This window comes from Ixodes scapularis, unplaced genomic scaffold, assembly GCF_016920785.2.
Source record: "Ixodes scapularis isolate PalLabHiFi unplaced genomic scaffold, ASM1692078v2 PGA_scaffold3__209_contigs__length_174095766, whole genome shotgun sequence".
Taxonomy (NCBI): domain Eukaryota; kingdom Metazoa; phylum Arthropoda; class Arachnida; order Ixodida; family Ixodidae; genus Ixodes; species Ixodes scapularis.
This window is the reverse complement of record NW_024609868.1, coordinates 173,959,999-174,032,087: the sequence shown is the minus strand read 5'-3', so window position 1 is coordinate 174,032,087 and position 72,089 is coordinate 173,959,999. Positions and strand designations below refer to the sequence as shown.

Genomic DNA, 72,089 nt, shown 5'->3' with positions numbered 1-72,089 from the left:
ATTGTCGTGTTCCGAGGCGAGAGGAAGGTCAATGCCCGGAGCCGCAAACCAATACCCGTGAGTCCTTTATCTAACCTTAAGCGTATCTGCCAGTCACGCGCATCTCGGACCCTCACGCGTGGCCCAGCCAGCTCACCGTCTCACATGCCGCCAGACTTCGTCTTCTTTATACGACGCCTCCCCCTTTCAGCCTCATTGTCCATAGAGTTCCTGTGGTCGTGAAATTCTCCCACTTCGTGTTATGGTTGCTTGAGGATCGTTCTCCCGTTAACCGGCCTTCTGGCTGTCGCTGTCGGGAATCGTGGGCTGGAGATGGTGCCGTGTGCGTCGTATCGTTCCTTGGTCGGTTTCTACAAGGTAAGACCAAAATGGTCCGGCCGCTCCCGCGTGAATCCACACTGCTGCGTGTGGGTGTAGCTCCCTGCCATTTCTTGTACGGTGGCGCCTATTATAGTTAGACGCCTCTCTTGTCTTCTGTTTCTTGTATCATTGCCGATACCTCCTGGAGTGTTGCCAGAGACGTACTGGGCGCCGTTGGAAGAGTGGAGCGTAACTTCTGCCCCATCAAAAGTTTGGCAGGGGAAAACCCTTTGGGCCCAGGGATGGTTCGGTGGTCCAGAAGAGCTTGTGCTGAATTCGAGGTTTTCTTCGCAGTCTGCACCGCTCTCTCCGCTTCTCCGTTACTCTGGGGATAATACGGACTTGAAGTAACCAGTTCGACTCCCCACTCTGGCGAATCACCGGAACTTGGTTGAGCCAACCTGGGGACCGTTGTTGGAGCGGATGACTTCTGGGCAACTGTGTCTAGCGAAGTTCTGGCTGAAAACCTTGATAATGTCCTCTGTGGTTGTTCGAGGTATTTCTTCAAGTTTGAAGGACTTCGAGTAGTAGTCAATGATGACTGTATACTTCTTCCCCCTGAACTGGAAAAGGTCCATTCCAATTTCCTGCCAGGGATGATCGGGTAGTGGAGTCTGAAGAAGGGGTTCTGTATGTGGTCGTCTATATTGCTGACAGGTAGGACGGCGACTCACATAGTCATGTATTTTCGTGCTTAAGCCAGGTTACCAGACAGAGTCTCTGGCTTTTGCCCGGCATCGGACAACACCCTGATGGCCGCTGTGCCATCGCTCCAAGACTTCTCCTTGCAGACTAGGCAAGATCACCAGCCGGTCGTTACGCATTAGTAGTAATCCCTGCACAACCGAAAGGTCTGCGGCGAGACTCGCGAATTTGCTTAAGTTCGGAGGAAGTTTGTCCCTTGCCAGCCATTGTTTTTCACAGTATTCCATAACCCTTGATGTGGTTGGGTCTTTGGAAAGCTCTGCCTTCAGTCTGGACAAAAATGAGGTAGAGGCTGGAAGGAGCTCCACTGTTAGCATTTCATACTCGTGAACCAACGTTTCACTGATCTTCACGGTGTACCTTGAGTCTGTAGACTGGCGTGTGGTCAGTAGGGGTTTCCTGGAGAAGACATCCGCGGTGAACATCTCTTTGCCCGGTACGTGGGATATCGCAAAGTCATACTCAAAGATGCGCATCCTCAGACGCTGTAGCCTTGGTGTCATTTCGTCAAGTCGTTTCGTTGTGAACAGTGGCACCAGAGGCTTGTGGTCTGTTTCGACGTGGAATTCCTTTCCTACCAAGTAGGTCCGGAAATGTTCACAGGCCCATACGATGGCCAAAGCCTCCTTTTCAACTTGGGCGTACCTCTGCTCCATTTGTGTCGTGGCTCTCGATGCGTATACCACTGGGCGTCTTTTGCCGTTTTCCTCTTGGAGCAGAACCGCCCCCGGTGCAAACGAAGACGCATCCGCCGACAATGTAAGTTGTGCATCCGGTTTATAGAGTGTGAGCACAGGAGTCTTGCATAGGAGATCTTTGATGTGAAGGAATGCTTCTTCCTGAGGCTCGCTCCAGGGCCAGCTAGCATCCTCGTGTAGCAGATCTCGAAGTGGCTTAGTTTTCTCGGCTATGTCGGGAAGAAATTTCCCAAGGTGGTTGACCATCCCCAAGAATGATCGCAGGTCTGCCAAGCTTCCAGGTGCCGACATCTGGACGATCGCTTCCGTTTTCTTGGGGAATGCCGCAATGCCCCTGCTGTCCAGAAGGTTGCCCAGAAACGTGATGCTCTTCCTGGAGAACTTACTCTTTGAGGTGTTCAGGGTCACTCCAGAGTCGTGGAGGCGGCGGAGTACCAACTCAAGATTTTTGTTGTGTTCCCTTTTGTCACGACTGAAAACTAAGATGTCATCCATATGACATACTTGTCCTGGGATTCCCTCTAGGATCCTTAGCATCTCCCGCTGAAAGGCTTCGGGCGCTGTCGCAATGCCAAACGGGAGTCTTTTGAATTGAAACCGTCCCACTGGTGTGATAAAAGTCGTCAGTTCCTTTGACTCTGGGGCTAGTGGTGCTTGCCAGTAGTCGGCATTGGCATCTAGTTTGCTGAATACCGTCGCCCCGGCGAGTCTTGCCAAGCTCTCCTCTACGGTTGGCATGATGACACGCTCCGGCACCAGTTGCGGGTTTAGCTGTGTATAGTCCACGCAGATACGAAGAGAACTGTCTTGCTTTTTAGCCACCACCATGGGTGCGCACCATGCTGTGGCATGGTCGACTCTTTCAATAACGTCCATGTCTTGCATCCGTTGCAACTCCTGTTGAGTGCTGGGTAGCAGAGGTAGAGGTACCCATCTCGGGTATGTGATTGCGAATGGTCTCGCCTCAGGGTGAAGCGCGATCTCGTACTCCACATTCATTTTCCCCAGTCCTTGGAAAAGCAAGGGGTACTTTTTACGGAGGTGGTCATACTCCGGCTTGCTTTCGGCTTTGACTTCGTTCGAGCTAGGTAGCACTTGAAGGGCTTCAATTGCAGGCCGCCCCAGCAGTGGGTGTTTTAGCTGGTCGGACACATAGATGATTTCTCTAGTAGTGCGCCCATTCCAGGTTACCGTCGCCGTGAACTTGCCTAGCGTGTTCAGCGGAGTGTGGCCTGCTCCATAAAGATCCGTCCTTGTTGTCTGCAAAGTTGCAAACGTTGTCGAGTCGCACATATTGGGAGGGATAGCTGTGACGTCCGCCCCCGTGTCCACCTTGAATGTGATGTCTTGGTTGTTTACTTTGGCTGCAATGTACCAGGCTTCCCCTGGTACATTGCCCGTTGCTTGAGCGTACCAACTCGCCGAGGAAGACTTCATTCAGTCCTTGTCTGTGCTCTTGTATACTGAAATTTTCTCGAGTGTGTTTGGAAAAACAGACGCTCTCAAAGTGGCCTAGCTTTTTGCAGGCGTTGCACTTCTTGTCTTTTGCGGCACATTGAGACTTGGCGTGTTTCCGTGAACTGCCACGCAATCGGCACGTCTATGGCGAATCATTAGACAGGGCTTGGAGAGGCAACATGTTCGGACGTCAAAAGTCCTTGTTCTCGCTTTTTGTTTGTGGCTGTCTTCTGAGTTCTTCAAGAACGTCGCTGTCTGTCTTTGTGCTGCGTAGCTCAATCTGTGTGCGCTTTACCGCCTGATGATCAAGCTGCCGTAGTCGCGCGCTGCAGTGTAAGCTTAGCATCAAGCTGGAGATTCTCGCTTAGTTTCCTGTCCAGGAGTCTGACGACAATGCGGTCCTATATGAGCTCGTCCCGTAGAGGGCCGTAGTCGCAGGTATCCGCCAATCTGTGCATTGCCGTGATAAAGACCTCCACAGGCTCGTCCAGCTCTTGCTTTCTAGAATTTAACTTCGCTCTCTCAAAGATGACGTCCACCCGCGGAATGAAGTGCGTGTCAAACTTAGCTTTGACTATGTCGTAGTCGTTCAGCTCCTCTTGTGTCATCTCGAGCGAAGAAAGGACATCCTCTGCCCATCGCTTCGATGAAGGTTTTTACCCGAGTCGAAGCGTCACAGAGATGAAGCCCCGAGATAATCCGGTAGCGGTCCCACTGAATGATCCATCGCTTCCAGTTGCTCGGATTCCTGAAATCCAGCTTCTCCGGTAGCTCGACCGCAAAGGGGTTGAAGAAGGAAGGTGCTCCGCTGGCCTGGGAGATTGAAGCCCCCGAACCGTCTGCGTTGCTAGTCATGGCGTAGATCTAGCAGCGGCTCGAATCTTCTTTGCTGGCCGTTCGGTCGAACTGCAGAGTTTGGTGCGGCTTCTCAGGACCCGAGAAACGATGGAGGATTGTTCAGTATCCCACTGCTGCCACCATGTCGTGTTCCGAGGCGAGAGAAAGGTCAAAGCCCGGGGCCGCAGACCAATACCCGTGAGTCCTTTATCGAACCTTAAGCACATCTGCCAGTCATGCACATCTCGGACCCTCACGCGTGGCCCAGCCAGCTCACCGTCTCACATGCCGCCAGACTTTGTCTTCTTTATACGGCAGTAATTATACAAAAGATGAAGCTCCGAAAAGTTTGATGAAAAGAAGATAGCTATCCCCGTTTAATTTTTCTTGCCCCCCTAGCATGCCATGTCCGAAGTATTTCAGCTTATCATGGCATTGACTTTTGACCATTCACACTTTCAAGGAAAGACTATCAGCAAGAAGGATTCCCAGGTCTGTTCTGTTTGCATTTAATTACTGAGAAAAGGTTTATGCGGAGTGCAGGTTCTGCTTTTTTTTGCAGGGGTTGTAGTGACGTCGAAGTGCCAAGCTCTGATTGAAGGATGGTGGGTACACAATGCTAGCTGCCTTCAGGTCTACCCACTATCCTTCAATCAGAGCTCTGCATTCTGACATCACCACAACCCCTGCAAAAGAAACGGACGAACTTGCACTCCAGATAGACATTGCCAAGTGGATTTCAACACGTCTAAATGCCTAAACTTTAGACTATTTTGTTACCATGATTTTAATGAAGTTTTGCTAGGTGAAGTATGTTTTCCAGAGCGTTTGCAGGTGCCATACATAAATTTTAAAAAAAAACATTGACTACATTTGTCCTCGGAGTTTTTACAGAACACACATCGCTATCACCATCACTATTTTTATTTTTCCAAGATGGCCGTTTTGTTTCGTGAACGTTCTGTGACTTCGGCGATTTACTTGATTTACGAACAGCACTGCCCAATCGGTACGTTAATTTTGGTGGCTATTTATCTCGTAATATCGTGGGTATCTTGTATTTGTACAGAAAGTAGTATTTAAGGTTGAGATTGTTCGTACAGAGCATTAGCACTGGGTCGTCTCGTCTGTTCTAATTTGCTTGTGTTTGCCTTTTGTCCACGTTTCTTTCCCTTCCAAACCCATCACACACTCTTGTTCATTTTCCTGTTTTCATTACCTAAAAGTTTGCTAACGACAATCATATTTTGTATGAAACCGGACAAGTAGAAAGTGCCCCTGCAGCTCTACCTGCACCGTTCTGTTTATGTTGCGCAATTGGCAGATAGGCTTTTACTGTTTTGAAAATATTCGCGTTCTAAAATATCGCTAGGAAGCCGAGTTATGTTCGTAAAGAACATGTGGTTAAGCAGGGGTGGATGGCGCTTGTGTTGAGATGTTTCCGCATGTCCGGAAAGCATCCTTGCGGGGCAACTGTCAACAATCTATACTTCGTTTCAGCTTCGGTCCAGACGCAGCCGATGCTACAAGCGCGGGCATGTGGCCCAGAACAGTGATTGCACTGCACGAGCGCGCGTGCTTGGCAGGGATGCTGAAAGCCCGGAGCTCGCGCTTGTAGCTTTGGCTGCGTCTGGACCGAAGCTGAAACGAAGTATAGTGACGAGCCGAAGCGGGACGGTAATGTTGGAGATATGAAACAGAATAATACCCCGTGTTAAATATTTATTTGTTTGGTGGTCTGCTAGGCATCACTGAGGTGCTGTGTTAGGCTGTGTGCCTTTATTTTATGCTCGCAGAATGTGCTGCACCTACATCTAATGCTCAGTTTCACTCGTGCAGAGGTCTATGACAGTTGACCGAACACAATTCCATAGAAGCATGTTTTCGAGAGCGGGACCATTTTATCGAAGCTCAGTTTACAGCAACATCAGTTATTGAAAAAGGATGGCCATTTAGTGAATCTATTCAATTGGCATAAGCAAATCTGGAAGCCCCTAAATGCTAGCGCGATTCACTGAGGCGTGTTTGCCTATGCTTCGAGCACTCAGTCTTCTCTCTTAGGCTGTAAACCAGGCAGAATGTAATTGCAAAAACGGCAGAGTTGTGACATGCACAAAACATGTCTATCATACTCTGGATGTGCTGGCCGCCCAAGCGAGCGATTCGCTGACTGGCTCGGCTTTACCGTCGGCCAAGGCAGAGCAAGCAGTCGAGTTTGGTGAATTGCGTTTTCTTGAATTTGCGAAAAGCAAGTTTGTTGCCATTTTCTCTAATTTGTATGTCTTTTTGAAAGGATTCAATAAGAGGTTTCTAAACTGGTGCTTGAGAAAATAGGTGCCTCCGCTCAGGCCCTACATGGCAATATTCTTAGATCTATCAGTTGACAAGCTCCACAAAAAAAGCAGCGTTCGAAAACAGTTCTCTGTTGCTGGCACGCAAGCAGGTATAGGTAGATAACATTCCTAGCGCCACAGCGTCAATGCCTCCATGGTCAACAGAGAACATTTTTTGAACGACACTCTTTTTGCATTAAGTATTGTGAAGACCTTGTTTATTGTAAGGTATTGTGTTATTATAATAAAGTCACTTTCCGCCGCAGGTAATGTGCATCCAACGTTTCACCGGATCTGTCCGTATGACGGGCCGATTGTGTAGCAGGTGCCATTAAGCGGATACGCCGCAAAAAGGCATTGGGCGTTTTCCGAAGCTTGTCAACTGACCTAGATCTAAGAACATATGTACACACATTTCTACTATTGCCAAGCGGGTCCAGATATTGTTGGAGATCTGCTGTTTGCTAAAAATGTTTTTACAACGTTCACACGTTGGTCAATAAAAGCACATCTTTTTTTTCTCAGTAATATTGACTAACATTTCAGCAATCAAGGAAGTTGACACCGAAATGTTGAATAAAGAAATTGAAATAAAGAAAGAAAGAAATTGCAATAAAGAAATTAAAGCTAGGCTGTTTTTGGGTCGATTTATCTTCTTTTATTGTTAAGAACAGCACTGATTTTGTTTGTCCCGTCATTGAAGCATGCATATCCTCAGATTTAGAAATTAGTTTCTGCACACTTGAATACACGGTGCCATTTCTTCTTTCTTGGAAGCAAGTCGATATTTATTTAGATTTATAGCAAGCTTTTGATAAGATGAACCAGAAATTGCTTTTGTAAAAACCGTTATTGTATGGTGTAGCATTGCCAGATTTAAAATGGTTTAATAACTGTAGCAACTCGCAAGATGAGGACGGTAGGGAGAAGCTTCCTACTTTTGGCAATGCTTCAAGCCCGGGCATTTGTAAGACACGCCCAGACGTTCTCATTCCGTTAAGGACTATATCTAACATATCGCCCAAATCGTGTCCGGGTGTTGAATAGACTTGTATGTTTTTGTACTGACCTGGAGGACTAAATGTAGGACAGCAAGAATTGCAGGGAGGAGCCTCCTACATTCGGCAATGCTTTGGCATCTTGCGAGCCTCCAGAACGCACACGCCGACAGAGCATGAGAAAAGGCGACAAGTGCTTGCTGGAGGCTGGGCGCTAAGAGATGCCCTGCGTTTCTCATCTTGTCAGCGACTATTAGCACAGAGATGTTCTGGTGGCATCTTTTTTCATTCACAACATCAGCGGCAGTTTGATACTTCAGCACCATGTTCCAGGTAAGAAAAAAAATGTTTTTCATGCAAGGCTTGTCAAAATATTAGGTGCTGGAAAATATCAGCCATCCACATTGTCCTTATTGAGAACTCTACTCTAGGTTCATGTCCTGCGGCCTTATTGAAAAGCACTGCAAAAGAGTACAAGCATGTACCTGATCTCGCCACACCAGTCTCTTCCTGGGCAATAAATTCTGCTTGCTATGGTCACCAAATGTCAACAGATGCACATGCCAACACAGCGGTTGAAGCCAGCTACCGCCACTCCATCTTCCAAATGTAGTCTCCTACCAATGCAACAGTAGCTTGGGCTCCCAAGCTATTCAATCCCCCCTGCAAGTGGTTTTATGGCATCCCTTCAATTTATTTTTAAAATTCTATATTTTTTCACCCCGTCACATGGGTGCTGCCATCTTAAAATCACGTCACATAGCCGCCATAAGGTGGCTTCAAATCGTCGCTCCTCCCTCCCCTTCCCGAACACGTTTATTCGTTTTTTTGTCGAGTTTTACTGCAATTTTACAGCGAAGCTGTATCTGACACGTTGGTAAGTTTTCTTTTGTGTCTGTCAACAGAACAGTAGTGGACAGAAAAGCATTGTGCGCTCCTTGTCTTCTATCGTGTAGTTTTGACACTTGTAGTTTTCAAAAAGAAAACCACAAGTGTCGGAACCACACGATAGATTAGGCGTGCACAATGCGAAACACATAGTGCACCCCGCATGCGTCTCTCGGTAAAAATTGCGGTTTCATAAGTTGCCATGGTAACGGCACCATACAGTCTTTAACATAGGCTCTTTCGCTGTTTACGAACATGAATTGCTGCTTGCGAATCAAGAGACTTCTGATCGCACAGTCTTTGCAAGTCTGTCAAGCTTGCTTATGTCACCCATGCTAGAAAGGATAAATGCTACACGGACAACAAGGTTGGAGATTTAATGAGGGCATTCGGCTGTACAATTTAATGTGTTGGAGGAGGAATGTTTGGTTACAAAATATTCATAACTTATTAACATACTGTAAAGGACTTAAATTTTGCAAACCGCCTACATTTCGTAAAAAACAGGTCACGCGAACGATTCTGGTAAAACGTAAATACATTGGAATCTATATTGAGATTCCACCGCATCGCGAAAATTAGAACCCGCGAATTATTCCAAAACTTCAGCTTTAATGTGAATTGCGAAATATTGAGCCCGCAAAAAATAAGTCGTTTACAGCATCTCCCATTTCTTCGTTTTTTTTTTTTTGGTGTTCACCTGAAGAATTGGTGGTTAAACATTTCATCGACATTTCAGGCAGCTGTGTCAAGGTGGGTTTTGTTCATTCTTTCTGTGAATCGGAAGTTCGTTGGGACAACAAACTGGAGCACCGCCTGGTGTCATTTGCAAAGAAAAGGGTCTTTACAAAAAACGTTTTGGTATAGTGCAGTGGGCAATCGTTGTAGGTGATACCACAGCTTCGCTGGCCAACTAACTTTCTTTACAGTGTGAATAGGAGCCCCAAATTTTTTATTTTGTCTTGCTTTGTGAAGTGTTGTCTGATACTTATATTTACTACCTAACTGCATGCCATCATTATGCGTGCAACTTCTGCACATTATGTTATATATGCACCGTCGGGGAAAGGAATCAGCGTTAGCACTGGCGCACATAGAGTATGGAGAGGTCCCCAAGTCAGACAAGGGTTGAGAGGCCAATTATTTATGACACTGGAAATTTGTTTAAGTGTTAGTTGTGCAATTAAGAAGCACAAGGTATATTTACACATTTACGATCTTAAAGAAGACTGCAAATATAGACAATGCAAGTAGTCACTGTTTCTTGAAAGCATCGTGCTCTGCCTTCATAACGAATCCAAAAGTTACTTTTGATTATATGGGGGAATCATGATTGTAGTAGAAACATTTGTTTGATTTATTTATGAATTTAAATAAACTACAAATAATTTATTTAGACACACAGGGTTGCCTCCCGGGGTGAAAAACGTGTCGAAGAAAACTTGAGTGCCTGGCAAAAGTGCACGAGGCACATAATGCACGACGCTGAAAAGAGACCATCATCATGGAAATCGCTCGGACGCAGCGATGTCGGTGCCGGATTTACCCTTGACGCCGCTGAAAGAGTGTACCTGTTAGTGATGCAAAACTATCAATAGTAGCGAAAGTAGCCAGAAATCTGACACGATAGCAAAAAAACTATCGATAGTCGAATATCGAAAAACTAGACACTACTATCAATAGTCGACTGTCGAAAAGCTATGGATAGTACTATCGATAGTCGACTATCGTAAACCTATCGTTAGTACTGTCAACGGTTTACTATCGATAGTCTTGCGACACTAGTAGTTTGTGTCGCTGTCTTCTTTTTCTCACTTTATTTTTTCAAATGGGACACCAACTAGCCCAAGCACTTACCATCCCAACTTGGTTCAACTTTCAGTGATGATGAAGATGGGAGTTTGGGCGGAGAGGAGGAAGGGAGGCGAGCGGCGGTGCGGCATTTGTGTTCGCTCTAGTGGTGCAAAACTATCAATAGTATTGATAGTCAATTTATTGATAGTTTTGAATCATTAGTACATGTTCAAACAAATAACATCTGTCTACACAAATCCATGAAGGGGTACCTGGCATTTGACTGAGCCAAGCTTGCTGGAGGCCCAATTCTCTTGCACGATTTAATTTTATTTCACAAATTATATACCAGAAGACAAGACTTCGATTGGCGGGTTTGTCTCTTATCGCACATAACACAGCCGCGAGCCCGCTGAAACCAAAATCCATCCAAATTAAAGCCATTCTATGGCACCATGTGTGTCAATGCCCCATGTCCACCAGTCAGGTAATTGCCGAGATGAAAAGGTCTATAGGAATACCGAGTTCGTGTAAAAGATAGCACACCACGTCCAGTTGAGTTTAGCTCTTACTCACTTGCCGGGCAAGCACGCCGGCAAGCTTGCGCAAAGGTAGCACAAGAGAAACAAGTGATACACACTAGCGTACATAACTTCAAACACAAAGAAAACTTCGTAGCCCTTATTGCCGGTAGCATTTCTTTCCAAGTGTAAATGGGTGAAAACCGATGCCATGATCTTCTGAAAAACTTCATACATAGCGTGCCTAGCAGTTAAAGTGGCGAGAAAAATTAAAAACTGAGGAGATTCATTTCCTTTCTACCAAAATTTTTGTATCTTAACCTTTCAGTAATCACCCGACATATTTCAGAGTAATCTGAACCTTGGATTAACCAGTGGAATCTCATTAGTTCAAGCCCTCTTAATTCAAACTCGCAAATAATTCAAGCTAACATGCAGGTCCCATCCTATATGTTTCTAGAAAGGAAACTTGCGGTAATTTAAACTGTACAATATTTTGGTCCCCCTCGGGTTCAAACTAACAAGATTCGACGGTAAGATGTGGTCGGCAGGCGATGCGCACTGTCTTAAGAAATACCAACAATTTATATGACAGAAAGACCTGAGGGGATGGGGGACAAGACTTGATCCCGGCACTGGGCCTAAAGAGAAGTTACATCTTGCAAGGCTTGATCTATGATTCAGGGCATTTTCAACCTACGGTATATGTAGAGAATGAAAGTGCCTACCAGGTGAACAGAAACAGTATGTTATCCGAACATGTAGGGCAACGCAAAGCCGTATATGTAGAGACTTTGGTCAATGGGAGGCGCTGGCAGAGTCAGGGCGTGCGGCAGAGTCGGAAAGAGGGCTTGGCATGCTCTCGTGACCAACCAGAAGCCGAAAAGAATCCCCTAGCGGTGGTAGCGGCAAACAGTTCTGATCAAAAGTCTATGTTCGTATATGGTTTTAATAAGCGCGTAAAAGTGAAGTGTAGTAACTCTTCGTGGTTGAAAATAGGGTGCACGTGTTGTTTTGATCATGATCATGCAGAAAGATGTAAGAAACGAATGCGCCGCAAAACTCTGTTTTGCGCGGACAGAGTGTGACCGTTCGGACGGCGAATTCCCGGCCCTGGGTGCTTGGCGTAAGGATTATGTCGATCGTTCCGCTAGTCGCACTCTTACACCATCTTTTTGGATTAACGTGATTGAAACATCACGTGTACCATATTTTCAGCCATTGAGAGTTACTCCAATGCAGTTATCAGGTTTGTTTCTTGTGACCACCGCCAGGGTATTATTTCCGGGTTCTGATTGGTCACATTCAAATTTCTGAAGACGCCCTGGAACACGCCCAGTCCGCTTTCGGCCAATGGCGCCTCCTCATTTGTCTCCTATACTTCCCAACGAATGGCCAAACTCTCTACATTTAAGGCTCTGGGGCAACGCACAGTAGTCGAGTATACAGTAAACTCTCACTTGAGCGAACGTCAGTTTAAAAAATATTTCGGCACACGGGAAATATTGCACACGTCGACACACGGGAAATACCGCAAAAAAATAAAGCAGACACTGTCACGACTTTGCATGGTAAAACCGGAGAGGCCAAGAGCGGAAGAATAGACCCCTTGCAAAAGGTTCAGCGCCACGGCGGCAGGGAATTTCGGGAACCCTCGGTACAAATCACGCGCTTTCTCGTTGCACCTTTGCAACTGCCCACGTGTCCCGGCAGCTACCGCCAGCAGCCGTTGCAGCCATCCCGCCCATCCGCCAAGTCGTTTGTCATTGGCGGCGTACTGTATCTGTAACAGCGTAAAGGCATCGCGACAGGTGAGCTTATTTGAATACGTTATTCGTCGTAACTGAAGTGTCACCGAATCCACTTATTTTGCACCGCAAGCAAGCAAGCAAAACTTTACTTTGTGTAAGGGCCTACGTCCTGGTCTGGACGGTCCGTCCGGCGCACGTCTCGCGGATGGATTCCGCAAGGGGACTGGAGTGATTAATTAGTGCTTCTAGTGCAATGGGTATGTCGGTGCGCATGGGTAGAGCCAGCCATTCCTCCCAAGAAATGATGTGTGAGAGGGTTGGGGGAAGGGTGGGTGGGTTACGAGACCAGTAGGTATGAGGGATAGAAGGGTATTCTCCGCATTTTGGGCAGGTGGGGGAGTCGGGTCGTTTGTAGATGTGGTGGAAGATGTAGTGCGATGGAAGAGAGTTGGTCTGGGCTTGCCTGACGCGGGAGGATTGTTGCCTAGACATGGTCTTTGGAGGGTGAGGGTAAATGGTTCTTTTAACCTCGACTTCCGCAGGGCTCTGCGAGCGTTCCTTGTTGCGCCTACCGAGTAGATAGCTGGCCATGACGAGACGGGACCCGGGGAGTTCTCGAGGGTGAGACGATGGGCTGTCTCATCACCCTCCACGCCTTGGTGGCCAGGCGTCCATACGAGGCGGAACTTTTTGTCCGGGTGGCGGACATGTATTTCAAAGATTAGGTTATCCGTTTTAAGTGTAAGGTGTTGTCGATGTAGTTTCGTATTCTTCCAAATCGTCGATCGTTGGGGGTTCTGTGAAGGTTTCGGAGTAATGTATATTAGTGCGTGTGTTAAAGGGCAACTCCGCTTCATTTTCGATATTTAGAAAACTATGTAGCCCTCTTCAGTATCATATAGGAAGACCCCATGTCAAATATTACGATCTAATTCCGTCTATATATTTATTAAACTGGCCAGCAAACCTTCAAGTGAGCCAAGTGGCCGAAATCTGCCAACTCTAGCATGTGGCGGGAGGCGCAATCATCAGCGCAGTCAATGCCAAGTAAAAAAAGGTTTGTGCCGAGTCTAGACACTGCTGCAAGATTGCCGAGCCAGGAAACCTAACCCAGCCACCACTAAATGTGTTCCGTTTCAAAATGGCCTAATTGGCAAGACTGAACTGCCACCAAATGTGTTCCGTCGTACAGCACCAAAGTACATCACCAGACATGAGTGTCAAAAAATATACTTACAATGGCTAGCGGCGCCTCATAAAAGCCATGCGATGACCCTCTGCTTGGCCAGTTAAGCCACAAGCAGTGCCGTGCAGGGTACAGGACAGCATCCATGAGCCGGCCGGTGCGTCGACCCAGGGTCCCGCCCATAGTGTTCCGCTGCTGCCTTGAACAAGGTGAAAGCCAGCTCATTGATGTCATGGTCCTCGGGACCTGTGGTGTGTAACCATCGTGTTTAAAGGGCAACTCCGCTTAATTTCAAAAATTTTGAGATAGTGGCCGATTTTGCTTTTTGAAGCGCTCAAAAACAATCCCCAATCCTTTGTTTCGCGAAAAATAAAATATTTTTCGTGTAATTTTACTCTAGCCATGATCACAAACCGAAACCGAAACGGTGGCAAAGCCGGACGACATTGTATATTCGGCATCACTAAGCATGTACACCCACGTGATATACAAGGGGAAGAAGGAGCTCCCCTCTTATCAGGATCCTCCTTTGTGCCTCCTGGATTAGCAGAGGCGTCGCTATTTTCCCCCCAGAAGATTATAGAAGATTAACCTGACACTCAAAATTCTTACAAAAGCAGCTTCCCTCTCCTCCTTTTACTTGATGTTCAAAAGTATGCGATGTAACACAAGCCGCGCTCAACGAGGCGATCGGCTTATCAGTAGTATCAATAGTCGAGCGCAGGGCCGGCCGAGCGCGTCACTCACGTTTTTCACGGCGCTGGCGCCACCCGTGCTCTCCCCGAAAAAAAAAAAAAAATTGAAAAAAAAAAAAGAAGCTGTACATGTTTGATGACGTCGCGGACGTGCCGGGAGAAGGAATTTGGAGGAAGCGGAAATGCAGCCGGGCAGTGTTGTCTGGCCCGCACGTCTCATCCAAAACCAGCGGATTCGTGCTTGTCAAACTTTGACAGCGATTTTAATGAACTTCTAGGCGGAATTCCGTCGTAATATTTGCCATGGGGGTTTTGTAGATGATAACAAAGAGAACCGTATAGTTCTGCACTACTGGAAAAGAAGCGGAGTTGCCCTCTAAGTTTTACAGTGACTGACCAATATTTCGGAACATGAAGGGGTCGCACAAAGCCCAGAATAATTGAGCAGTCCAGAAAAATGAATTTAGCCTAAAAATCACTTTATTGCAATTTTAGGCGCAAAGTTGCTGCAGAAAGTAATTGATACAATAGGTTTGTGATAATGCAAACTGATATTTCATACTTCCGGTTCATTCAAACAGACTTGAAAATTTTGGTTGTCCCGCTATGTTTTTATTGTATTTATAAGCCACTTAATTCAAACGGCGTTTTCGCTTAAAGGGCCCATGAGACAAATTTTGGCTGGAATAAATCAATTTATATTGGGATTTTACTGATAGCACATCATTCAGTGGGCCAAAAGAAAAAAGGTAGAAAGTCAAAAGCCTGACTTTCGGTACGAAAATTCGAAAACACAAGGGACTATTTCGTAACTCCTTTCCTTCATAATCTCTCTGCCTTTTCACTGTGATACATCCGCGGTCCCCGTAGCGCGTTGCAAAGCCCCCCCCCCAGCGCGTCACCATGTCCAAACGCACGTCACACGGCACCGGACCTCACTTAATCCCTTCACCCCTAAGCTGACATTGTGGTGGAAGCTACGTGCTTGCCGGACAATCAGCCGCCTCCCTTTCATCACCTGACCTCATTCTCTGCGCGTGGGTATGCGCGAGAGAGCGTGATCACGTGGCAAAAATGTGGCTGGCCCAACGAGCACGTAGCTTCCGCAGCACTGTCAGCTTCGGGGTGATTGAGGTGGGGAGAGCAACTTTTGTCTGAATTTTGAGCGCCGGGCTAATCTTTTAGGGGGACAATGGCTGTGTCCCGGTACTCAAACGAGAGTCCGAGCAAGAGGGGACTGCCCCGTTTCCATCTTCTTGAACTGTTTGGTAGAATGCGCGATTTATGAGTTGAAGAGGAAAACTAAACAGGAAAAAGTTGGAAAAGCGTTTCATGACTCCTTTAATTCATACTTTTGTACTCGCAGCCCTGTTGAGTATGCTTCTCTCCGAGCACCGGTGCACCGCAGAGAAGCAATACCTGCGGAGCGTGCTTTCATGAGTGTTCTTTCTCCGCAGTGCACCGGTGCTCATAAAAAAGCGCACTCAACGGGGCTCAAGCGGGCACACATTAGCGGAAAACAGCGTTCACATTATGTGCTTCAAGACTAGCAATGATGACCAAGACGACATTGAGGATGAGGACCAGCTCACTGGCATCATGCTTTCTGGCCTTGAAGCACATAATGTGAACGCCGAGCAGGCGGAATATGATAGTCTTGACGATGATGTGTGTGTTTGTCGTGATGACTCATTAGAGGACATAGTACAGGAAGTAATGCCAGCACAGTGCAGCAGTGAGAGTGAAGATGACAATGAAGAAAGGGATGACTTGCTACCAACTGTCACAGCCATAGCTTTGAGCACATCGCTCAGCTCCGGAAGTTTCTGTCTGCAAAGGAAGAGTCCCGTAAAGAGCTACTTGCATTGGCTGGTATTGAAACTTTTATTTTGAGATTGTATGTGCTGACTAAACAGTCCACAATCGACAAATTTTTTGCCGGATGAATAAACTCAATGTCACAGCTCTTTCACTAATGTGTTATGCCTGTACTTGCTTATAATTAGGCCTATGTAGAGGAAACTGGCAAAAATCTGCTTTGTATGAGTAGCTATCCATGTAACAAATCAAAATGCTGTCCAGTATCATATTTAGAAGAATTTCTGATAATTCAAACTAAAATCTGTGACTTCCTGGAGTTTGAATTAATGAGACTCTACTGTAGTTTGCTGTACGGCATTTCGTATTCAGCGAGTCATTTTGTCACTGTACACAGACGAAAGCATAAAAGCGTTCGGACAAGTTACGCATTCACGGCTGCACGATGCTGGCAACTGTAGGGCCAGTCGTTAGACTTTGCCCTTGGTGAAAGAGTCCTGCTTGTAACACTGTGCCGCTGGAGCAAATGCACAGATTGATTGCTACTTGGCGATACAACCGCTGCCTTCTCACGTGACACATGGGAAATACCGCAAACAAAAGCAGACACCTCTTACGAAGCAGACTTCGTAAGGTGAAACCGGAGAGGTCAAGAGCGGAAGAATTGCTTGAGTGTTGACGTGCTATGTCGCATCAACAGCAGAGGCCTGCCATTAAAAAAAAAATACTAGTTTGCAGTTTCTTCGCTGGACGTGACGTCACGACAACTGATGGCAGCGATTGGCTGGCAGAGTGATGTAGATTCTTTTGGGGGGGATTTGCCACTGAATTCATAACCCGACATCAAATGTAGTTTCTAAACATGGCAGATATAATGAGGCCAGTTTCCGTCCACAATGCTGCCACCTAGTCTGTCGCACAGATTATTTCCGTTGCTAAGGGGCAATTGGGGCTTTATGTAAACATAGGCTGGACATGCGTGTAGGAAAAATAATATGAATGACCGACCAGATCATTGACTCTTCCAACATATTGCAAAAAAAACAAAACAAAAAAACCGACAAGTCAACATTTTTTTTTTGTTTTTTCTTCATTTTTAGTGGCTGTCGTGTAACATCGAAGTATAAGTACCAAGTAAAATAAAACTAAAGAAAAAGTACATAACGTAAGGTGTACCTGAACTCTATAGATATAATACCAGTCCCAATGGTTTAGCAGAGAAGCCAGTCTTCTCATAAAACCCCCTCTCTCACTTGAGTCCGTTTTCTAATATTTGATTCTTAAAAAGAAGTTGCCCCGAAAAAGCGGCAGAAAATGCACAAAACAAAGTGAGAGTGCCTAAAAAGGTCACACCTGCCTTTTCACATGGCTCTCGGAACTACATGCAGTGCAGGATGCAGAACGGTACCCATGGGCTAGCTGCAGTTGTAACCCAGTGCTTGTAGAATATCGCAGCTGCTTGGAAGGGAGAGGCCACCTCCTTTCTGCCGTGGTACCGGGAAAAGCAATACCAATTAGCCGCAGGCGTCGAGCACCTTGTATTTCTGTGCATCCACAAAGCATTTCTGGGACAGCAAAGACAAAAAACTTCAGTAACACAGTGAACAAAAAAGAGACCAAAAGAGTAGGCATGCAGGCGAGCGTGAATTGTAGACACAGCTAAAACTGAAGGCACAAGAAAGCAGAAAGAGGGCACATGAAGAGGCCTTTCGACTTCCTTGCATGTCGGGTTTGAGTCTCGTACCGGGTAGTAAGAAGCAACAATACTGGTTCCCTAGCCTTTCCTGTCTCAACAAGCCTTGGAACAAAGATATCCTACTCGTCATTCATCTCGTTTTCTCTTCTCGGGCGGATTAAAGTGCACGCTGCGGCAGTAAACTGCCTCGAAGGGGCTCAACTCACACTTCTAAGAGAATGATTGGCGAGCAACTTCTCCATTGTGTACTATGTGCACTCCATGTTTTAAAGGGGTACTCCGGCATTTTCTTCATTGTCCCCGATTTGCCTAAAATCTTGCTAAGCACATCAACAAACATCGCTGAAATAGTAACCGAAATAGCTTTTTTTCGCAAAGTTACAGAATTTACAATTTTGGTCATCATTCTGTTTTTCAAAGTGAAAAGCTGTACCGGCAACATTGAAATTGAGACGTCATGGGAAGGCAAAGGTTCACTCTTAGGGCTGTAGACTTTGTTCACAACTGATCACAAACAGTTTCATTGTGTCAAAAGAATGCTTTGGAAGGTCGCCCCAAATCCCACCCAGCAGCACGAAACAAATGCTCGGCATAGTTCATTTCTACACAGCCGCTCGAACCGTGAGCCTGTCCATCCCGCGACGCAAGCACGTAACTAGAAGGGGTTCATGGAGCCCGGCCCGGCCCGCCGCTGCCGCCCCCAAAACAAAATCCTGGCCATGTTCCTGCATGACGTCACGGCAATGAAAAGCACAAGTATATTTCAATCTTGGATTGGCATCATACACGACAGTGGTAGGAACATTACTTGCGTCGAGCTAGAGAAGCCATATTGGGGGCTACCCCAGCTACGTCCACACTGGCTTTCATGGCAGTTATGTGCGATGCAGACAGCTTTCACTATTTCAACCGAGTGCCTAGGCAAACACAGAAGCAGTCACATAAGACAATCAGGAAAAGACGCCGAGTTGTACAGGCTAAGGAGGAAGGACATAGTGCAGCGAGCTATCTAGTCCAGGCTATTCCTCTGAGAAATGCAGTCAGTGGAAATGTAGGTCAGTTATTCCCGCCATTAATTTAGGTAACTAATGCAAGCATTACACTATTTTGCATATTTCTCTACTGCAACGCTAGTCATCCGCAGCAGAAACAACGCCCCAAACTAAAAAGAAGTATCGTTACATTGTTAACACAGACATCAAGTCCGTAAGCGAGCTGGAGTTCATCAAAGCACAGCCGAGAATCTCTCGGAAGTACTTGGTTCCTTTTCAGTGGTTATTGAATGAAAACACAGTGCAGTGGTGATTACCATCAGCACAGCCTTGCCACTGGCACTGCTGTCCCTCGGGTGGCACATGCACGACATGGCCTGCAAGCCACATATATACCTAAAAGAAAGCTGCATAGGATGCACTTACCGTGGCTAGCGTCGCCACCCAGCGAGCTTGCACAAACCCTCTGCATGGCACGCAGTGCTGTTGAGAACAGAGCGCCACTGGCTAGCCAGTTAATGCGAACGCTTGTAGTGTCTTGCTGCTGCCTTGGCGAAGCTGCAAGTCACCTCTTTCACGCCTTGTGGTGCCCATCAGCTTCAAAAGAAACGGTGTTGAGTCGCGACCAGCTATAACCTGTCGCACAAGGGAGAAAAGGGTGTGAATGTGCAGACTCCTATCTGTTTGCTTTTGTCTAGCGTGTGAGTTTTGTTCGAGAAGAAAACAACAATGACACTTCTTCCACAGTAATATGCAAAACAAAAACGAGAACGGCTCGGTTATTATTAAGTTGTGTGCAGCAGAGGCACGGGTGCGAGGGCGTAGCTCCGCAGAATGTTCTTTTTGCACGGCTGCTCGTGCAAAAAGGGCGCTTTTGTGCTCGGGCCTGTGCCTTTTCTGCACACAACCTATGTTACAGAGTGTATAGCACGCCTTCGAGAGCACTCGCGTGCGGCGAGAAATCCATAATATACAAGGTACGATCGCAGGAAACCTCGCAGGAAGCTGCAAGTGCACGGTGCACCAGAATGTTAAACTAGAGGTGGTGATAGAATTTCACAGTTTGAGAATATGACGTTACTTGGGTCAAAATATAGAAACAATAAACGCAACTGCCTTACCGGCTGATGATAAGGGCCACCGGAGCACGACCAACTATTTGTTGTGATCGGGGCATTCGATTGGACGCGGGTTGGTAAAGATTTGAAAAACACGAAAGAATAAAACATGTAGGGACGAAGACAGACAGCGCAGTTCTTTGTTGACATGAAATGTAAGATCAAGCACATTATTCTGTCGGATCAAATGGTTTTGTTGAATTAGGTTTAGCTCGCAAGTCAGCCCTTCTTCGGCGGGCTTTCAGATTTCTGCGATGGTTGTTTTAATCGTGAACGCAGGCTCAAACAATGTAGGCAGCGGCGCCAAATAGATCTGAAATGAAGAAACAGCTCGGACGCGTGGAACGAACTCACATAGAGATCACATCACAGGAAAACTCAAACCGCTCACCTTTCGTTCGACGACGGTCCGTCAGGCACGATGTTTCCGATGTTTCTCCGGGCCACGACCAACTCTCTCCGGGCCATCCGGGCGTTGAGGTGACCGCGTCTGTTTCCGTGCTCCTATTGGTCGTGACGTCACCAAAATTCATCCAATAAAGTGCGCGCCGAAGTTTTCTCTAATCGCCGGTATCTCTACCGCGTCCGTCCGACTCCGGATGGATGGATGGATGAATACGGCTGAGCCCTTTGGATCGGGCGGTAGCTTACGCCACCTAGCCATTTTGTTTTACCATTTAAGCTGAGAATATTTAAATGTGAAATCTATATTCACTCCGCAGTGCAAAGAAAGTGAGGCTATGAAACCCCCTTGCCATCAGTGAATAAGAAAATACCTAGTTTTCTCTCAATTTCTGCCACCATTCACTTAATCTTTGCTTGGTAATCTGTACAGTCTTGAAATCCACTCTCCCTTCGCTGTCTCTAAAACCCAATGACTTTATTAAATCTAGGTTGTCTTCGGTAGGCATAGGGTGAATCCCTTTACAGTAGAGTATCAAGTGCTCAGCCGTCTCGTCCTCCTCTCCACAAGCAGTGCACACTGTATCAATTTCCTGGTACTTCACTCTGTATGTTCTGGTTCGCAGAACACCCGTTCTTGCCTCAAACAGCAATGAGTTTCCCCTAGAATTGTCATAAATGCTTTCTTTGGCAATAACTCTTTTGTTTAATCTATAGCTTTCCAGAGCCGTCTTTGTCTGCATTCCCTCTAGCCACCGATCGCTTTCTGTGGCCTTAACTTTCTTCTTAACTGAGACTTGCCTTTCCGTATCTTCGCTATAGCCCAAAAACTTTCCTCTTAATTTCCTAGTGCGCTGTCTCCATTTTGTGTCTACACTCCTCATGTATAAATAGCTGAAAACCTTTCGTGCCCATTGCTCCCCGTACATTTGCCTCAGCCTATCCTCAAATTCTACCTTGCTCACCGCTTCCCTGCTCTCAAATGATGCCCATCCCATGTCTCCTTGTACTCCCTGGTTTGGCGTTTTGCAATGTGCCCCCAAAGCCAGTCTACCTACTCCGCGCTGTTTTATTTCTAGTCTCGCATGCACTTCGGATTTCATGCATAGCACTGCGTTTCCAAAAGTCAAGCCAGGCACCATGACCCCTTTCCAAATCTCTCTCACCACCTCATACCTGTTGTAATTCCAAAGTGCTCTATTTTTCATTACAGCTGCACTTCTGTTGCCCTTACCTATTATATACTTTTCATGGTCTCTGAGATATTCTGCACCATCACATATCCATACTCCTAGAAACTTGTATTTACTAGCTCTCTCAACTGTAATATTTTGTATCTTCAGCCTCTCAACTTCATCCTCGTTAAAAATCATGACTGCCGATTTTTCGCTACTGAATTCTAAACCTAATTCCTCTCCTTCCCTACCACAGATGCTCATTAATTCCTGCAACTCTGTCCTGTTGTTAGCCATTAGTACAATATCATCTGCATACATCAATCCCGGTAAGGATTGCTGGATTTTTTGGCCTAGCTTACTGTAAGAAAGGTTGAACCCAAGCCCACTCTTCTCTAGTCTATCCTCCAATCCTCTCAGATACAACATAAACAGCAAAGGCGATAACGGGCACCCCTGCCTAAGGCCTCGTCTTATCTCTATTTTCCCTGTCGCCTTTCCTTCCCATGTTATAATCACCTTGTTATCTTTGTAAATGTTCCTTAATAGTGCTGTTAGTCCTTCATCTAGGTTTAAGTTCTCCATTATGTTCCACAGGTTTCTTTGGTTCACATTGTCATAGGCACCCTTGATATCCAGAAATGCCAGCCAGAGCTGTCTGTTTTCTTTTTGCGCTATTTCTATACACTGTGTTAGAGAAAATAAATTGTCCTCCAACCTTCTTTGTTTTCGAAACCCGTTCTGTAACTCGCCCAGTATGCCCTCGCAATCTACCCATTCCTCCAGTCTGTTCTTTATAATCTGCATTACCAACCTGTAAATAACCGGTGTCACGGTTATAGGACGATAATTCCTAATATCAGACTTATCTCCCTTTCCCTTATATATCATACTCATCCTACTAAGCCTCCATTCATCTGGAATATTTCCTTTTGTTATCATGGTACTCACTACCTCCCTTAGTTTTGCCTTAGATTTAGGACCCAAATTCTTCACCAGCTTGATAGGGATACCATCTGTGCCTGTCGACGTGCCACTAGGGACTCTTCGTTCCGCCTTTTCCCATTCTCTTTGTCCAAAATCCGCGATGTCACAAACTGGACTGCTACTTCCTTCGGTTCTCCTATCCTCCACATGTACCCGTTCCCGAAATTTCTCCTCCATCACTGCTCCTATATATTGTATTGCATCATCTCCCTCCAATTTATCTCCCTGATGCGAGAGTATGAACCTTTGTCTAGCTTGCGTTGTTTCACCGAGTGAGTTCAAGTGCTCCCAAAACTTCTTGGCAGCATTTCTATCTTTCTTACTTATATTACTCATCCATTCCTCACCCTTTCTCTGAATTTTCGCATTGATCAAACTGGATGCCTCTCGGCGACATGTTATAAAATTGTCCCATTTTCTTTTTACTTCCGTTTCGGGCTCCCCACTACGCTTGGAATACCTGTGTTCTCTAGAGGCTTCCTGACGTTTTTGTATCGCTTGCTTCACTTCTTTGTCCCACCAACTTTTTGGTCTATGTCCTTGCTTCCCTTATATAGGAAAGGGTTCCCACATACCAAGAGTCCGCGTGCAAGACAGGTACGCACAGAGCATTAGGGCTCGCGCTGTGGTTTTTTGGCTTTTTTTAATTTTTTTAATTTGGTTTTTTTTGTTGTTGTAATGGTATATAATGTTTAGTTTGTGTAAAAAATTCCTCAGATGGCATATGACAGAGAGGATATCCTACATGCTGGATTCTTCTTCTTTTATTTTTTATTTCTTTTTTCTTATGTTGAAATGTTTTAAAAAGATGAGAAAGAAAGTAAGTCGTGAGTCAGCGCTGTGTCTGTGTCCCTCCTTCTACTTGTCCTTGTGTTTGTTTGCGCTGTTTTATTTCTATGTTTACAATGCATCACCGACTAGCCCACCTCCAAACATTACTGCAGTTCCTTTCTTTTACATCGGGCCCTTTTATGTGTTCCTTCAATCTTCCACATCAAGACATCTTCTATGTCAATGCCATCGCTGTTTCTACGTGCAAAGCAAGGCAATATGGGTACGCTGCAAAGAAAGGCAATTACCCCCCTGAAGTATTAAGCCTTTTTGGATTGACGTCTCCGTCATCTGGACATGCCAAGCGCGTATGCAAGATTCTCCGCTCGGAACATTGGAGGCAAGTCAGACTTCTGCATGACTGCTTAAAAGTGTGGTGTTATAACACGTGTACTAACGAACACAGCGCCAGGAGAAAACTCCGTGCGTGTCAATTGGAGTCTTCACGTATTACTGAGTTCTTATGGCTGCATCTACGTTCCACGTTCCCTAAGAAACACAAAGACCCGCCTCCTGCAGGGAATAGCGTTGTGTTTTTAGGTGATGCAACTGCACCTGCTTCTATCACAAGCATATTGAATAAGGGCCCAAAGTATGCTACTGAGCCGCTCGTGAAGCCCCCCGAGATGCTCTCCCTTGTGAGACGGATAGCTGAGAAGACTGTTGCTGAGAAAAAAGACATGTGTATCCTAGACTGTGTAGAAAGCTTACGTAGGGACACCAGGAAATCTGTACATCGATTTCATTTCGGCCCTATTGTTTCTTTTTTCAAACACTGTAACTTAAAGCTGCTGGTTTCAGATAAGGAGGGAGGATTTGTAGTTGTGCCAGAACATATATTCAAGGAAAAGTCTACACAAGCCGTGTCAAAAAATTTCAAACCTGTTCCAGATGTGGTACTAAGCAAGGTGAAGACGCGTGCTGAGCAACTTTGTAAGCAGCTTGGTTTAGAAAGGCTCAGGAAGTCTGTCCAGGCGGCTCGTGGTCTCAATCTGGAGGTTTTCTTCTCTGTGAAGACCCATAAGGACACTATGCCGTTCAGGGCGATTGTTACACAGAGAGAGTCATGGCAGCTGCATGTCTCGAAGTATCTCCAGCATCACCTATCTTCTTTGAAGTTAACTGATCCTTTTTTAGTTCGAAACTCTGACGAATTGGTAGATTATCTAAGCAATGACAACCCTGGATCTTGTGATCTGGTTTCAATTGACGTGGAAGACCTTTTCTACTCTATTCCTCATGGAGGTCTCATTGAAGCGGTTCAACTTTGCATTGACTTAAACGGTTCTGTTGCCTTCCAGAATTCGACTGGTATTGCTGTGGAAAAGTTTTTGGGTCTTCTCCGCTTTTACTTAGAGTCCACTTTTATTTCTTTTGAGGGCAACACGTTTCTGCAAAAATCCGGGATCTGCATTGGGTCTAGTGTTGCTCCCATATTGAGTGACATCTACCTAGCAGGTTGTGATTGCGCTATTGCAGAAAGGTTAGATGATCGTTTTTTTGAAAGTCTTCAGGTATGTTGACGATTACCTGGTGGTGTTTAAACCTAAGCAGGGCTCACGAAGTGCTGACTTGGTCTCAGAGTTATTAGACACCTTTCGGGAGTGCTCTGGAGGTCTGCGGTTTACGAATGAGGTTCCAACTAAAAAAGCTTTGCAATTTTTGGACCTCAACATTCGTCTTGAAACGAGTCACCTATGCTGGGCTTATGAGCCTAGAACAAAAAAGTCCCTCCTTATCTATGAATCAACGCACTCAAAAGTTGTAAAAAGAGCTATTGCAAAATCATGTTTGAGAGCTTCTTTATTGAAATCCTGTGTTCACAGAAGTTTCAACAGCTTTCTGTGTCAAGTAGATAGGTTAACAAAAGCGGGTTTCCCGAAACTTGTCATAGTGGGGGTAGCGGAGTCACTCTTAAAATTATTCAGGAATACCCTTAACATACTTGACAATGTTAGACAAAAGCCTGCCTCTCGACCAGTGGTACATATTTGCACAGTTTTTCCCACAGGATCAAAAAAGTGGCGGTTAAATACGGAGTTCCCATAGTCTTTTCAGCACCTTCCAAGCTATCCCGTTTGTGTGCGTCCATTGAGAGAGCAGGACTTCAGCGTGTTGGGTGTGGAATAAACCATCGCATCAAATATGTAGCTTGTGCTGTGGGGGTCGTTTATAAAATACCATTTTCATGTGGGAAAGTGTATATTGGGCAGACGGGCAGATGTATTAATGTTCGAGCTCGGGAGCATTATCTGTCTTTGAGGTCTTCACCTTCGGGTCACCTAGCCATTCATTGTGATAGGTGTGGTTGTTCCCCTCGGTTAAGTGAAATTGAAATTTTGGCTAAACATTCACAAAAAATGGCAAGGGAAATTCATGAAGCGTTTTACATTCGACAACACGGTCCCGATCTATGCGTCAGTTCAGAGTCAGTGACGTTATACAGTGAAGAGTTCGAGTTTCTTCGGAGTTTAGGCACGTCTCTTTAACACTTTCTTTCTGCTTCCATGGGGGTGATCCTATAACCACAGGCGCGTGCCTACATGCAGCCAGGAAAGGGTTCCCACATACCAAGAGTCCGCGTGCAAGACAGGTACGCACAGAGCATTAGGGCTCGCGCTGTGGTTTTTTGGCTTTTTTTAATTTTTTTAATTTGGTTTTTTTTGTTGTTGTAATGGTATATAATGTTTAGTTTGTGTAAAAAATTCCTCAGATGGCATATGACAGAGAGGATATCCTACATGCTGGATTCTTCTTCTTTTATTTTTCATTTCTTTTTTCTTATGTTGAAATGTTTTAAAAAAATGAGAAAGAAAGTAAGTCGTGAGTCAGCGCTGTGTCTGTGTCCCTCCTTCTACTTGTCCTTGTGTTTGTTTGCGCTGTTTTATTTCTATGTTTACCTTGCTTCCCCTTTCGTTTACTCTTAACTTTGTCTAGTTCTAGAGCAAAAAGCCTAGTTAGGCTCTCATAGGTCCAATCTGTATACCGTTGCCCTGAAACTGCTGCCTCTATTCTTTCAACAACTATTTCCAACTCTTTGTCGCTGCAGAAAGTTTGCTTTGAATTATGTTGTCTAGTTTCAGCATTCACTTCTCTGGAAAAATTCAGCTTAATATGTTTGTGATCACTACCAAGACTTTTGGAACCTTCTTCATCTATTTTCATTACTTGTAACTTACCATATATTTTGTGTGACATGAGTACGTAATCTGTAGTTGAATGCAGATTGCCTGTTTCCCAAGTTATGTGCCCGTCACACTTCTGACTGGTATTACATAAAACTAAGTCATGTTTTTCCACCAGTTCTAGTAATATGCTTCCAGTTGAGTCCGTATACCCATCCAGACCCTCAATATGGGCACTCATGTCTCCCATAATAATTATTTCGGAGCCTTCCCCTAGTGCACTAATGTCTCTTGATATGCAATCAATCATTTTTCTGTTTTCCTCTTTAGCACCTGCCCCTGTCCATAAGTAAACAACACCAAGGACTGTTGATTCCCCAGCGACTTTTCCTTTCAGCCACAAATGTTCGGCGCACTCCTTTCTGATCCTTTGAAAGTTCATATTCTTCTTAATAAATGCTCCAATTCCACCTCCCTTCCTCGTTCCCTCCATTCTGTTGCATTCTTCCCACACATAGTCAGGGTTTCAAGGTGGCTGCTCCATGTCTCTGAGATGTGTTTCCACAAACCCATACACCATTAAATCCTCCTTTCTTAGTTGCTCCTCTACCTCTTCCCACTTTAACCCATTTCTACCACCCTGCGTGTTAATATATCCAATGTCTGATTGTGCTGTTTTTTTATACCTGTTCTTACGTTTTCTCCTATTTTTAACCCTGGGTGCCTCTCCTGACTTCGTTGGGTTTTCAATTACTTCAGTGCCCCCAGGACCCTCGGTCCCCTCAAAAAAGCAGTCACCGTGCGGCCCATCCTATCCCCCACCCTGTAACCCGTGTAACCCGTACGCGGTGTCGAATATTGGTGGAATGCAAGCGGGTAGGGACTTCACTTCGCGCAGTGCTGCGTGTCAGTACAGATAAGAGATAAGAAGTACGTTAAGATTGAGTTTTTCAATGGCGCCTCGGGGTTTTACCTCGCATACTCAGGCATATTAAGAAAAGCAGTAATTGCAAAGAGTAATATTTCGTCTATGGACACATGAAACAAACTTCCTGTTCAACAACACTAATGTAAAGGCGCGAGCTCGATGTATGCATACTTATTGTTTGCTACAGCTTGTTGATTCGTTCACAAGCAAGATCCCCTAGCACCCGAGCTTCGCAGTGTCGAGACTCCCAGCACTGGCTCGTCCACATACCTCGATTGGAACGCTAACAGGATGGCTCAAGTACAAAAATACAACAAGCATGTATTAAGACAAGCTATACATCTCGGGCTTGTGCTAAAGCTTCGAGGTCTGACCATTTAGGTTAGTTTAGAGACCACAAATGACGCTCTCGGGACCAGAAAACAATCTCTTGTCGACGTGTCGATCGAAACCGAAACCATGACACCCTCCTCCCTGGCCAACTAGTTCCCAGAGTGCAACGGGCGCCGTGTTGCATGCGCGGCTTTATGGAAGTAGTCTTCAAACCAGTTGACCCCTCAGTTGGTCCCAGTTGGACTCCTATTGGTCCCAGTTGATTCCCAGTTGGTACCAGTTAGTCTCAGTTGAAACCAGTTCAGGTGCCAGCTGGTCCCAGTTAGAAATTTTCGCCTGGGACGCCAACTACATTTTTTGCAGGCGCGCTTAATTTTATTAGCGGAGTACGGCGCTCCGTGACATCCACTTGTCCGTCGAAACGGACCTCTTTCACGTCGTACACGCGGCCAGATTCACGAAGGAGTTTTCCCTTCTTCATGTTCGTACCACGGAAGAAGCTTTCTGGATTCGTAACCGCCTTAAACCCGTCGAAATCACCCCGGGAACACTGTCCGCTGTGCTGCTCATCGCCATTGCTCCCCCCCGATGATTCTGCACCGGCTACCGAAGAAGCTTTCCGGATTCGTAATCGCCCAGTGTCCTCTGTGGTGTTCGTTGCTATATTACTTCCCGATGATTCTGCGCAGACGGCACTGGCTACCGAAGAAACTTTGAATTCGTAACTGCCTTAAATTCCTTCGTAATCACGACGGGGACACTGCCCGCCGTGCCGTTCGTCGCCATTGCTCCCCGATGCTCCTGCGGCGGCTACCGCTAGGTCGCTGCGAACAATAGGCGACCGCCGCGACACGGCCGGCTTGCTCGCTTCCTCTCTCCCGGAATTTTTCTCCTTTCCATCGACGGCAATCCTCTTCGCCGTGGCGCCATGTTTTAGAGCGCAGGCAACAGGGCACCCGTTTCTGGGTTACGAGGGTAAATTTTATCTCCAAATTTGGTAGGAAATTTTTCCGCTAAAATTAGCGGGAAAATTTTCAAGGTAAATAAAATAATAAAAAATAAATGTTCCCCTGTAGTGTGGACGAGACAGGAATATCCAGCTCGACTTAAATGTATATAGATTCAAATTTTTAACTAAGATGCGTGCCAAAATGACGTGCGAGCTCACTAGGGGTGTCGCGAACCGGCCGAGGTTCGAGTTCGACCAGGTTCGATTTTTTCGAACTTTTAGTAGAAAGTTCGACGAACCTTGTATTGAGGTTCGACTCGTTGCGCATGCGCGACAGGCTGGCCAGTTGGTTTCGGATTGGAATGGTGATTACTAAGGGATGCATTAAGGGCAGCGCTGATTGGTTATTTCAGTTAATACAGTACAAAAAAAAGTTATTAACTTCTTCAGTGATTAGAATTAGTTTCTTTTAATTGCAGCTGTTCACAAAATTCAAATAACGCTTTGCATAAAAGAAAAAAATTCTGCAATCCTAGAAATGTTTGTATCAAGGTCTGGCCACACTGTCCACAAATTAACCGGTCGAATCTGGTGAAAAGGTCGACGGTTCGTCGAACCGGTTCGACTCAGTCGAACCCCAAAAGTTCGACCTAAAAATCCGGTCCGTGACACCCCTAGAGCTCACAACATCGCCGCCGGGCGTGTCACGTTCGAAAGAATCAACTGTCCGGCCAGTCCCACACACGCTGAATAATTGTTTATTCGGTTCACACGCAATGGCACCGTGCGAGTTCCCCGAGTGCAGATGACTCATGCTGCTGCAATCTATGTTGTATAAAGAGTACCGACCTCAAATCGAAACTAGCGCCTTTCTGTTCGACGTGATGAGAGAGAATGCAGTCGCTACCAACTATTTATAAACGGCCGCTGCAAGAGGTAGTTTTTATTTGCAATGACGTCAAGCAACTCTGCTGTCGTAGAGATATTTACAGAAGACGTAAATTTTTACAACTTTTTGCAACTACAATGCCGCTGGTGTTTACACAGAAAACTGATGCTGCTGTCCGATCAGAAGCTTGATCCGTTTGAGCATGGTATGAGATCAGTGAGTATTATGCATGAACCACTGAAAGGGTACCGCTTAAAACTAGTCTGTTCGAATACCCAGCAAAACGTTTCCTGGTACTTTCGATTTCGATCGTTACAGACGCATCAAATTTTAACCTTGGTGAGGGCGTCGAGAATGAAAGCTTTCTCAAAGAAAATATGACTGGGCAAGATAGTTGACATAGCTAATTGTTAAACATAATGATGTTATATTTAGCTTTCTCGGATGCTTATTGGGCAGTGGCAGGTTTCTCCCGTACACTTTTTTCTTTTCACCCGCACACTTATTTCCCTCATACTTTTTTCACCGCACACAATTTTTCACCCGCACACGTAAGTGTGCGGGTGAAAAATTGTGTGCGGCGAAAACAGTGAAGATAAAGATCTCGGGGGCCTCTGATGCGTTTGTTCTGAGCATTTCTTTACACACTAGTATATTTGAGCGCCTGTACCCGTCTGTACGGCCAGAGCCGTGTGAACGGCAACAGAGCGACTAAAACTTGCAAATAAAGCACGGATTGAAGCGCCCCGTCGCTGCGAACTGCCACGCAGTGCACTCTGGGAACTAGTTGCCCACTCAGTTTCGGTTTCCATTGAGGAGCTTCAATTGATGCTATCACGCCGTGACCGAATGCGGCGCAATTGCGTTTTTGATTGTCCGACTTCCCACAAATGTACAATACTCTAAGCATTCTCGAGCGATATAGAAGGACGACCGGGGCACTCTTCTTGGTTTCCGACATGCCGGATATTGTGCCTGCATATGCAAACGTATTTAGACCGCCAAACGCGCTTGGAATACTTTGGTTCATTTGGCGCACCGCATAGGGGTTCACGGCGTGTACGTGCTGTCCGCCGAACTGTGCGACATTCTTCACGCAAGTGCTCCACTGTTGCTTTCTGCAGAAAGGTTTGTATGTGTGAATGTGCCTATATGATTGGCAAGATAACTTCATGCGATATTGAATTTATCAAATCCAAGCGTGTAGGGACTTCACTTCGTGCAGTACGTGCTGCGGGTCAGTAAATATAAAGGGATATATTGTTCGATTTTAGCTCTTCATGGCGTCTCCCAGTTTTACCTCGCGTACTCGGGGGTATTAAGAAAAAAAACTGTAACTGAAAAAGGTAATTTCGTGAATGGACACATAAATCAAGTAACAAACTTGCTGACCAGCAACACTAATGTAAAGTTGCGAGCTCGGTGCATGCGAACTTATGGAATTGTTACAGCGTGTTGACTTGTACACAATCAAGATCCCCTAGCTTCGCAGCGTCGAGATTCCCAGCACTGGCTCGTCTACAGACCTCGAAATGCTGACAGGAAGGCTCGAGTACAAAAATAAACAATTTGTGTCAAGACAAGCTTTGCGTGTGGTTCGGGCTTATGCTAAAGCTTTGAGGACTGGCCATTTAGGTTAGAGACCCAAAACGATGCGCTCGGGAGCAGGGAACATGAGATAACAGCTGTTTATAATCAACGCTTTGTGTATAATCTCTTGTCGATGCTCGATGTGTCGATCGAAACCGAAACCATGCCGGAGTCCAACGCGCTCAGTGTTGCTCGGCAGGGATTTATGGAAGTAGTTTATTCAAGCTCGCGTTTGATTTCGTTGCCCGCGAGACACAATTTCTGTCAGAAATTCTACTTTTTTTTTTTCCTTTCGGTTCTGGTGTACAAATGACACGTAGCAGAACAACCGCTCGTCGTATGCTACCGCTACTCGCCGAAGCGAGGCATGATGGGATTGCATTTTGGCGCACGCTCCATTTTCTCGGTGCAGCGGGTGCATGCACGCTTAGGGGCGAGCGCCTATCCAGAGATCTGCCCGTGCCTAGATCTGGGGACAACGCCAGCGTAGGGAAAACCGCTCGTAAGGAATCCGTTCGCGTAGTGGTGATGATGATGATAGCGTCACGAATGACTCGCGCACTGGCTGCACTGGCGCCCTGGCGCCTCGCTGTTTTCAACGGTTCTCAGTTTGAATTTCGTATGTGGTTGCTGGTTGCTCCGTAGCTTTTGTGCATGCTAGCGGCATAACGCCGACCCAGATAAGTACAAGTGCATGATTTGTGACATGTGCTTCAAGAAAATCTACAACCTAAAGAGGCACCTAAAGGAGGTTCACGGGGACGCTGACACGACTCACGAGCTGGATCACACTGTCCGCTGCCGCCTTGCATGCGATCTGTGTCCAACAGCTTGCTGCGCCACTTTGAAGCGAAACACGGGATCGTCGCGAGGCGTGACAAGTTAAAGTTCAATTTGTTGAAAGGTAAGTGCGCTCGCTTAGTTTTCTACCTTTTCTACAGAAGAAAAATCAATAACAATGCCTACCACTGTTACAAAATACGGTGTGGGCCTAGAGCAGAAAAGATATAATTCAAGCTCTCGTTTAAAGACTAAAAAATTTGAAAAGAGACGACAATTCATTACCACAAATTTGCATCCGCACCAATGGTGACTATTACGATTGCACAGAGGGATAAAATACACTCGTTCCTCTAATAGCACGAGCTGCCACATGAAATCCCAGCATATGTTGAAAACATTGCAAAAGAAGAGGATAAGAACAGAAATGGCAACAAGCGTTACCATCTAGTATCGACTGACTGTTTGATGCGTGCTAAGAGAACTACAAGAAGAAAGTCGGTTTGTTAATTTTTTTTTTCTTTCCTTTTCTCTTCTAGAGGGTTGTCCATCTTTCTAGAGCATCAAAATGCAACACTGCCTTTCTTTGAATCTCAAAGTGCCACATTCTTTTCGATAGTGCCACTTGTCCTGTCCGGGTCCCTATCATTTCGTCGAAACTCGTTTCGTAGAATCACGTTTCGTGGACAACTTTTCGTGGACACACGTTTCATGGACACACGTTTCGTCGACACTGTGACATTTCGTCGACAATCGTTTCGTCGACAGCACCACCGTAAAACTTTTCGTCGACAAACTTTCTTTTTTGCTGTTCCGAAAGGAATGCCGTTAAGGTACAAGCGCCTGTAAGAGATGACAAAGACGATGCCTAGCGCAGTTGCTCTCCAAGGTGAGCAACTGCGCTATCCTCTCGCTCTCATCCGTGCCACATGAAATAAGTAAGAGCGCGCAGGACTTCGCGCGCGGCCTATTCAGATATTTGCAAGTTCCGATGCCCGTTTATGGAACCGAAAGTTACTGGAAGAAAAAAAAAAAAAACGGTGGAGAAAAATATGCGTAGGCGCAAAACAAAACTTCGTTCCAATGGTGGGTTGCGGAAAAGGGCGTAAACACTGATTTTTTTTTCTTCATATTGGTTATTTTTAAACAAAAATACAACTTGCAGCTTTTTATTGCAACATTACAACCCTAATATTTCACTTGAAATTAAACATGTTCATTACCCTCAATTAGTCAAAAGGAAAAGTGATGCGGTGTTTGACTGGCTACTGCGGCTTATACGCGAGAAAACTGTTTAGTCGCACTCGTTTCATCGTCATTAATTTTTAAGGGCCGTTTAAAAAGGACATTACATAATAAGGGGGCTGTCAACAATGTCAAATAAAAATAAATAACAAAAACACGAAAACCAGTAACACTCGCAAGTACTACCGCGAGCTCGCTGCCCGCGAGTAAACCTAAAAAAAAGCTACATTGCAATGCAAATACAGAAAAACACGAGAATTGGTAACATATAAATAACACATTACATCAAATAATTTAGTCTTATTACACGAAGTAAACCATAGTTGATATCAAATGTGCAACTTAATGTATTATATAGCTTCTCTCGAGCGGCCGCCACTTCCAAGGCCTCGGAGGCGGTAGATACCACAAGACGAGATCTGCCGGCAGCAGCCGACTGGTCCTCACACGCAACATTCAATTGTTCTTTTATCGATGCCAGCAGACAGATACCTGGGGTAAGTTCGTGGCCCAGCTCTTTGCATAAAGGAGCGGCTTCCAAATCTCATGTTCTTTGGTCACATATTGGTTTATGTGCATGCAAAATTTTATTACAGACATAACATATGCAGAACTATAGTGTTATTTAATATCCAGAAGCTAAATATGCTAAAGTCTAAGAATCGTATGCGGTCTGGTAAGTACAGTACGTTAAATACCCGGTGTCTTGAGGAGAAAACAACCGTGTTTTATCGCCGTAAAGTAAACTACGCGTAGCCGAATGCTCAGTTTCTTTCAAAGTTTATTGCTTGCGGCTAAGCTCAGATGCCAATTCGCTTAAAAACCGATTTTATGCCGATTTCAACGGTAGAAAGGCTGTGTGCACCGCAAACAGGCCTCGTTTTTTCATTCAATTTTTTTAAGAGTTTCAGTGTTTTGACGTGTGGGCTGTCTATGCTATGTTCAGGTGGCTCTTGAATATCCTACCAAAATATGCGACGCGCGGAAAGATACACTTGCTCTGGAAACGATCCTGCCACTTTTTTCAAAACAGTCGGAGTGCCGGCGGTCAGCCCGCGAAGGGTTGCATTCGATGACGTGCAGACACCTCGATCATGTATGCTGCCGAAAGCGTAGCCCTCAAGAGCAGCGCATCATGTTGAATGTTTTAAGACTCTAATTTGAGAAAGGAGAGTGGTCGAGAACAAAACTTCCCGGCTTTGACAACGCTTCCCCAAAGGTTCGGGCAAAGACACGAGCGAAACCAGACAAATCATAAGTTCCGAAATCAGTGCGATCGGTGCCCCCCCCCCCCCCCCCTCTCCCAAAAACAAAAAAAAACTGAAAGAAACAATTTTCGGGGTGAGGCAAGATGGCTGCGCACTGGTTCGCCATACTTGGCCCAGTTGGCCATCTTTCATCCATCCATCCATCCAACACAAGGCCGCGCGCCGCGCAGGCGCAGAGGTCGCGAGGAGGTGCAGCTGGCGGAGCCAGGAGCTGGGAGAGCGAGCTGTCGACGAAACGTCGCAACATCTGTCGATGAAACGAGCGGGTGCTTGTTTCCACGAAACGATCTGTCGATGAAACATCGCAGTGTCGACGAAACGATTTGTCCATGAAACGTCGTTCGACGAACTGATTGCCACCGGTCCTGTCCCTCTCTCGTGTTTCGTGCAAGTTGTTTTCGAGATGTTTAAAACTTGCTGTGCTGTACGAGTTTATTCTTTCGTTCCCCTCTGAAAAGTGCTTTCAAAGTGGTAGTTTGTGATGTCGTATACAGAGCTCTTTTGTTCTGCAGGTGCACAATCCCCAAAAAGCTTGCACACCAACTGCACTGATCAAAGCTATGCAACTCAGAGTACTCCTGGAGAAGTGGCAATCAGTTCATTGCATGACGGTTCATCGACAGCTCAGATTACCTTTTTTTCTGTAATAAGCTGCATGAGACGGTCACTGCGACAGTCCCATGCAGTGTCGGTAAGGTGGGTTAACATTTTTGTAATGAGCCGCCGCGAAGCGGCGTGAACGCAGGCAGGCAGGCTTGTGGGTGGGTTAATACATACCCCAGTGATACACGCAAGACCAAATGTCCCTACAGCATGCAATTCGCATAACAAGCATCAATGAAACGATTGTGTTGACAAAACGTGTCCATGAAAAGTTGTCCACGAAACATAATTTTACGAAGCGAGTTTCGATGAAATGAAAGGGACCCTTTATGGAGTGGCATGCGCTGTGTAGCCGGAAACCCATATTTGACGTCATAAACGGTGAATGTGAAACATGGCTACCTTGCGTTTGCCAACAATTTTGCACCAAATAATTGTCATATTTGGATTCATGGGGTAAAACCAGGCAAGAATTGACCTCCAACTACATTTTAGGAACCACTTCAGCTTTCTTTAAGCCATGTTACTTTACAAGCATGACTTTCACATCAGGACATCAACAGGATCGCCTCCTAAAGCACACCTCTGCATGGGAATAGCCATACTTCCAGTGTATATACCTTATAACATCCTGAAGGAGTATTTTACCACATGCAATTCATTTAGCACTGAATTGTTTGTGTGGTAACATACTTCCTCGTTACGTTAGGTCGAGAAAGAGTTGAATGAATGTCCGAGCCCTTTTTAAGACAAAATAGAATGTCAATTTTTATTCCTCGAGCCAACACTTGTTCTCGTGCACTGACGCTAAAGCTTGTGGATAGTGTTGCAAGTCGTGTTGCAAGTTGCACCAGGGAACGGTGACACTATAGCAAGGTAGAACAAGAGGTTTAATATGGCGATCGGCTCAGAGCCAGGTACGTTCTAGCCACGGGTGCAAGGCGCGAGCTCATGCGCACGATCCGCGGAGCTCTATCTGCTCGGCTGCTCAGTGTAGCCAACATCTCTCCCATACAGAAGAGTCAAAGTCTCTGGGGAGCCTTGACGCATCGGCCACTTCTCGTGTGTGAATGAAGATTGCCTTCACATTCTGTACGTGGCTCTTGAGCATCTTCGCTGTCAACAACTTCCGCATCCCACTTCTGACACCATGTTGCAAGTCGTGTTGCAAGTTGCGCCAGGAAAGGTGACACAATAGCAAGGTAGAAGAAGAGGTTTAATATGGCGATCGGCTCAGAGCCGGGTACGTTCTAGCCACGGGCGCAAGGCACGAGTTCATGCGCACGAGCCGCGGAGCTCTATCTGCTCGGCTGCTCAGTGTAAGCTTAAGCACATAACCTTAAGCACATAAGCTTAAGCACAAACCTGACACACCTGATTGTAGCGGCTTTGGCCGTTGCCACAGGTATGTATGATGGGAGTATGGCTACCTGGGGAGTGAAGTAGAGGGGTCACAGTGTTACCCTAGTATCCCGGGAGATAGCCCACCTAAAATCAAGAAAAAAATGGCTCAAATTAAGGAGTGGGCTCACTTGCAGTGTAAAGCAATAATAGCTCTACTTGCCAGTCGGCAATGGTTCATTATATCTTGCCGTAGCTAACTCGACACAATAACTAGACACATGATATCCCCAATAGCTAACTAAAAGAAAAAAAAGCAAATGAAGCCAAAAACTGGGGTGGCTTACCTTTCGAGGCTGGGGCATCTCTCAGAATTTTACGGTAAGCATATATCTCACGTCTACAGTTTACATGGTACCAACACACTAGGGTTTTTCAGCTGCTCTTGTGACTGCCACTATAATGAGACTTGACTCTTTTCTAGGGGTGTATGAATACTTTAATATCGGAATACAAATCAAATAGTAAGCTCTCGGATAAATCGATTCGCGAATAAAATTCTTAGTGTTTGGTTAACCGTAGATTTAAAGTGTTCTGTGAAAGATGCGCGGTCCACACGGAGCAAAAGAAACTTGTGCTCCCTCTCCGTTGTAGTGCGCACTTGCATTGAACTTATGAATATGCAAAACATATTTTAGTATGTGTTTTTTTTTTTCCTCCCGTCACTCACATAGCAGGTGCACTTGCAAACACCACACATGTGGGGGGCAGTGAACCTGTTCTTGCAGACCGTAGTGTTTTGGAGTGCACCTACTATGTGGGCATTGGAAGCACGAAAAAAACCATGGACTGCATGCTACAGCTAAAAGTCTGATTGGGATGTACATTTAGTGAAACGAACAAGATGTTTTGAAGCAGTGGAGTATATGATGTGACTGACATACCACTCTTAATTCAGGCCATTTCATTTTAAGCTTTCTTTCTTCTCTGCCTGCCAGAATTCAGTGACTGGGGGGAGGCTAGGGATGGCAGAGAGCATGTTCGCTTCATTCTCCACGACGGACCCAAGGGACGAGATGAGGGTGTCCTGAAAAGGTATTACTACTGCCACCGCTCTGGATCATTTCAGAGCAAGAGGTAAATTACAACTGAGAACCCAGGGCACTTGTAAGACTAATGTGCAATGCTTAGCCACAATTCAAGCTACAGGGAAAGATGGCAAGGTGACAGTAGAGTACCAGGCAGAACACTACGGCCACCCGAAGGAACTGAAGCACCAGCGCCTCTTTACGACTGAGGAGGAGGCTTTAGCTGATAAACTAAAGCAAGGCATCCCCACCCTTAAAGATCTGGTAGACGCACATTCTTCTGCTGGCAGTGAGATGGGCAGGCTACATTTACTCTCAATGAAAGACATTGGCAACATCTCCGTCAAGCATGAAATTCTGACGAAAGAGCTACGGCACTGAACAAAGTCAGATTCTTCAGTCCTGTACTGACATGGAGGAAGGAAAACAAAAAGAGAGCTTTGAGCTTGCCCTGATGACTGTCCCTCAGAAAGAACGCCTCACAAAGCTTGGCCCCAAGTTTCTGTGCATTGACTACACTCATAATATAAATGGCCACAATCTGCAACTGAACACTCATGACAGCTGCAGAAGATCAGTCAGGCATGCCATGCACATATTTGATCTCAAAGTAACTAGGCACCAAGGCTATGAAACGCTCCTTAAAGCCATAAAGGTAATGCATGGGAGGAAGCGATGGGCTGTGCCCAACATTGGATGCTCTGCTCGTGGCATGTAAGCCACAACTGGGCTCTGAAGTTGCAGTCAGTCCAAGATATAAGCAAACCCGTGACCGTCTTTGCGACGAGTTGTGGGCGCTGAGAAATTGCAAATATGAGGGTCAATTCCAACGAGCTCCGACAGGCTTCCCGTGTCAGAAACTAAGTGAAGAGACTGATCCAAAACTAATTCAACAAGTACACGAGTTTCTTCAGTACTTCGGGCACTACCACGGTGGCAGAGCCTAACAGTGGGTGCTCTGCTTCAGAAAGGGCATTCCTTTTAATACTACGAACCTTTTGGAGGCAATGTACAAGGACCTGAAGTCACGCTACATGCATGGAACTCACAACCAGAGGCTCGACAAGCTGTTGATGGTCCTCTTCGAACTGAGCCGTGACCGGCTTTACAAGCGTCCCAAGTCGCTCTTAAAAGGAAAAACGAATCGGCATGATGCAGCCCTTTTTCGGAGGCACCAGGAGGGGATGAAAATTCCAGGATCAGATGTAGAACATCTGCAAAATGGCAATGGCTGGCTTGTAAAGTCTCAGTCCCAGACAGAGAGAAGCTACCATGTTGAGAAGGGCGACCCCCGCCAGAGTTGCGTGCTTTGTTGCAGGGACTGTGACATCTTTATCAACAGTTACAAGTGCACTTGCAATGACAGCCTGATTTCATCATCGATGTGCAAGCATATTCACGCAGTAGCTTACCTGGGGCTTCATGTGACGACCGTGGAGGAGACCGACACTGAGGCAGGTGTAGAAATGCCATCAACAACACGTGAAGCAACAGGCTTTACGTTAGATGATGAGCCACAGTCCCTCTTGGATGACATTCGGCAGGGTATTGAGGTAGGGATGGAGAAGACTCAACCAAATTCAGAGGACAACATATGTTTAACAATAAGTGGACTGAACAAGTCCCTCTCCAGGAAGAAATTGACAAGCTCCCTGGTGTTGAAATACCATACCAAGGCCCAGGAAGTACTTGACTCTGTTCCAGATGAGACTTCTCCAAAACCTAGGGTAATCCCTCACAACAAAAAGATGAAAAAACAACCACGGTACTTTCCCCCCAAAAAACGCCCTGGTTCTGGTCCCATGCATGGCAAACCTCCCACCAGCTTGGAGCAGCAGCACATCATGTAGGGCCTTGTAGCCAGGTGAGTTCCTACGGAAGGAGCAGCATCCGCTCAGCTCCATGTGAATGTTCCAAGCATGTCTTTGCTGGCCCTCGAGGAGCATGACTACTTTGCAAATCAGTAGTCGTGACAATTGGACTACAAAAAAGGGGCAGTATTCTTCTTGCAAAAAGGAATGGCGTGTTGGACAGCTTGGACTTCTTTCCACTTTGGAGAATGTCACGAGAGGCTCGAGCTAAAGGCAAGAGGGGCATCTCTTACAGGTTACGTTAGGCGACGCATTATATGCTGACCTTAATCGTAACGCTTTTTTAACAACCAGGGATTGGCAATTTTATTTCAGTTGATACGGAACGGTTGTCTCTAAATTAACGGGCAACCATAGTGCCTCGAAATGCTCGTTTATAAGCGTGCCCCTCGCTGAAACCGGCACTTCTTTTTTAGATAGTATTACTGCACGAGAATGTGCAGCTTTTTCCGCTTTGGAGAATGTCAAGAGGTGCTCGAGCTCGCCATTCTCCAACAGGTGGCTTATGTTATCAGCTGGTCTTAATTGGAAAAGTGTTTTAAAGGCCAGAGCTTGCCAATTTAATTTCAAATTTATGCAGACAGGTTACCTCTAAGTTAATGTGTAACCATAATACCTCAAGTTGCCTGTTACATGCTTATTTTTTATTTTGCATACTGCTGCACGGGAATGTGAAAGTTGCAGTTCCCGCAACATACCAAATTATTTTAGTATGTGACTTATATGCTTTAGGATATAATGGTTTTCTTGCTAATGAGTGCCTATAATCACTGTTTCATTGTTTTGTGAGCCAAGAGGGAGTGACCACTGGCAACCCAAGCATGAGGGTCTGCTACAGGAAGCATAATCATATAAGTCGGCCCTGTGTGCACGGGATAGTTCGTAACGGGCTAGGCGAGATTCAATTGCCAGCATTTTAAAAAGCGATAACTCAGAGGAGAGTAAAAGTACAAGCAAGCTGGTGAATTGCAGACGAAAAACTGAAACACCGGAAGGAAAAAGGACACGAAAAAAAGGATGACACACACACACCGTCTCGAACACAGCTGAAGGTTTATTCTAAAACCACACCCTTTTATAACGGTACACAACTGTCAACGCCAAGAACCCTCACACCAAGTCACACACCCAGACTGTCAGCAAGAGCAAACAAAAGAAATGCACTCGACGCTTCCATACGTGCCAAGGTCAAGCAACTGACAAAAAAAAAATTGCATTGGTCAAAAAGTTTGTACTTGCTTGTGAATCACCATCGACGAGACACTTACACAATTTCCAGCAGAACCAATACTAAGAGTTTCTTCTACCACGTGTTTGAACTGATCTCGCTTGGCTTATCACCGTGGTGGCCATCCAATTCGGATGACAACTGTTGCAAACTTGTAAATGTACTACAGTTTCTGAATTTGGGGATTACAGGAGAACACACCTTTTGTGCTCCATGATTTGCTCATTAACATAACATCCAGTTTAAACTATGTATGAAAACCCAGATGCCAAAGGAATATTATAAACACTACCATATTGACATTCAGTGGCAGTATTCCTATGTGTTTCCCCGCAAACTTTTTCTACCTCTTGTGAAAAGAGTCGACCTACTTTATCTGAAGTCTTCAGAAGCACATTCTCATGGTCACTCTCGTCGTCGTCTGAGGCCGTCTTGTCTTCACAGGCAATGTGAGACTCACTCTGAAGAAAAATTCGGGATCTTCAGCATCGCTGCCGTCCGAACTGCTGCAAGAAACAGCTCTTTTTCTGGGGACCATCACCGCCATTAGCATTCCTCATGCGTGTCGCCATTTTTAAATTCATGTTGCCAGGCCAACAACTGCTGTCAGGCTAAACACATTGCAAAAGTGCAAAACGGTCTGTTTTTTTCTAGCACCTTTTTAGGTTGAAAATAGAAACCGAAACCAATTTTTGAACGTAACTTGTCTTTGACGCAGAGAGCAGCACAGCATGAGGGTGGACGAATGACTCGTCATTGGTGATATTTGTACAAACTAATAATGTGCACAGCTCGGACCAATGTAATTTAGCACACAGGTGGAATATAATTGTGACATTGTCTGTCCCTTTTTTTCCCCTTTTAGAGCGCAGCCGGGAACGGGCTTAGGGGCCCGTTCCCGGCTTGAGCGGCGTCGCCGTCGGCGTAACCAAGGTCATCCCAAGGTCACGTGACACCCAAAGTCATGTGGCTCCCTAAGTCACGTGACCCCCGATGACGTCATCAGTGATGATGACGATGCGGATGCCGGTGACGTCACTGATGACGTCATCGGGGGTCACGTGACCCCAGGGGTAACGTGACTTGGGGACCCACGTGACTTTGGGTCTCGCGTGCCCCTGCGTGTCACGTGACCTTGGGGAGTCACGTGACCCTTGGGGAGGGGTCACGTCATCAGTGCCGGTGACGTCACTGATGACGTCACCGGCACCCGCATCGTCATCATCAGTGATGACGTCATCAGTGACGTCACTGATGACGTCACCGGCATCCGCATCGTCATCATCACTGATGATGTCACCGGCATCCGCATCGTCATCATCGCTGATGACGTCATCAGTGACGTCACTGATGACGTCACCGGCATCCGCATCGTCATCATTGATGACGTCACCGGCATCCGCATCATCATCATCACTGATGACGTCATCAGTGACGTCACTGATGACGTCATCGTTACTGATGACGTCATCGGCTTCGTCACGTGACCCCCCCCCCCAAGGTCACTTGACCCCCCCAGTACCCTTCCCTCCTCCTCCTCAAGAGCTGCGCTCTAATTCGGCGTTACAGGGAGTTGTAAACGGCTTTCACGTTTTTTTTTTTACCACAGTCCACAGTCTTTTTTGACCAAAGTGTCAACCGTCAACTTGCCTGCACTAAAACTTTTTTTTTCAATAAAATTGGCAATTTCTAGCTATATTATTGAACAGAGCTCACCTTAGTAAAAAATAAAAGAGAAAAAAAAAACTTTTGTCTGTAGTTTACGTGTGAAAACCAAATTACATTTTAGGCCACTGTCTATTTTGGCAAAGGGAGGCAGATAATACATAAGCCAAGTTTACTTCCTTCCCATTCCCTCATTTTTTTAGTCGTAATAAATGCCACGGTGGCCCAAAAGGCTGTTTGATGATATTGTGCCAAAAGGAGTGGGCAATCACCCATAAAAAGTGCTGTTTCCTTAGGTTTGGGGGGCTCAAACTTTTATATAATTACTGCACCATCTAGATGACTTCTGTAGTAAATCGTAGCACGATAGGTCAAGATAGCAATTTATGCGGTTCCTTCAAAGGGTTATGCGCATTTATACTTGTGCTGTATTTTTACAGATCAAGAGACTTGTATGACTGAATCATGCCAGCTGTGTACTAACTTGTTGAAGGCGCCACATAAATGACAACATAAGCCATTGACTTTAGTGGCACCAACTTTTTGTCAAAGTGCCCATTAGAATTGTCAAAGGCAACGCTATCAACGCAGTTTGTCTGTACCACTGCCGTTCAAATTCCGGTAGCTAGCCCAAATAGTCTAGCATCACATACGAGGTTCGTTGGCAGAAAATGCAAGAACAAATGAAGTTCAGGCACCTTGTACAGCCTCACCAACAAATGTAGACCACATACTGCAATGGCAAAAACACAGAGCTCGGCCGCTTCTGTCCACATACCTTCTGCGCGTGCGCGGGTTTCCCGTTGTGTTGATAAACAAAGCACGCCGCACGTCGATGTATACACTCTGCCAATTTGTAATTTATATGATGAAGATTTCTACAAAACTAAAACATATTGGCTGTTGCTGAATTGTGCCAAAACATAAAGGGTGATTTCAAATAAGATCGATCAAGGGGTGGCTGGTCGACATTTTCAATTCAATTGATATTTTTCTGTCATTGCTTAATATCCCGTGTTTGCAACTCCAACGCCCCATACGTGGCAAGGCGGTACTTCCAGGATGGCAGAAGAGACGAAGATAGATTCTCCAGGATTTCACGTGCACCTGCTTGTTCACGCTTGTCGCTGCGCTAAAAATGACTCATTTGTGTACAAATGTGAAGCAGTTAGGGCAGGATCATATTACAGGTGACAGAGATATTGATGCGTGGTAGAAAAGCGAGCATACTGATATTTAAAAGTTGGAGAAACCCCAACTTCCGAAGCTTTGTGGTGTGTGAGCGCGTTTTAGACACCAACCACGTCACTGTTTGTGGCAACATATTTTGGAGGGTGATGAAGGTACTGTGTTTGCGCTTTGCCTGGCCATTAGTGCTCTAAAAAGTGAGCCGTGCACGGTGACCATCAAGCTCCAGAACAGCAGCGTTCACAGTATTGATGTCTTCGTGTCACAGGCTCGCAACTCGCTGCTCACCTTCTAGGTTTTAGTGTATTGCAACACATGGATCAAACGGCTGTATGGTTATTGATAGGAAGTTTGTTACCGCAGGCTACCTTGCGGTGTAGCATTGCAACCGGAAGCTCGCACTGCGCCTTTCAAGAACAATTTTCAGCTCACGCTGGAGCGTTGCCGTGCTCACGGTAGCATGTCGTAACGCTATGCTGAAACTGTCTATTAACATAATTGGGGTGTTTAGGGGTTGTATTTCTTGCTCTATCAAAAATTTATATTTTAATATATCATACATTTTTTTGTACCGTGTTGCAACGTTGCTGTCCCTCGGCAAAACTGCCCATTCTAAGCTCTCTTCAACGTTACTAGATTACCTCAGTTGTGGAACTCTCGTAGAAGGGGGTACCCCCCCTCACTCGCTTCAATCCGCCTCCCGTCATTATTCGAAGCGCCATCTAGATTTTCGTTTACGAACTGTGTGCTCCATAGAGTGCTGTGGAACTCTATTTAGACGCTGAGCTTCAAAACACATGTATTCCGTAAAATACACTGCAGTTACCATAGCAGCCATGTCCATTTATTGTTGTAACTCAATATATAGGCTCCTAAAAAAAACCTGAAACCACATTCAAGAGCAGCCGATTTCCCTAATAAAAGTACATTCAAAGATTTTTCCGCGCCTCTCTTTCTGCATTGTGGTGCAGTACACTAGAGGGTGCCACCAGACAGGAAGGCAGCAGGGGAAGGCACATGACAGTAAATCACGAGTGACGGTTCCCCGGCGGACTGACTTTTCGAAGGCGCGCATGGTGGCACCCCCTGGTGTTCTGCGCCATGGCGCAGAAAGAGGGGCATGGCGCAATCTTTGATTGGACTTTCAATGGGGAAATCGGCCAGCCTTGAATTTAATTTTGGGTTTTTTAGGATGCTTAGAGCTTATAGATTGAGTTACGACAATAGACGGTATCAGAATCCACTTGAGTGTCCCTTTAACAAAATAATTTGTAATGGTTACACCCACCATGTCTAAATAATTTTCTTTGTTTCTGATTGATTGTTTCTAAAAAGTATTAGTCTTCTCCTGGTGTTATTGTTTTAGTTATTTAATTTTAAAGATGCCTGCTCCAATAGTGCGCGTGATTGCGACCGTCTACCTTTATGTGATCTAAGATTTCTCGTGCGCCCAGATTCTTTTTCTGATGAAAAATAAACATGTTTATTTACACCGGACAATAAAAATATCAGTTGACTTGAAAATGTTGACCAGCCATCCTTTGGTCAGTCTTATCCCAAAATCACCCTTAAATTGTCCAAAACTGCACCAAAATACCTCCAGAACATTTTTTTTTTTTTTTAATTTTTTTTTTTATATAATAAGTTTTTGCTGCGATACATGTTTTACTTTAATGTGGAATTTTCTGCTCCTAAGCTGCTCCAAAATGTACATGTTCTCCTCTTGAGCTGCTCCGAAAATTTTTTACAGAATTTGTTTTAACTGTCTTACTTAGTCATGGGCAGTAGCTATACTCGGGCTTACCTTAAAAGGACACTGCACCCCCCCCCCCCTCCAATTTTTTTTTTTGTTTTTTTTTCATTTTTTGCCAGGCGTTTGAATACTATTTAAGTAATACTTTGCTACAGAGAAGACATAATTCACCGACACCGTGAACGACAGCTCTGAAGTAGAGGTTCCACGCCCGTTGTCCGCGAGTCCCACGAAACGTGAAACGACGCCATGTTGAGAATTATGCAGTGAACGCACAGAATGCTTCCAATTGTCTGTGCAACATTTTTTTTTTTTTTCAATCGACGCATTTGCAGCTTTTTGGAAGCCACCAAAAATGTTTCATTTTTTTTTCTACTTTTAGGATTCACTGTGTGCCTTCAATGACCCACGACTTTGATTAAATTTGGTGGTCTTGTCTGAACCTTAGAAAACTGCCTTGGAAAAGAGAGTGAGTGCGACTTGATCGGCAGTTTTCGGGCGAAAAGAAACCGAATTTCGAGCTGCAAATTTTGTTCTAGGCAGTTTGGCTCTCATATGTCACATAAAACTAAAAACCTCGGCGAGCATAAATACCGTCTGAGTGTCCCTTTAAAGGGTCCCTGAAAAGAAAAGATTTTTTTAAACAGTCTGGTTGGGACACGCAAGTCAAAAATCAAATCTTATGCGAAAAAAGAAAATTTTTTTTCTAGAGCAATATTGACGGCGGGAGTTTATTTGAAATTTTGCGTGCAAAGCCCATGAAGTCACGGGTCATTCCGGAATGACCATCTCGGTCGTGAAGGCAAAGCCGGTCCATCTCTACTCCATGTGCCCAAAATGCCAAGAGAAAACAAGTGGAAAGGAGGTAACTGCCGACTAAATGGCGTCTTGTGCCGTCATTATTGGTCTAAACAAATTTTTTTCGCATAAACTAATCTTTTGACACGCGTGTCCCAGCCAGACTGTTCAAAACTAACTTTTTTTTTTCTTCTTAGGGGCTCTTTAAGGTGGATTGCAGCAGATGCTACGAGCCAGCACAACTAATTCTGTGCTGAGTGTGTTGGGCGACCTTCCGGCTTGGCGCAGCAATGCACAATGTCACGTGACACTCTGGCCGGGCGTGATGGCTTCTAGCATCAGCTGCGGTCCATCTTAATGCGAAATGGAGTGTGATTACTAGTAATGCATTACCGGTCAGTTGTTACTTTTTCCAACAGCTTTGAACTGTAACGCGTTACTCTTTATTAGTGGTACTTTGTAACTGTAACACTTACTTTTTTATTGGATAACTGCAACTTTTAAAGTGATGTTCTTTAAAGCCAAGTTCCATGTTCTTTAAATCCAAAAAAGAGGGGGGGGGGGGTTGCTGTTTATTCTTTTCTTGCAAATTTGATGTTATTCGTTGTCTATTTTTGCTGTTGACCGGAATGCATGCAGGGTTTCTCAGGGCTTGTGTCATAGGAGTGACAGCATATCTATAAGACCCATGGAGTGCTAAATGGCACATGTAGAAACACTTTTCAAAGGAGGAAGCAGCCTTGCAAGCAGATCAGTGTAGTCTGTGTTCTAGAGAACACGAAATGAAGATGTCAAAACAGGTTGTTTGTTGTAAAACTGGTGTTTTTCTTGTTAAAAAAAAACTTGAATTTCTTATTTGCTCTTTTCCACCGATTTTGAAAAACACTTTTTAAGGGTTACTTTTCAGTGTTTGCCGTCATACCAAAAACCTAGAACTTTACCTATAGTACATTGCTTTAAAATAACCTTGTAAGCCACCCAGGGGTGTTGCCGTTTTGGTGCCTGCCACCTGAGCCTTTTTTTCCCTGAACACTCATCATAGGTTAATTCTAGCTCTCAAGGAGGGAAGCACCTTCAATCTGTTGAAAATGCCAAAGTATGACAGGTGAGCAGCAGGTAACAAGTGGTGAAGATTGCTCATCTGGACAGAATGTTTTTGGAGTCGAAATCGAGAGAAACATTTTTATTAGGTTTTCATTTGGCTGCCCTTGCAACAAAAAGCTTTTTAACCTTACCTTGATCTTGTGTTAAACAATGAAGCTATTTGTACTGGACCCAGTGAAGTATATGTGATTGAATAGAGCTGGAGCCATTGGAATGGGAAGGTCAAAGTCCTGTGTAATTCAGTTCACTGACCATTGCAAGAAAATGTAGCATCCGCTGGTGGATTCTGTGACCTTTTGCTACAGCAATTATTGATTATGTGCAGGTACCTGGACCTCGAGACCGGTGACCTAGGAGATGTCAGCAAGGCTACAGGGTGATTTGCTCACCGCGAGGCTGTGCAATTTAGTGGCATGGAACTAGTGCCTCATTTCGGAGATCTCCATGGCGAGTGAACAGTGGTGGGGCAAGAAGTTTATTGGAAGGTTTTGCCATGCCATGGTGATCAACATTCATGACAGGTTCATCTGCCAAACTAGCTACGCAATAGAGGCAAGCCTGCTAAGTCACTGGGACATGGATGCATTAGTCGTCAGTGTGTGGCGCAGAGGACTTCTAGGGATAAGTCCAGGAGACGAACGTGCAATATTTATATTCTGTCTATATTTTGGTGAACCAATGTTACTGTTGACATTTAAGTAAAGGACATTTCACTTGTGCGGCAAAAGATATGTCAGGTGTGTAATGGGGTCCCACAAAAAATACCTATGCTTCGTCTTGAGCTATGTTCATAGAGACATGGCAAGGGGGGGCCAGAAGACTGATGAAAGTTGTGCCAGTGATGGTCGCAGTTTGGGAGATGATGCGGATGGCTATGTGATGGGGTGCTGTTACCTTTGATGGACAACTGTTTCACTGAGTCAAACTGTGGCAGTGTTTCTGCTCTCTTGAGAGGCAGCATGGTAACGCATAAACACAGTGACAGATTTTACTTTAAACTCAAAATGGGGCACAGCAATAAAACACTTGCTTGCCTCATCGAGGCACGTCTTCAAATGTAAACTAATATGTTGTCTTTTCAGTACCACCTTTTCTTTTCTTTTTTTTTCATACTTTTTTTTATGTCTAGGCAAAAGAAAAGAATCATGTTAAGGTCCGTTCACACTCTTGCAACCGAGTACGACCGAAAGAGACGAGACCGGTTTGTAAGCCTTTTCGGACCTCTTAGGACCGGACGCGCTGCAGTGGAGCTGGTCCTAAGACGAGACTTGTTAAAACCTCTTAAAATTTCTTGGGACGAGAGAACACGCTTTGTAATTTTCCAGGAAAAAACCGACCCGTGGAATACACCTTTGACGAAAAGTTTCGATTGCTACGTGCAGGCGTCGATTTTTACAGTCCATTTTAGATCGAGCCTGGCGGCTTAGACCACCCTTTATTTGTAAAAGGTTCATAAAATTGTTCACTGCAAACGCATATCACCAATCTTAATAATTAATTAGTCATATTTTGACCAGTGGAAAAACCACATCTTTATTTTCACTCGATTTGGGTATGTTTACGATAAATATTGAGCGAGTAAAGTACAATTAAAAAATTGGGTTTGTAGAACAAGTAATAAATAACGGGCCAATTGGTTACGGACGCTAGCAATTGACTCCGTAAGTGTGACGTCATGAGTCCAAACAAACCGTTGCTAGGGTCGATGTTGACAAATACATGTGGCTAGGTTTCGCTACGAAAACCCGACTGTTCAAAAATCAGGAGTAGGATTTAAACTTCTAAAATTCACAGATATAGAAAACTTGAATGTCTTGTATGTTTAGACAGAAGTGTGCAAATAATCGCTTGTTTCTGGAATATTTTCAACTGCAACTTCCGGTCCTCAAGATGCCTGCAGCGGACTACGAATACAAGAAGTATGCCGTCTGCCACAAACTGGCGCCATCGTTTGAATCGTGTGAATAAAGACTATATTCTGATATTGTATTTGTTTGAAATATAATGACTTTCAGACACTTATAAGAATTCATAGTGGGGTGCGATGCAAAATATGGTTTATTGAAAGTCCGGTCGTCGATCGAGATGATCGTCTGCTAAAAGACTGCATTGCACCTGAGAGAAAAGCACTTCAGGCAACCGGTTGAGATCCTAAATTTTTTTGGGGGGACTCGCGCTATGTGAAAGTGCTTCATAGCTGGTTGTAACCATCCCATGAAGAAAGGTTCTTGCAGTTTCTTCAGATTCCCGCAATACCCCAAAGCGTGAGAGAACTGGATAAAAACCATAAGGTGAGTACATGTAGCACTGGCGGACAGTTGCCTCGATGTAAAAAAAGGGCCAAACCAACCAAGAGCACGTAAAACCCATATTCTGTTCGGTCATATTGTTTGAAAATATGGCGGTATATTTATATCTTATTACTATAATATTGATAAAGTAGGTGCATGCAAGTAGTAGTGAGAGTAAAATCCAGATCAAACTTTCAGTAGTCTTAAAGGCCCGTTCACACTCTTGCGACCGAGAGAGACCAGACCGGTTTTTAAGCCTCTTGCGATCTCTTAGGACCAGCTCCGCTGCAACGCATCCCGTCCTAAGAGATCACAAGAGGCTTAAAAACCGGCCTGGTCTCTTGGTTTTCCTCGGTTGCAAGACTGAGCGGTGCTTAAGGCCTGTTCACTCTTGCAACCGAGTACAACTGAGAAAGACGAGACTTGTTAAAACCTCTTAAAATTTCTTGGGATGAGAGAACACACTGGCGCCATCTATGCGGCGACTTTGGAACTGCATTTAACAAGAGCGAAGGTTTTGCGGTATTTCCGAGGTCAAATATGCGTATTACCTATAAGAAAGGCTCGTTTATAACGTTGACAAAAGTTTTTCGAGCCAAGAAAGAAAGGATAATGCGCGACAAATAGAAAATATGCCGGACCGCCAAGTTTACACTGCTACGCAATAGATGGCGCCAGTGTGTCCTCTCATAAGAGGATTCAAGAAACCCAGTTTTAAGAAGCTGCAAGACTGAACGGGCCTTAAAGGGGTTATGACACGAAAATTAAACGGATAGATTATTCTTGAAATGGAATGCTCATAGACTACTTAGTATATACACCAAGTTACGCATTTTCTAGAGCTCTGATAATTGCAATATTCAATTTACGAATTTTTATCATTTTCATCTGGCGACCAGGCAACACTGCTCAAGTTAGTCACACCATGGTGTCCATAAACCACGTGACCATGAACACTCTCTCATTCTAGGCGCCCCCATGATCGCCCAAGCTCTTCTCGTCGCGGTACGAACAAAACCGCTCAAACAGCTCGGTAAACTGAAAGCTATTCTCGCTCTCGCCCCCCGTCCAGTTGACCTTCCAGCCTGCATGCGCCTGCGAGACATTCCCGGACGACGGTGACCACGGCGAACTCGTCGTCGCTGGAGCTCGTCGCCAGCGGGTCGCAGTCAAAATGAACAGCTCCAACATCTCTTGATAGCAATCACTCTCATCGCTGCTGCGATCAATGTCGAACACTTCGACAAGGCGATCGATGCCGTATACGTAATCGTCACAGACCGGATGCTGAAAACGTGGAAGGTAAACGAGGAAGCTGAGGCTCGATACGCCAAGAGAGCCAAGTCTGGGAGTGCGTGCAATTAGACAACACGATGGAGGCTGGCTACGTCATCAGCCTCCAGGCCCGCCCGGATCTGCCCCTCCGAGGGGCCCGCATATAAATCGATTTATCCACGAAATTATCGCTCCTTTTTCAAAACAAATTTAGCAGGATTATAGGAACATACAATGGTTCCTAGCAGTATAGTTATGTAATATTTTATTTTTGGCGTGTCATAACCCCTTTAACAATGTTATGGTAAAACGGCGTTGAGATGTATGCCTGTGTCCATGCGCTATCCGGTTATTTTGTTTATGCTTATATCTACCTTTAATGACTTTTTTTTTTCATTGTGCTCTTCATGTGTTCTCCTGTTTGGACTAGCTTTTTTAATTTAGTACAAGTCTCAATAATAATAACAATAATAAACGACTTCCCTCGAAGGTGTAAGATTGCTGGCCTGCACTACGCCGGTAATGCACCTCGGGTCTTTGTCGTAACTGATTTGCATGACGTGGGTAGATTTTACAGCATTTTTGCACCTCCGAACAAAACTATATTCTTCACAATAAAAAAAAAAAGGCACATTGCCGAAGTTTTTACGGTCATGATGATGCACTTGTTTTCGTCACTGATTTACAGAAGCAATTCAATGAAGATGCCCGCTGCAACAGAGGTAGGCCAGCAAATCTATTGTGTCGTCTGCTACCAAAGCAAAGCGGAATGGCTTTCCTCGTCGCAATACGACACAGAAACGACAAGAACATCTTCATAATTAGATATCAAGAAGTTAGATTGCTTACAAAAAATTTACTTGTAAGCAAAAGTTTAGCCTCATGTGGAGTCTGCATGCATTAGTCTATAGCAACGCCCCTAGCAACGGTTTGTTTGAACCCAAACGACATGTTGTGACAGTTTCCCCGCAGACGCTGGAAGCCTTTCAAACGAGAAAAAAAAAAAAAAACTCGTTTTTACCAGCTTGCAGCACGCTGAGGTGTCGTCTAACGTGCAGCTGTTGCACTGAAGCTTCCTGATCGCCTTGGAAATGGATTAAAAGTATGCTGTGTCTAAAGGTACGTCGGACGTATCTGGAACGAGGAGTCTAAAGGTACGTCGGACGTACCCGCAAGTTTGAGTCTAAAGATATGTCGGACTTATTGTAAGCACCCCAATTCTGTACAAGAAATTAGAGATCAGAGACATGCGATATCTGCTCTCCATCAAGGCCAAGCGTCTGAAACGTCGCTTGTTTCCTTTCCCCTTTTCTTTGCTCGTCTTATCCACGCTTTTAGTTTTGTTCCCACCTTTAGGTGCCGGCAGCACACCACCTTCTGGTCCCCAGCACTCGGTTTCGTCATCAGTTGGTAGACGGCGGCACACAACGGCACTTGCGCTACCGCGCAGGCGCTTTAGAATGTAGGCACAGGTAAGGCGTTGTGTGCTCTGTTTTTGTTTCGTCGCCGTTCGTTCGACTCCGTCGTCCGACTCGCAAGCGCACCTCGTTTTTGTTTTTGTTTACGTGGTTTAGCCCATATGTTCAGGCGTTCATAACTTTGCTGTCCACCATGAGTGCGAAGATTACTTCGTACACAGTGAAGTTAGAGCGAACGGTGATCAGGTATGCGAAAGGCAACGGTAACCACGGCACTGCAGAGCATCTGCGATACCGTGCGATACGGTGGAAAAGACAGCGGGTGTAGGTATTCAAGGGCGTCGCGATCCGTAAAAAGTGTTCGGGACGGTGCAATAATGCAAAAGTCGACATTTGGAAATTGAGAAGAAAATTCGTGAGTTTGTTTGCAGCTAACTGGACAGGGCCACCGAGGACTCGTCGAGTCGTACTGAGAGCAACTTTTTGACCGTGGTGCGCGGTGAGAATTGACGGCGAGCAGGTTAATTCTCGTCGGGGTTATTTTTATTTGTTCTGCGACTTTTTTCTTATGAATTTCCTATAATAAATTGATATTTCTTGCACAAATGTTGTAATTACGGAGCATTTCACGTAAGTAAGCACCCCCCCCCCCCTCGTTGCACATCGCGGGTGTGAAACGAAAGGAGTGCATAGAATGAACTAATTACAGTAGCAATGAGAAATAAAGCTGGAATAAAAATCGACAGTGGGGTCTCAGTGAGGCATGCTATGACCCGCTGTGATACGACCTTTCCCTACCGCGTCTACGTCCGACGCATCTCCCGGTTCCGCGCATGTCCGTCATGCATCTTAAAGACCCGTTCACACTCTTGCGACCTCTTAGAACCAAGTTCCTTGAAACCTCTTACGACGAGAAACCAAACTGGCGCCATCTATTGGGTAACAGTGTAAGCTTGGCGGTCCGGCATATTTTCTATTTCGCTCGCACATTATCCTTTCTTTCTTGGCTGGAAAAACTTTTGTCAACGCTATAAACAAGCCTTTCTCTTGGGTATTACACACATTTGACCTCGGAAATCCCGGAAAACCTTCTCTATTGTAAAACGCAGTTCCAGGGACACCGCATAGATGGCGCCAGCGTGCCAGTGTGTTCTCTTGTCCTCAGAAATTTAAAGAGATCTCGTCTCTCTCGGCCGTACTCGGTTGCAAGACTGGGAACGAGCCTTAAGGCTCCAGGGTTCGGATACGTCCGATGCACCTTTAGGCTCCTTGTTCCGGATACGCCCGACATACTTTTAGAGTCCTCGTTCCGGATACGTCCAACGTACCTTTAGACTCCTCGTTCCGGGTACGTCCGACACGTAGCTTTAGACACAGCGTTAAAAGTATTGCTACGTCTCACGCGTCCATCAGGTTGAAAACACGGTAGGTACCGGGAACCTGGGGTGCTATGTTGCGCTTTTTGCACTCCCAGGAGACTTGGAAGAGGGAAGTGACGTCAACGACTAGAGCAAATGCAGATTGGATGTTGACAGAAGAAAACAAAATCAACATCCAATCTGCATTTGCTGCGTTGTTGACGTCACTTCCCTCTTCCTAGTCTCCTGGGAGTGCAAAAAGCGCAACATAGCCCCCCTGAGCACCGGTATTAACGTGTCGGAACGCTTAAACGCCTGTCACCCGTCGTACCTAAGTAACTGAAAAAGAACAGTGATCATATTCAACTCGTCTACGTCCTAATAGGCGCCCGATTCGGTTAGAAAGTCTCAGCGCACCTCCCGCACTTGGTAGCTACGACCGCATAGTAGCTCAATATCGTAACGTGATAAGCGAAGCGCTTTCACGTAGCCGAATTGAGGTAAGAGATCTTCACTATCTTCAGTTTTAATTTAACGTTTCGAATAACCATGTTCCTCGCACAAGCTCCGAGGCCTGTACGCGTGGAATGCCCAATTCGGCTTCTTGAAACTAGTAGCTCCATACGACGGTGTAGATGTTCTTTTACAACGCCTACACACATGTAGATGTTACATGCTTACTGCAAAAGCTTGGTCTGCTGGGCAAGTTGGTAGTGGACATTCATATTAAAAATAGCGCAAAAGAGACGGGACAAAAAGACGAAGATGCACACAGGACAAACGCAGTTGTTTGTCCTGTGTGCGTTTGTCCTGTGTGCATCTTCGTCTTTTTGTACCGTCTCTTTTGCGCTATTTTTAATATGAATGCTTACTGCATTCGCGGGACACGGGTCTACTTACCGATCTCTGAGGGCTGTAGGTGCGACGACGAAGATAACAGCGGGGAAAGGCGTCATCAAAACTTAGAACGCAAGGAAAAAAAGGCATGGTGAACCGTTACAACATGGCGCCGGGACGTTTGTAAACATACTCTCGTTACCGTGCGCTGGTTCCCCGGTTTCGAAACAAAAATGCGTTTTGCATAGTTAAAATTATTTTCGCAACGTAGATAGCTTGATCATTTGAGTATATATATATTGTCATTTTTTCTTTAAGTTAAATTGAGAGCTTAATGACTTCGCAATGAAGCACACTCTCATACTCTCGCAGATCAGCATAGGTTTGCTTCACCGAAAGACACCGCTGTATTGCAGGGAAAGGTGCTCGCTGGCATTTGCACAGGTGAAAATGTCCTGTCCAAACACCCCTTCCGACAATACAGTAAATATGCACTGTTAAGGTACTGGTTGTGGGGGTGGCTTGTCTGTGGCCAGAAAGGCACACAGGTTCAGTTGAAAATGATTATTATGGGATAAAAATAATGGAAAGCAGCCTCAGACACAAGGATGAAGTAAAGGCACTAACACGACAAAACAACGGATGACCTTCAAGTGTAGTTTATTTTATGAAAAGGAAGCATTTTAGTCTTATTACATTAACACAAACACGCATGCCAACCAGGCAACTGGCAATCACAGGGATAGAGCCTCACAATGTGGCAGTGCTAAACTCCAATTTATGAATAAAGATTTTCTTCTTTTTTTTTTCACTTCGTTTTGTAGCAGAGGCTGTTTTCCATTATGATTAGTTTCGCTCTTACCAACTAGCCCAATCTACCACCCTACTTCAGCTCATTATGGGGGACTAGTTACACTTGAAGGATCTGCAATGGCAAGATGAATGCTAGCGAGTTCATTTCATTGCCAGAAAATTGATGGTGTTGTCTTAAATGGTAACAATGCACGCTCATGAGTGAACTGTGTGAGACCATCAAAGTGCAGGCAGTGACTCTACTTGATATCTGGGGACTGAAAACAACTGCCTCAGGCTACTCTTAGAGGGAACCATAGCGGTGATCAAGGAACCGGTACAGCAACACGAGCCCAGATTGCCTATGATATGTAGGTCTTCCATTCCCTTTGTAACAATATACAGGACACCAGATTTTGGGTCAGTACTTGTATTTAAGCATCGAAATACACGTAAAAATATATTCCTGGTCTCGCAATACATTCAAGGGAATAATGTATCCCATTACATTTTCAACTGGGCTTGCCATGTCATCGTCCCAACTACCGAAATAGTTATCTTCTCTAAATGCTTCATCAGCTTGCACAAGCAGCTGACACCAGTTGAGAACAAGCTAAAACGTTGTGAGGAGATACTTCGTAAAATGGCAGGACGGCGGCTTGTGATACTACAAAGCCAGTTTCCTTTAGACAATATAACATAAGATTATCATATCAACCAAGTATGCCTCCACTGTGTAGCCCTCGAGCTCGGTCGGGAATGCCAAGCTTCTTCGCTTTGCACTTGCACGCTCGCACAAAGCTCCACCGCTTCGCCCGACATGCTTGCATGAAGCTTCATACTTTAACACTACAGCACTATGGCAAAGCATCTTAATTTTTGCGGGGGGGGGGGTCAACATTTTGCAGACCTATTTTCAGACTTCGAAAATATTCAAAATTACCGAATAATCCTATTCGATTCAAAGTATGAATCGAATACGGCATTATTCTATTCAATATTTAAAAGTTATGAATATTTGCACAACCGTAGTCTTCAGCATTATTTACAATTTACAAGGAAGCTGGTATCATGTCTACATTTCAGGGATCTTTTGTTCAAATCGCGATTATATAAACTTTTCGACTTTGACCCAATGGAGACTACCCATCTGCACACTCCGCAAGGACAATTCACTGAGGCGGTCATTGGCCATCATTGATCGAAGTCTGTGTTATGTCAATTTGGGCCTACTGAGAGAGTGTTCACCCCTGAAGTTTGCAACCATAAAAAAATAAAAATCTAAAATGGGTACATGAACACCTAGAAATGAGCCTCGAAGCTTTTCTCAGACTACAGTTTTGGAATGTTTCTTACAGAAGCCTTCCTTTTTGGCAAATAAAAGAAACTGTTCTAGTTCATCGGGGAAATCGTCCGACAGACCAGATTTATCCATTGCCTGGAATCACCACTGTTTCAACGAAAGTGTGCCGTGGTCGGCAATAAAAAGTAAACTGTAGACAGACTTTGCTGTAAGCAGTGAAACAAGTTTTAAGTGAATGCAAAAGGTTGTCAATCATGCCAATATTGGTATCACAGTGGAAGTTCAGTGAGGCATCTTGAGGGTGAAGGTTGCCATTTGTGCCGATCGGTTTGCTTTCTTTTGATTGTTGCTTTGTATGTAGTTCCCAATGTTTCCTTCGCTGCCTGTTTCATTTCATAGAATCTTTCTCTTAGACCGGATACATAATCACTCAATAATTTCGTCAGGTTTACAGCTTTATTCAATGTGAGCGTCTGATTATGTAGCGTTCTTCTGATGGCATTGAAGCATCGCAACACCCTGTTCATGAACTAAGCTACAACTGTTGCAGTCATACCCATAGTCTTCAACCATAACCCATGTCTCTGCTAGTTCTTCCTAACCTTCAGACCCTCAAGGCGACCCTAATTTCCTGAGCGAACAGAGCTTCATAGCATCCGCTCGGGCTGACCACCACGTGTCTTGGAGTCGCATGGGCATGAATACCGTATCAATCCGTTTCAAATCAAGCCTGCAGAATATTCCGGCGAAGGGTAGACGCAGAAAAAAAATTTATATACGCTGTACGCAACGGTTAACACAGACCACTCTGCGTGTTCTGTGTCGAGCGCTCTCGTGCCAACGCCAGCTGCTTTTGATTCAGCAATGGCCAGCGGTTGTGATCAACCTGGCGTGTTCCGAAATTTACCCAATCTCACTTTAGAGTAACATTTTCATACCTTGGTGTTTGAAAACCTTTTTGCGTCCAGCGTTGCTCAGCTTGAAATGTCACGTGATATGACCCGCAGGAGTAGCTGGGATCCAGTCCAGTAAGGTTTGGAACACGCCCCCCGTGAGGGGGGGATCCCCTCACAGAGGGCCCTATTCATTTGAGCAGTTAAATATGGGTAATCTGGGCTTGCCCCTGAAGCGACAAAAGGAATATGGTGAAATGCTGGCCTGTTACATGCAGGCGCCAATTGTTCCGTTTGATTTTAATGCATTATCCGGCACCTTGACTCAATCTTTACAAACAAGTGTTCTCAAACTTTCTGGTGACAAGGAATCCTAGCAATCTTCAAAAGGTGCTGCACCAAGCACGTCATGCTTCGCACCATCGTGCTCACAAAAGTTTCAGTGCTTTGCTCCGCCACGCATGCATCACGCTTCACCGCTATACACCGGTGCGTTGCGGCGGTGTATAGCGGTGAAGAAATACTTTGAAAATATTTAAATTTGCCGAATACTCCTCACCAATTCAAAGTGCGAGTAGAATATGGTGTCATTCGCTTCAATATTCTGAATTTTAGAATATTTGTACAACCCTAAAATATGTCGTAAAGTAACGCTCAGGCACCCTCTACAAATCCGGAGATCATCGCAAAGAAGTGGGAGACGGGCACTTGATATGCTATCAATGTTATCTATATTTCCACTGTCCATATTTTTTTAGATGTTACAACATTTAGGGGTGGGCGCTTAGTGTGGAATCGGCGGATGCTCGGTATTTCATGGTATACATAGCATTTGAGTACAAATATACAGTTCCTCACTTTTCCATAAAAAAAATGAAATATATTTGGGTGCTTGCGGAATCCAAAAGACCAGCCTATGGAACCCGGTTTGGGAACCCCGGGTATGTAATCTGCACCAGTCTGTAAAGAGCTTCTGAAAGCAATTTTTAAGAAAATAAAATTGAACCATCTAGAATGGCCTAAGCTGAAAAAGGCTTCCAAATATTCTGTTTGTAGCATTCATAATTAGGCACTGAACTTTTCGCTTGATGCTTTGATTGACTTTGTTTCTTCTTATGGGAAAAAGTGCACATCAACAATGACACTCAGCGACATGGTTCGCAAGCTACCCAACCAATGGTGTGCGAGCCCCCCTATCAAGGACGGCGCCAAGGGAAGGCGAGGGGTGGCAAGCGCCTCCCCTAAAATTTCTTCTGCCACCCCAAGATGAAGCAGCTTTGTACACAAATAATTGCCTATGACGTCGGCTTGAAAACCCGATGTAATGAGTGTCCAGACTTTAGAGCTGTTCATGCCTTTTATTATTTATATATATATATTTTTTTTCTATTAACTTCCAGCCACTGCAAGTCGTACCGTGGGCGAGTAAGCTATCTAGCGCCTTAGAAAAAGCAGCTACCCTTTGCGACGCCTGCTGGCTTTTCTCTCCGCATTCCGCTGTGTGGCGCTTATCTTCAGCGGAGACCGGAGACGTGAACGAAGGGGAGCTTAGTTAAAGTCGAGGTCATGAGGAATTCCAGACTGTCTAAGAAAAGGAAGCAAAACCTGTTTGTGAGTCATGAGCACAGGGGCAGAGGTCAATGCTGTAATAACCCCCCCCCCCCCTCCCCGCCACTTCCTTCTCGTGTCTCCTCATTTCCCTTTTCAATGAGCACACCGCATAAGCTATAAGCTATCTTCGATAAGCCCGTGGGCGACGGCACCTCAGAGCAACCCTCCCCCCCAATTTGGTTGGCCTCCCCACTGCCCCCACCCATTATGAAGATGCTGGCGCCATCCCTGCCCCCTATAGTTAAAATGATATTAAAACAGCACAAAAAAAAAGACGAAGAGAACACAGACACAGCACTCACTTACAACTGAAAATTTTTCTTCTGCATGGTACAGTAAGTAAACATAAAAAGAAGCAGATAGATATTATTTCAAAATGACCAACCAACTAGCCCAACTACACAATTCGTTGCAGCCGTTCTATGGCCCTGAATTCGTTCCTTACCATGAGAAAAGTGATGATGTTTCAAGCATCTCTGCAGATCCCTTTATTTCTAAAGCTATTTGGCATATACCACAAAATCCCGAGGTATGTACTTCCCAGACAGCAACATTCACTTGTATCCCGCCACAGCTAACTAGCCGCATTTGTGCCAAATCCATCACTGATCCCAACACTGCTATTACTAGAAGTGGGCTATCTTTCAGAGTTTAAAAAAATAATGCAAATCAAGCCAAAAATAGGAGTGGGCTACCTTTTGAGATTTTACAGTAGAGCATCATGACACATCAAAATGCAGGCACTCAGATGCTCTTTAGAAATAAACAAACTGAATTAACGCATCAGAAAGGTTCTATTGGCTGGGATTGCACATAGGAGAAAAGGGACACTAACTGCCAAATTCACAAACCTTTATTCCAATGGAGGCAACCCCCCCCCCCCCCCCCCCACTTCTTCAAGGAAGGCACAAGGGACGGCACTGGCCAATCGCGAGGACGGCTAAGCAGCCTAGGCCGCCTATCCGTCGTCGCGACTGGCCAGCACCGGCCCTCGCACCTTCCTTGAGGAAGTGGAGGGGTGCCTCAATTGGAATGAGGTTTGTGAATTCGGCGGTAACTTAGCTAGTGCTAGGGTCCGGCAAATTGGAGACATACACCTCCCCACTGGCCACAGGCTCCACCTGTGGACTTTGAAACGTCAGAATGGGGTACAGCACCCACCAAGGATAGAATTACCATAAAGTTTTGCGAGTGCCTTGCCGAGCGCAAATGCAAGGCGCTGGATGCCGCGGACAAGGCACACGTTGTACTGGTCGGTAGCCAGCTTGTCGAGGTTGACAATGTTGCCTCGGTTGAGGAACAGGTGCTGAAACATCAGCGAATGAATCAATTAATAGCATAAAACAAAGCTGGGTTGTGACCACTCCTTGGAACCACACAGGACACATGTGTCTAACTTGGAAGCAGTCAATGAACATTATAGGTTTAGGTAGGGGTCAGTATTTTAGACCTAATTGTGCAGCTACTTTTTTGTGTGTGGATGTGTGCGTGCAGGGCGTGGGGGTTGTTAACTCATTGCAAATGTTTTATGGGGCTGGTTGCTCATTATTGGGGTCCACCTTTGTTTAGTCAGGGGAGGATCTAACTGTAAACACAGACATTAAAGGGGCCCTGCAATGACTTTTTTACTAATTTTTCATTTGCCCCAAACCTGAGCGCACTGAACGTAGTAACTTAGTGAAACTTTTCTTTTCTCGAAATTCCCTTTATTTTAAAAGTTATAGGCAAATTAAAATTACAGAAACAAGCAAAAAATAACCTCCCTCATGACATCCTTGGTTGCTTGAGAGTGGCCGTGAACTAGGGGAGAAGTAGTGAGCTCATCGAGCGCTCACGGCTGCCGCACTCCGAGTCGACGGCGCGAGAGGGCGCCATTGAAGCGTGTTCTGGATAGGCTGTATGCAGCGGGCAGCCAGAACGGCTCTCATTGCATTTGCTGCGCGATTAAATACTAATTCGGCATGACACTTCATTGGCCACCAACGACAGCAAACACGGGGTAAAGGTCAGTTCAGAACTGGAGCCACTTCGCGCTGCCATACCGCCAAAGGGCTAAATCGCCAGCCAAGCCCGCGCCGAGAGCCTTGGGAACGCTCGGAACCGGTCGGATCCTCGAGCCGGTATACGACCGCAGCGCCGCCGCGTACATCCGGGACCTTTCAGTGTCGGCGCCTGATCCCACTATTCCTTTCTAGTATGCGCTGCTTTTTCCACCGCTTGGTGGCGGGTATGTCGACCGGTCATTTCTTGTTTTCGTACTTTGTGAACTGAATTCGTTTCTTTTTTTATGTAAAATGATGAACAAAAACTACTTTTATAAATAACTGAAACGGTTCGCGCCACTTATATTTTGTATTTCGACTAAAAAGAAGCTTTTAGCGGCTCTGACCAGTAGTAAGCCCAGGACCAAAGACGTCACATTTTGCGCGCTTTCGGTACCGCGGGTCGCCCTCGTCGGTGGAGGAGGTTTCCGCGTCGTCCGGTTAAAATATGACGCACTGATATTTAGTTACTCTCTCCGTGCCCGCTGGCTTGCCCGAACCCCAAGAGACGTGAAAACCGCAAAAAGGGTGGACGCTTAAATATGATTGCAGGGCCCCTTTAAGGTGCAGTACTTGGGCTCGCCTTCTGAGTTAAATTTCTGTTTTCCTTCGGGACCGGTTCTCGTGTGCCAAGTTCACTGTGATTTTAAGAAGTGATTTGGACAGTTTCTTATCAAAAATGTTTCAGAACCTCCCAATGCATAGAGGCAGTTTCAAACTCTGCCAGAGTTTAAAACTGCCTTCTATACATGTTACTTTCACAAATGGTATACTCTTTTCTTAATCTATCTTGTTATATTCCTGACATATTTACCTATTTTTTGGATTTTCAAACTTTCAAGGAACTTACTGTCTACAACTGTATCCATCGCTGAGTGTTTATAAAAGAACAGGTGTAATAGAATACATTTCACTGAAAAAGAAAAAAGATAAATTTTCTGGTGTATATTAACTGATAAAAACCAAATATTGGATTTCGAAATAAAAACCGATAAATGTAGGTCAAATTCGAAAAAAAAAATAAAAAACGAAAACGCTGATCTTGTTTAGTGTTTTCGAAGTTAATTCTTTTTGCTCAAATTTGGGGGTATTTCTTTTTCGGTGTTTAATTTTTTCCCACAGATTCTGTGTTTTTTGTGTAAATTGGTTAAAATCATAACCAATTTACACAAAAAAAAACGAATCTGCAAAAAAAAATTACCCTCCCCCCCCCCCCCCCAAAAAAAAAAACAATTTGAGGAAAAAAAATACTCAGAAAACACAGAACCCAAGTTATCAGTAGGTTGTGACTTTCCAGTTTTAACCTAAAAATACTGAGAAACATCCGCCGATGACGAAAATGCAAAATTGGTTATAACAGAAAAACACAGTTTTTGGGGACGATTTGGCGCTAGGCGATAACTATTTTGGTTGAAACCCCGAATTCTAGGCATTTGCTGAGCCTGTTTTGCTACCAAGAATTAAGCAAACTGGGGTCTCCAATCAGTGGGATCGCTGACCCTGGAGGACAAGGGCCCGAGAGGTCAGTCAGACGGTTACTACCAACAGTCACAACGCCCTTGTTGATTCATGTCAGAGGACGGCAGATAAGAAAGCAACTTGTCCCAAACCAATTTTTTTTTCACCGATCATCTCTGTTTTTAGCGTCTACATCAGACAACAAGTCGAAAGCAGGGTTGTGCAGTATCGCAATACAAATGTATTGCAATAGTATTTCAGAAATACATATAGTGTCTGCAGTTCTCTATTGCAACACTTTTTTTTCACCAGTATCTGTATTTCTGTATCGACATGCATTTGGGATGTTTCTCGGTACCGCAATACAATCAAGATTGGATGTATTTCGTTACATTTCTTGAGAAATAACCCTCACCTCTGGATAAAAAAGATGACAATTTTTGTTTTGCTAGAGAAGGCCAGAGGGCATTATGAGGGGTATGTTGTGCCTTTGCTATCATGCGAACCTAGGTTTGACCGGAACTATTTGTGTCGGGCCTTAGAAACCCCTTTCTTCATTCTGCAAAACTGAAGAATGTTTTCCACCATGCTTCTGCCCCCCCTTCCCCCCCAAAAGAAAAAGTCTGGACGTCTTTTTTTTTTTTTAAAGGGACGCGGGGCATTGTTACTATGCTGACCAAGGTTCATTCCAATTCCCAGAAATATTTGTCAATGCGACCTCTTCTCTATTCTGCGAAGATTAGAAATGTGCTGTGAGTGGCACATTTCTTAATGAAAAAATGTGGTTCCCAGCTGTGAAAGCAATGTTTCTTTGATTTAATATGAACCTGTATTCCTCAACAACTGTTGAGCAGCTATTTCTTTTTCTTTTGCCAACATGACGTTGCGTTTGAATGGGCAATGGCTCACAGGTCGGCTATTTGAGAAGCTCCTACTCCTCAAGTGTAACTGAGTTTAGCAGTTGCATGTTTTTCTTTTGTATCGCTTCAGTGTAAAATAACAGACAAAGCAAGAATGATTTTTATTGCACCTCCCAACTAATTTGTTGCCTATGATATGACAGTTGGCACCTCAAGCAAATTGGAAAAATGTATTTCAGTATCTGTATTTCTGCCATCCCTAAGAGGTATTCCTGCATTTGTATTTCCAAATACGTTTTGCTCCTTGTTAAAATGCATTTCCGATGCATATCACAATACATTTTTACAGATATATTTAAGTATCACTATTTTTATGTATCCCAGCATTTGTATTTCCAAGTACATTAAGTATTTTGACCCAACCACCAAGACTATAATTTTTTGCTTCATTTTATAGCAAACCCCGCTACTGTGGCAACCTACATTTTGGTATCTGTTTTGTTTCATCGACAGACATCTCATCGACAACTTTCAATCAAACGACATATTGACATACATTTCGTCGACACCAGGGGCGGATGCAGGAATTTCCTGAGGGGGGGGTCAGGCGTCGGTCAGCGTACCATATGTTTAGGGACCCCCTCCCCCTCTCCTTCGTTTTACGCCCTAAAATTTACACAAGCAGAAATCAAGAGGGGGGTCAGGACATCCGGACCCCCCTCTAAATCCGCCCCTGGTCGACACTGACATGCCATCGACAATCGTTACGCTAACTGTACGATGTTGTGATGTTTCGTTGTGTGTGTCACTGTAACACAGTGACACACACAGCCAGGTAAGTTAATGCTGACGCATTAACTTACCTGACCCGCCCGTCTACGTCATTTGCAGCAACCGTCTGTGGCGGCTCACTACAGAAATATTAACACACCAGGCCTGTCGTAGCCGTTGCTCGGGTATAACAAGAACAGTTTATTGCGGGTTAAAGGCAATACGTGTAGTCAGCAACACACAGCCATGTCCTCGCATAATTGTGCCGTTCTCCCCCGTCCACTGGCCTCCCGGAGCGAGAGCACTCCGCGCGTAGGCGCGTCGCGGCACAGCAGTCGGCGGTCGCTCGCAATGCCACTCACGACACCCCCCTTTCTTAGGAGTAGGGAGCCGCGCTACAAGTCCAACCTGTACGATGGTCTGCTTGGTCGTCCGCTCCTAGTGACCGCCGTTGGCTGCATGTGACTCCCGCTGCGTCGTGTTAGTCCTGTTGATGTGCTTACAATGTAGGACCTTGGTTGGGCTGCTGGCCGTGTCACTGCACCGCAAGATGCCGGACCACTCCGTTGCTTTTTCCACCTTCTTGATGACTCCCATTTCTTTCATCCTTTCCAATTCATTTTCCACTTGTGAAAGCAGTGGAAGAGGAACTCGCCTTGGGTATGTAACGGCATAGGGCTTGGCGTCATCCTCACGACAAGGCCCACCCACTGATCTCCACTAGAGGGGGCTGGATGTATGCGCATTGAGCAAACAAGTATGAAGCCACCGGAGGTGAGCGGCTTGTCCCGGAAGCGAGTGCTTGGCAGGTTTTGTAACCCTTCCGAGTGCTGGTTCGAAAAGCGTCGAGGGCGCTGGATTTTCGCTTGTTCCCTCAAGAGAGCCTGCTTGTTGCGCAGTAAGAGTGCATGTGGACCCGAGAAGTATCATGGGAAGCCATTCAATGTAAACATTTTGAGATTCTAGTTGATCAAGTTGTGAATATGTCTCAAGTTCAAATGCCTCATTCTCGGGATTTAATCCAGAACGGGAGTAGTAAAACCCAATCAAAGAAACAAAAAAGCATGGTCCAAAATATCGACTGAATGCACTAGGAAGCTTCCGAGACAAGAATCGAACTTCCGGTGGCTTCACTTGCGCCAGGCTCGGAGAGCAGCTAAGCGCCATCCAGCCCCTTTTAGTAGAGATCAGTGGGCCCACCCACTCAAGCTGCTTCGCGGCAACATTCTGCGGGGAGTCACCACAGAAAAAAAGCTTATCTGAGCTGTCGATGTAACAACTCCCCCCATATTTCAGTATCAGGATTTCTCCTTCAAACAAAACATATTTAAAGATACTTTGTCACCCATTTTTTAGTCATACATATTTGAGTTGTTTTGCAATGCTCCTTTTATAAATGTATTTTAGTATCAGTACTTTAGCTGTCACTGCTGTGTATTCCAGTATTTGTCATTTCAAATGCTTTTTAGGTTATATCCGCCCAACCTTGTCACTCTCAATGAACAGCATTCCAGAGGTATCATGAATACCTGGCTACCAATAACACTAAAGATGACATCTCGTCACAAGGGGCATGTCACATGTAACTCAAAAGGACAGTGCACCAGGGGTGAAAGTTCCATGTACTTACGTCGGTCGACATTCACTATGGTAACGCCGAGGGCAACACCTTTTTGTACAAGTAGGCGGTTTAGGGACAGCCTCTCATCCTCCCTGGCATGCCCGAAAGGCCCACCTCGTGGCACCAACATGAATACGAGCACATAGCTCGTCAAGCCTTTCAGGGTGGTCACAAGCTCCTGAAAAGTGGAAAGGACATTGACTTATGCAGAGGACAAAGCAAAACTACCGTCAAATCCCGTAAGGATGTCCACCCAAAATGAAGAGATAAATTGGGAAAAACATGGGGTGGGCTATCTTTGGGAATGCGACAGCAAAAATTTATTTAAAAAAACGCGATAAGCAACTGGGCTATCCGCTACAAACCACATAAAACGGGAACTGATACCGCGGATTGCGGACACAGCATATTTGCGTTTTATGATGCGATAAACACGTAAGACTCTGCTACGACATCCTGTGTCATGGTAAAAGGGGTTGAGGACGCAGCAGAATCACTTTGCCGTGTTTTCACGATTCTAACGCGCAGGCTGATTTAGCTTTCAGATATTGGCCGGTTCTACCGCGCAGGTAAAGTAATGAAGATTGAACACATACCTTATAGACGGGTTTTATGAAACGAACGCCAACAAAAAATAAATGCTGTGCACTAGTCGCCGTTGTCACAGTGCGACGATGTTTCTTCGCTGTCCACAGGGGTGAGTGCGCGTCGTCGGCTTTGGGAGGGTCGTCTTCCGAGCACCGCTTTGTGAGCTCGTCGGGTCGCTGGGATTGCGAGGCCACGCAGTGGCTACTCCGTCCGTTTTGCCATGACTCCCGTTGAAACAGTTCAAACCTGTGGTGCCTGTGGTTCAAACCTGTGGTTCAAACAGTTCAAACACGCCGCTCCGGCAACCTGAGAACCGTTGAAAACAGCAAGGCCAGGGTGGCGCCAGTGGGCAAGTCAATCATGATATAGGATGGTCGAGAAATAAACCAGTTAGCTGAGTTCGAGACGTCCCTTTTTGTGTCTGATCCTTCTATTAAAAAGTTTACAATTTCTTCGACCACAGTCTCAGGTGTTATATGACATGATTATCATCATCATCACTACCACAACTACCATCCGAACGGATTCCCTACGAGCGGTTTTCCCTACGCTGGCGTTGTCCCCAGATCTAGGCACGGGCAGATCTCTGGATAGGCGCTCGCCGCTTAGGGTGCCAGCAAATACCATGTGAGCCAATACTGGCAACTCCCGCGGATCGCGGGCGAAAAGTGATCGCAGCGCCCCTGGCGAGCTCGGAGTCTCCGCTAGCAGATGAATTCTCCACAACGCACTGGTTTTGCCTATCTCCGGGCGAGGTGAGCAGTGAAAAAATATTGCCACGGACATTCGCTGCTTCGAATGTTAAAAAATAGGTGCCATGCACCTCATGAGTGAAGGACATTTTTTCGCGTGGGAAAGATGTTACAGCTCGTAGGGTGCAATGGACCTTTTCCAAATACTGACGGCACCAGGCGGTGGCTGCACGAACTAAAAATCGAGGAAGTGACCTAACTGCGCTACCAATCGTTAATGGGAGCTACGCTACCAGTTGCTTCGCTCTCCAAGCTGCGTCGCGTGCCCACCGCGACTTTAAAGGGATACTTCAACGAAATTTGAAATATTCCCGTTGTGTTCAAAAATAGGTTAAATATGATCCACAATATCTGTAAATAACAATCGCACGCTTGCATTTTGATCCTGGTGGCTGTATTTTTCGTTATAAACGGCCCACTCTGGCAGGCGCTCGGAGGAGGCCCCGCTTAGAGCACGTGACATCCAACGCAATCGTGACGTAGGTCGTCTCAAGACGAGCAAAGCTACGGCGAGGCTGCGCCGAGAGGATGGCCTAGTCGTTCCAGCCACCGAAGGGGCTGCTTTTGTACGAATTTTGAGTGACGGGTTAATCTTCTATAATCTTCTAGGGGGACAATAGCGACTTCTGCGACACACAAAAGGGATTCTCGGGGAGAGGGGAGTTCCTCCTTCCCCCCTTCTCTCGTCGTGGCCGGAGACGAGACAACCTCCGTCACTAGCTGTCAAGGTTCCTAGACGGGCATTACAAGCGAGGCGTTAGCGACATCCACCAGGTGCTCTTTGCTTATCGTTTAATTCGTTTTAAAATTCCTTCTCGACACTTTTTTAACAAGATATTGGTATGTTCCATGTGATACTGCTCTTTTGAACACATACAGACCAAAAAATGAGCGCCGAAATTTCGTTGCAGTATCCCTTTAAAGGAACACTGACACCCCAAAGGTTTTTTTTTTATTATTATTTATTGTCTAAAACGATGCAAGTTGCAGTCATAAACACGCAAAAAAAAACCGCATCGCGAAAAAAATTATTTTTGCGCGCGTGCGCGCCTTTTTATTTTTGGCGTTTGATTCTCCCGCCTCTAGCCTCCTCGCTTCTTTTGATTCGTGACGTCAAGAATCATGAAATTTAGAAGCTTTGTAGGTGACATCTCTATAACATTTAAAAACGGCAGTCGTAAAACATGTTTTTTAACGCAATTGCGAATGCACTACGGCCCTTCTTTTTGATGTACCAAAAATCGGGAGTTCGTTGTGTGTCGTCTCCTGGATTTGTATCCTCCCCAGGAAAACAGGCGACATCGCTCAAAACCGGTCTGCCGGCGGCCCGGCGCTCGCTCCTTTCATCCTCGCTTTGGGTCGCCATGGCAACAGCAGGGAGTCGTGAAAGAAAGTGGACTCTCAGGACTCCGCAATATTTGACGTCAACGCACCGGCGCGGATCGCGCGGGAACTTGGAATTCGGCATTTGGAAATTGTTTTTTTTTTACTTTACAAAAACTGAATTCCCAAATTTCATATTTTGAGGGTAATGGTCCGGCATCGTTTTCAATCGTTTCGGATAATAAAAAAAAACGATTTTGATGTGTCAGTTCCCCTTTAAAGGGGCACTGACACATCAAAATTATATTTTTTTTTTATTATCCGAAACGATTGAAAACGATGCCGGGACATTACCCTCAAAATTCGAGATTTGGGAATTCAGTATTCGTGAAGTAAAAAAACAATTTCCAAATGCCGAATTCGAAGTTCCCGCGCGATCGGCGCCGGTGCCTTGACGTCAAAAATTGCGGAGACCTGAGAGTCCACTTCCTTTCACCATTCCCTGCTATTGCCATGGCGACCCAAAGCGAGGAGGAAAGGAGCGAGCGCCCGGCGTTGCGGCGGACCGGTTTTGAGCGGTGTCGCCTGTTTTTCGTTGGAGGATACAAATCCAGGAGACGGCACCACAACGAACTCCCGATTTTTGGTATTTCAAAAAGAAGGGCCGTAGTGCGTTCGCAATTGCGTTAAAAAACATGTTTTAGGATTGCCGTAATTAAATGTTATAGAGATGTCGCCTACAAAGCTTCTAAATTTCCTGATTTTTGACGTCACCGATCAAAAGAAGCGAGGAGGCGAGAGGCGGGAAAATCAAACGCCAAAAATAAAAAGGCGCGCGCGCGCGCGGGAAAATTTTTTTTCGCGATGCGGTTTTTTTGGCGTGTCTATGACTGCAACTTGCATCGTTTTAGATAATAAAAATAAATACGACCTTTGGGGTGTCAGTGCCCCTTTAAAGAGGAAAATCCGTAGCGTCCACCCAAACGTCGTGTTTTTCTTTCTGTCCACTTTCTTTTTTTATGTAACACAATTATATATATGCTGCAATTACGTGTTCTACTCGTCGATCTACAGCCTCATTCCGAATTTCCTCGATTTTTCGTTCGGACTTCCACCGCTTGGCATCGGTCGCTCGCGCGTGCGCAGAACGCTTCTCGGAAAAGGTCCTTTTTCGGCTCTCCTGGAGAAAACACTCCGTCAGAACTGTAAGCCAGGCAAAACACGAATGTATTTTCGCCCTGTTTCTTGAAAAAGGGCAATGTGAAAAAAATCTTCAGAACATAGCTACGTTTCAACTTTACTTTTCTTATCGATCAATTCGTTTTGTTGCTGCAATTCCAATTCCTCATGAATGTATTGCTTAAAACCGTTTCGTCAAATAGGCGAGCTGGCTAATCCCGATCGTCTCCGGATCAAAAAGCAAAAGGCAATTTCGAACCACCTACGTTTCTGCGATGTCAGTATGGTTTGGAAGAAGTCGATTGTGCGCATGCAAATCTGACGCTATTACTGAAACTAATAAAAACGGAGTTACAAAAACAAAACAAAAAACACCCGTTGGACAGTCGTGCATCTCCTTCCATTTTTCAAAGTCTACTTTGTCGCCGCGGTCTTTCTTCCTTCTGCGTTTATGTTGTTTTGTTCGTTTTCTTCATTCTTGTGTTTACTCGACGTTCGAACCATCGCGTATTTTGTTTTGCCGGCTTAGTTTTTACTTTGTTTCCTTCGCTACTCCCGCCGGTTCGTCTGCCACTCTATCCCCGGACATCAGGAGGGCCGTCTGCAACTTTGTTGTGATTGTTTTTGTTTGTTTCTTCCACTGTCGTCTGCGATTGAGTTTCTGAGTTTTTAGAGCGCAGCTCTTAGGGGCCCGTTTCCGGCTTGAGCGGCGTCGCCGTCGCCGTCGCCGTCGGCGTAACCGCGCGGTGCATTATGGGTAAATTTCCCCGCTAAATCTAGCGGAAAAATTTCCCCGCTAGATTTAGCGGAAAAATTTCTCCGCTGAACCTAGCGTAAAAATTTTCCCCGCTAGATTTAGCGGAAAAAATTCCCCGCTAAATCTAGCGGAAAAATTTCCCCGCTAAATCTAGCGGAAAAATTTCCGCTAAATTTAGCGGGAAAATCTAGCGGGAAAAATTCCCCGCTAAATCTAGCGGGAAAATTTCCCCGCTAAATCTAGCGGAAAAATTTCCCCGCTAAATCTAGCGAAAAAACTTTCCCCGCTAGATTTAGCGGAAAAATTTCCCCGCTAAATCTAGCGGAAAATTTCCCCGCTAAATCTAGCGGAAAAAATTTCCCCTCTAAATCTATCGGAAAAAATTTCCCCCTCTAAATCTAGCGGAAAAAATTTCCCCGCTAAATCTAGCGGAAAATTTCCCCGCTAAATCTAGCGGAAATTTCCCCGCTAAATCTAGCGAAAAATTTCCCCGCTATATCTAGCAGAAAAAATTTCCCCGCTAAATCTAGCGGAAAAAATTTCCCCGCTAAATCTAGCGGAAAAAACCCCCGCTAAATCTAGCGGAAAAAAATTTCCCCGCTAAATCTAGCGGAAAATTTTCCCCGCTAAATCTAGCGGAAAAATTTTGGTCACGTGACCCGGGGGGTCACGTGACCTGGGGAGTCACACCCCGGTCACGTGACCCCCTCCCGAGGTCACGTGATTTCTGAGGGGGCACGTGTTTGCCCCCATGTGCCCCCACCAAGGTCACGTGCCCTCGGGGGGGGGGGTCACGTGACCGAACACGTGGCCCCCAGTACCCTCCCCTCCTCCTCCTCAAGAGCTGCGCTCCAATTCGGCGTTACAGGGAGTGGTAAACGGCTTCCACTTTTTTTGAGTTCCGTTCGCCTACGATTGAGTTTCTGATCCAAAATCTTCAGATATACTTTTTGATACTTAATAAACATATTAAAAAGTGTAAGCTCGTTAAACATTTCTATGCATATTTTATTTGAGTACGCAGTCACGTCTGCTATGGGTCATCGTTGGTTGATCAACCGGCCGCCTGGAAGCAGCACATGGCATGGCAGGCATGCCATGTGCTGCTTACCCCTGAAAAAAAAAAGTTTTGGTGGTGTGGTGGAAAATCCTTCTTCCGCTTCCCGAAGACCAAACAAACCTGAGTAATTAAGTTACTTCAAATTAAACTGGAAGAGCTATCCAAGTCTGGCTTCAAAATAGTCACTGACGCCTCAGCAGATAAATATAACTCCACGGAGATCCCTGAGAACTCCGCGGACGACAGACCAGATGCACTACTGAACACCCAGTCCTATGCAGCCGGCTGGGCAGCCAGTCAGATCTGTCATCATGCTTGCTATCAGAAACACGAAACACCTCGAAAGACATTCTGTTGAAGAACAAGAAATATTCGCATGCGAAAATGACACTAGCTTAAGACTTAGCTCGTCACCTAGCCGGTAATATCAGCCGTGCCTTCGACACACATTTCACTGATATATTTCACCAAACAAGACTTCAACTGAAAACGCACTTGAGGCCGCTGATCGGCACTCAAAACAAAGGCACGGTGTGCAAGGATTGCCTAGACATGTACGTCAACGAGTTGTTGAATGCACTTTTCAACTGCTTCGCCAAGCGAGCAAACGAGCAACCTGCCAAAGTCACTAAGAAAGAAATGCGAAAGCAAAAAAAGGTCACACACTGATAGCAGGAAGCAGAACGCAGCGTGTGACTTTTATTTACCGGGCAATTATGAGCTATAGACTACGTTATTCATTTCCCTATGTTTTGTTCTTAGTTCCTACCAACGCCGCGAAAGCAAATAAACAAACGTGTAACGTGCAGCTAAAAAAAGACGTTTTTTTTGTTTTTTTTAATAGTTTTGTCGTGTTGCTTCGGCTTTGTTTGTTGTATACTCAACACCAACCGCGAGCACCACCTGCTGAT

General features: G+C 45.3%; 1 protein-coding gene and 1 long non-coding RNA gene across 2 annotated transcripts; one reads left to right on the top strand and one right to left on the bottom strand.

Moving 5' to 3' along the window:
• Positions 1-31,569: 31,569 nt before the first annotated feature.
• Positions 31,570-48,978, top strand: LOC121837156. The gene is made up of 3 exons (XR_006078143.1): positions 31,570-31,961; positions 37,293-37,389; positions 47,315-48,978. It is a non-coding gene; the product is annotated as an uncharacterized LOC121837156 (long non-coding RNA).
• A 9,644-nt stretch (positions 48,979-58,622) lies between these two features.
• LOC115308367 lies at positions 58,623-66,378 on the bottom strand. The gene is made up of 4 exons (XM_040214806.2): positions 66,116-66,378; positions 65,529-65,697; positions 59,944-60,073; positions 58,623-58,737 (listed from the first exon to the last, which is right to left on the bottom strand). Exons 2-4 carry the CDS (start codon positions 65,647-65,649, stop codon positions 58,671-58,673), a joined length of 318 nt encoding a protein of 105 aa, XP_040070740.1. The 5' UTR covers positions 65,650-65,697; positions 66,116-66,378; the 3' UTR covers positions 58,623-58,670.
• Positions 66,379-72,089: the final 5,711 nt, after the last annotated feature.

Coding starts and splice junctions, on each gene's coding strand:
- LOC115308367 (XM_040214806.2), bottom strand. CDS start 65,649: ATGTTGGTGCCACGAGGTGGGCCTTTCGGGCATGCCAGGGAGGATGAG. Junction 60,074..65,528: donor CATAGTGAATGTCGACCGAC/GTAAGTACATGG, acceptor CTGATGTTTCAG/CACCTGTTCCTCAACCGAGG. Junction 58,738..59,943: donor GGCACTCGCAAAACTTTATG/GTAATTCTATCC, acceptor TTTCTTAGACAG/TCTGGAATTCCTCATGACCT.